Source organism: Anastrepha ludens, chromosome X (genome assembly GCF_028408465.1).
Source record: "Anastrepha ludens isolate Willacy chromosome X, idAnaLude1.1, whole genome shotgun sequence".
Taxonomy (NCBI): domain Eukaryota; kingdom Metazoa; phylum Arthropoda; class Insecta; order Diptera; family Tephritidae; genus Anastrepha; species Anastrepha ludens.
Window position 1 is genome coordinate 63,533,293 of NC_071503.1, and position 72,089 is coordinate 63,605,381.

The following is a 72,089-nucleotide window of genomic DNA, read 5'->3' on the forward strand; positions in this document are numbered from 1 at the left end:
TATTTTACATACGTTTTCTATAGTACCCAAACATGTAATATTTGGAAGGTATACTTTTAATATACTTTTTGAAACAAACGCCCGGAATAACCCATTTAAAACCAAAAACTCGAGGTTGAAGGTTGTTGTATTTTGCGTTACTGATCCTTTCTATTCCAGTTATTGTTTTTAAAGAATCACCCTTTATATCCTTTTAGGGCATCCTTTTCACAGAATTCTAAAAATTTTCTCTCAATAGAAAATACAGCACTTTTAGTATTTCGATAAAAATTTCGTGGGAAGGGGCAAAGTTATTATTGGTGTTTGTGATATAAGTGGTGTCTATTCTATGGGTAACATTCATACCATTTCATAGATGTATACATAGTATCTCTAACAAAAATTTAATCGAGTTATTCATTGCCCAGAGCAAGGAAGCCAGTTATATGAGATATTTATAATTTTCAAAATCTTAGGTTGATCGAGCTTGATAAAATTGTTTAAGAAAGACACTAATTTTATTAAAACTCTTTTCTTTCTTTTATATATATACAAGTGTATTTATATAATTGGGGCGTACATGTTTTGGGTGTTTGGCCGAGCTCCTCCTCCTATTTGCGGTGTGCGTCTTGATGTTGTTCCCCAAATGGAGGGACCTACAGTTTCAAACCGATTCCGAACGGCAGATACTTTTTAGAGCTTTTTCATGGCAGAAATACACTCGGAGGTTTGCCAATGCCTGTCTTTCTTTAAAAGTTTTATTTATTTTGTTGATACCATCCCTTATCATACCATAGGACGCTAGGTAACCGTTAAGGTTTTAATAACTGCGATAACTAATAAGATATCTAAGGGAACGGGTGAGATAACGTGGTTAACAAAACCAGCTAAATAAGTCTATCATCGATAAGCGGGTCACATATCTCCTCATACTTCTCTCAGTTACTTAGCTTCAGATTCCTAGATTACTTGTACCAAGGTAGCTGAACTAACTTCTCTAAACTATCGCGGAAAATCGTTGTTAGCAGCCATATTGCTTCTATTCCTTTCACCATTTCGCCTTGAGTAGAACAGAGCAGTTTACAGCCGCGGCACTATTCACTCATTGCTAAGTCACAAAGAATTATGAAGGAATGATTCGTGAAAAACCTTCCTTCTTTTCACGTCAGCTACCGAGGAACTGAGTAAGTTACCCTAAAATAAAAGCTGAATGCATACAACGGAAGAATTAACAACCACCAACCAAGAAGCGCAAATAAATAAAAACCGCATTCAAGCGTAAGACCTCCTTTCTCTTGGCAAAACTATGGGCTGGTACTGAGATCTATATGAGATCAGTGTGTCTCTGCCAAGTTAACCGAACACAATCTCAGCCGACGTACGAAAAAAGGCTAAATAAAGCAATTTGCAGAAACTAATTAAGGAAGTAACCAAATGATCAGTTACAAAGAACCCCATGTTGTACATACATATTTTATTAACCCTTTCGATCCCAACGTTTCCTGTGAGCAACTTCGGCAGTTTAGCAGCTTACGGAAAGCGTTCGTTTTGCTTTTGTTTGTTCGTAATAAATGATAACGGTACTTTTATATATCTACTCAAAATATCATCCAAAAAAAAACCTTTGCAGATCATTTAGCAAAGTTATGTTGAATAAACAGCAAGTGCAGCGCAGAAAATATTGTTGTGCAATTCAAAAGAGTTTTTAAAGTGAGTGATCAACTTTTATAATAATGAAAAAATTTAAAAAGTTTATAAGTCATGTTTTTTAGCAAAGATTGAACTTTACGAAACTGAATTTAAATGAGATCAGTTAAAAATATTAACCAGGTGAGTAATTTTCAAGTTGCAATGTTGCTTGTGGGCAACCATGAGCCATTGTGGTAATAAATATTTTTGTACTTAGTTATGAGACCCAAAAGAGAAAGGATTGTCAAATGACGATATTGAGAGGATTCTTAACTTTGGTTACGATGCCTCTTCTGACGACGAAAGTGATGACGAGTTGGATGACATTTCTGCAGTGCTAGAGAAGAATTTCGTGCAAAGAGGGGAAACTATAGAGATTGACCTTCTCGAAAATATGATTGCAGAGGAACGTAAGCCGAAATCTTGTGTGGCTGATAATTGCTTTGAAAAAGTTGACCCCAAGACACTAAAGTGGAGAAAAAGGCCATTTGTACCTTCGGAGACCAGTTGGGCAGAAAATACTTTGAAGGTCGACGATGTGATGACGCCAGTAGAATATTTCGGTTTTTTTTTTATAGCCAAGTTTTTGATTTGATCACTCAACAAACATATTTGTACGCGCTGCAAATACACGGCATTGAGCTCAAATGCACTGTTGAAGATATTAAACGCTATATTGGTATTTTGTTGCACAAGGGAGTTTTAAAATTGCCTCAACTCAAAATGGCATGGTCAAAAGATTTAAATCTTACCGCTATAACAGATTCAATACCGCACGGAAAGTTTGAAAAAATAAAACAATGTTTACATTTCAGCGATAACACTACACAGTTCAACAAAGACGATTTGAACTATGACATGCTGTACAAAATACGTCCTTTACTAGACTGTCTCAAAGAAAATTTTGGAAGCTACCCCAGGAAGAATATCAAAGCATTGATGAACAAATTATTGCGTAATATATTCATAAATGTCATAATGAACATCTTAGTATAAATTTTTGTTACAGGTCGATCGTCATTTAAACAATATACCCTGCTAAGCCTCATAAATGGGGTCTGAAAATGTTTACGCGTGCTGGAACCTCTGGATTAGTGTACAACTTTACGTTGTATGTTGGTGAAGGTACCTGTCCTGCTTATGGATTGGGCCTATCCTCGGATATAGTTTTATATTTCGATAATTGGTTTACGCCAGTAAGCCTTCTGATCTCGTTGAAAGAAATGGGCATATTTGCAACAGGAACTGTACGTAAAAACGGCATAAGCAATTGCCAGCTACGCTGAGTTAAAAAGCGAGGAAGGGGATCTTTCGATATAAAATGTGAAATCAACAATAATATTGCATGCGTCAAGTGGTTTGACAATAAGTCAGTTTAACGTATATCCTCGTGTGAAAGCATTGAACCTGTTGGTATAAGCAAATGTTGGAATCCAAAGGAAAAAGCTTATATTGATGTTGCAAGACCAGCGATTGTTGCTTCTTACAATAAGGGTATGGGAGGAGTAGATTTAGCTGGCATGCTCATGGAGCTCTACAAAGTCAACCACCGTTCAAAGAAGTGGTACATAAGAATCTTCTATTGGTGCCTCAGAACATCCGTTACAAACGCATGGCTATTGTATAGAAAGCATTTAAGCCTGATAAATCCGAGGCAAAAGCATATTTCTCTAATAAAATTTCAACTAGAAATTGCTCATGAGTTGCTTTCTGCCACTACTTCCTCGGAAAAAGGAAAGGCCGACCATCGAATGTTGAAAGAGCTAACTTGATAGTATCCCTGGGCTCCCCATCAAGCAGCGTGTCTTCCCAACAGCCGAAAAAGTACAGGTTCCAACCGAATCCTTCAGTCTCACAGCGTTACGATAAAATGGAACATTGAGTAGTCTTTAGTGAAAAGGGACGTTGCAGATTATGCAAGACAGGAACCCTAAATGCCTTAAATACAAAGTCCACCTTTGCTGTAATAACAATAAAAACAGTTTTTTGTCTTATCATACCTAATTTTTCAAAATAAATAAAAATCATTAAAAGTTGTTCGAAAGGAAAAATTTGTTTATTTTGTATACCATCATTGCGCAAAGTTGCTCACAAGCAACTTTCGGCAGCGCTCAAACCGTGGGGCGGGACGACTCAAAATTTTGGGCAATTGCTTCTTAAACAAATACAAAAGAATTAAAATTACAACAAAAATTTTCGTTCCACAGGAAAAAAGTTGGGGAGGAAAGGGTTTAGTAATTCCTTAGGTCTAGGCTATAGCATAAATAAATAATTCAAATAAATCATTGTAAAATCATTTATAAAATTAAACAGTAACAGCTTTATAGTTTTAGTAACAATATTACAATTTATTGCAATTACATGCCCGCCATCGTTGGTACCAAATTCTTCAAGCAAATCTGTTAGTGCATCTCGAAATTCTATCATTCCTTGAGCTGGTATAGCTATTTGTGACCTAGGACCTCCTCTTGTTATGGTCTGCGATACCTGAATCCCAAAAGAAAACGCACACACGTATAGCTAAAATTAAATCACTGCACTGCGAGTTTGACTGGTGTTGTGTAAAATGTATGTTTTCTTATGATATTATAACGAGTATATGTATATATGAAAAACCCCTACCATAAATATAATACATATATATATATAATTTTTCATTTAAAAGGCTATTCAAAATGAGTGTCAACATATTTAACACATTTGAGATATAGCAATCCTTGCTTAAATGATTGACGCAACAAAATAATGGAGCATGGTTAAATTTTCACTTGACTCATTCATCAGGTTGGGTACTTTAAGCCCCAACTTGGACCCCACTTTCATATATGTTAATTTTTAGTGTTCACAAAAAAAATTAAATACATGTAAGTTATTAAAGAACCTGAAGTACATATCTGCATATTGCGTATATAAGTAAGTTTAAAAAAAAAATGTTTGTGAAAAGTCTTTATTTTTCCATCGGAATTTACATTTTCGACTATTTGTTTGGCCAGTAGATATTCGATCTAAGAAAGTGGTAATCAGAAAAGGATAGGGGCTAATAAATATCACAAGCGAGGCATAACTTTTTATCTGACATTATACAAGTGGCTTTATCTGGCTGGACGAACAATTTTTAAGGAAAAAAATTAATACCTGGCATCCTGTCTCCCATCCTATAATTGAATAAAATTCAAAGTTCCCCTTTTTCTGGAGTGGCTTCCTTGTGGTATCCTTTTTGTAACAGTCAAACATCTTTTGAGAAACACTGTTGGAGTTACAGTACAGTTGTCGCTACATATAAATATTATGGCTTTGCCTACCAAATAAGCCATTTCATTGTTTGTCCTAATAAAGCATTATTAAAAGTAGGATAATCCTTCACAGTTCGAGACCTCCAGGATCGAATTGGCGAAGGTTCTCATGCTCATTTGTGGTATATTATTTATGGCGTATTTTAGCGAAACGCTCAGCTGTATAAATTTATGATCACCTTGCGAAATGGGCGTTCGCCGAATTGTACGTCCGTGATAGGAGGTGATAGCAGAGAAAGATAACTGCTCTGTCCGAAAGGGATCAGTAGTGGAATTCACTAACACATTTTAACGATATTCACATTGTTATCTTTCCTTAACTACAATTTTTACGATTTTGCTATTTAGTAACCCATTTTATAAAGAAAATCGATACGACCAAATCAGCCATTTTTGTTAAGAAGTCGCTTATCGTAAGCTAAACGACAACAATTTTTGTGTGGTTAAATTAAACGAGAAAGCAAGAATTAGTAATTTAAATTAAAACTGTTAAATTACATTATCAAAACTTATTAAAAGAACGTGAATATGTCTTTCGAGTATTTGATTTATGGCTTATCACATAGAGAGGATGTAGTGCGCGCTCAACCGGTGCATCAATGTTTCCTCCGCGATGAGGACAAACCTTTCCATTTGTCATTGATTTCCCCAGCCCATAGGCCGCAACAAACGGTGGTTTGAAATGGATGGAGTGGATGTTCTTGAATGGCTTTGGGTTATTCTTCAGCCCAAATACGTCCAAAATATGACTTATCACGGAACCACATAAGATGGCCTGTGCGCGCGATGAAAACTTATCAGAGAGCGTCGATTTTCGTAATACAATTGTAAAATTTGTAAACGTTGTTGAGGCAAAAGTCTGTCCATTATGAGATGTCAATGGATACGTAAAAAATTATGTATTTAGTTAGACATAGTTTTGCTACTTGTTATTGTTATGTTATCAATTACCCGTAGGTAAGCAATGGAGAATATCCATGAGCCAGTCGTCCGTTAGAAAAAGGGGAGGCGTATGTCAACCAACCGTAGTGCAAATGGTAACAATATAATTTGTAAAGTATTCAAGAATCAAGACTGCCTTTTTCTATCTTACAGATATGGGTTCCTACTGTTACAATTTTAAATGAAAATGTCGAATTTTCTGGAGTACAGGCTATGATTCGGTATTTGGAGTTCCTCTGCGGTGCGAAAGGCTATACAACGCAGCTTGGTATGTTTATCCTATTAATGAATACATTCAAACTGAAATAAGTGAATTGAAAATAAAAAAACTGCCTGCCGGTGATCAGCCTTGGCTCATGACTTCTTTAACCAACCAACCAGAAGGCCGTCCGAAATTCCTTTAGAATGAGGCATTGTGTAAAACTCGCAATGCAGTTGAGACACTTTTTAGTAGTCTTAAGGGAACTTAGAGCTCAATAAACGACATTTTTACATTATCCAGGATTTATTGCAAAAATACTTAAACCGTCCTCAGTTTTGCCCAAAACTCTTTTAAGAGAAGGAATATCTTCTTCTTTATTGGCGCAATAAAAACTTACGCGATTTTAGCCAAGTTTGACGAAAAGCAAAATCAAACCTCAAAATCATACTGTCAATAGTGGCATAGGGGCCGAAACCCATTCGCTTTGCTTCTTTATCCAGTTTGGAAAAGGCAGAAATAACAGCAAGGTTGGGATTACGCTAACAATTGTACGCTCTTATAAAATATTGTGTCTAAGCGATTAAGCTCTGCGGCTCGCACGATCCTTTCCAACATCATCTTAAAGAAGTCACACGACAGCGAGTCACCCTATCTGAAACCTCGTTTGGTATCAAACGGCTCGGAGAGGTTCTCCCCAATTCTGACGGCGCTGCTGGTGTTGAGCAACGTCATTTCGCATAACCGTATTAGATTCGCGGGGATACCAAATTCAGACATCGCGGCATATATGTAGGTATCTTCTTTTCGTACTGTCGAATGCTGTTTTGAAGTTGACGAAAAGATGGTGTGTGTCGTTTTCTACTTTCATGGGTCTTCTCCAAGATTTGGCGTATTGTGATTATTTGATCGATTGTGGACTTTCCAGGTCTAAAGCCACACTGATAAGGTCCAATCAGTTGGTTGGTGGTAGGCTTCAGCCTTTCACACAATACGCTTGCTAGAACCTTATAGGCGATATTTAGAAGACTAATCCTGCGATAATTGGTCCAGATTGTAGGATCATCCTTCTTATAGATTAGACAGAGCACACTTAAATTAAAATCGGCAGGCATGCTTTCATCCGACCATATTTTGCATAGAAGCTGATGCATGCACTTACCAGCTCCTCGCCGCCATGTTTGAATAGCTCAGCTGGCAGTCCATCGGCTTTGTTGTTCTTTAGCCGCGTTATCGCTATTCTCACCTCGTCATGGTCGGGTAGCGGAACGACTATTCCGTCGTCAACGACTGGGGTACCGGAATCTTCACATTCTCTGTGACATGCGCAGCTGTCACTCCTTAGCAAGTTCGAGGTGTGGTCCCTTTATAATGTATGTTCTGGATGTCAGTCACCAGATCAGCGTTTTTTTTTCTTACAGGAAAACGCCCCGGTCTTAAAACCCTCTGTAAGACGCCAAACTTTCTGGTAGAATTTCCGGACGTTATTCCTATTGGACCGCATCTCAAGCTCCTCACGCTCACGTATTTCGGCCTCTCATTTCTTCTTTCGGATAATACGTCTTTCTTCCTTTTTTAGCTTCCGGTAACGATCCCACATCGCTCGCTTTGCGCCCGATCGCAGCAGGGTTCTATAGGCAGCATCTTTTCTTGTTACGGCAACATTCCTCGTCGCACCAACTGTATTTTCGGGCTCGCCGTAATCCGATTTCTTCTTCGATGGCGGTACGTAGAGAACGAGAAATGTTGCTCCATTACTCGTGCATGCCGGATTGTTGGGCTATACTCTCTGAGAGCATGAGTGAGAGTCGAGTAGCGAATCTTTTGGCTTTGCGTTGTGATTGGAACTTGTGATTGCAACGATGTCGAGCATTCTTTGCTTAGTTAGTGTACGATTTTTGCTGCACAGAGGCGTAGTGTGCGTAGTTTGGCTGCAACAAGGTAAAGATCCGATTTTAAAGTGGCGGGTCCCAAACCCGGCGCACAACCAATCGTGGGATTCTTCGCCTTCTCACTTTGGCTCACTTTTGTTCGGAAACTACCCAGAGGATACTTTGGCCAATCCCGGATGTTATGAGCTGCTTGAACCATATGTGGGAGAATCGTCCTGGCCACTCTCAAGTGAATGGCCATCAGTAACTTGCGTGGACTTCTACATATGGAACCATCCTCCAAATAAAAAATAAATGAATATTGCGTGCTGAATTGGGAAAGCACAAATGAAAATAGAAACCCCAAGCACAGCAAAAACTGAGCGAATTAGATAGAAAAAAGAACATGAATTCGCCTTGACACCAGATGACGAAACCGAAGTTTTCACGAAAATACGAATTGTCAAATTTAGAAATTAAGATAGTTAGTAAGTAAGATAGTGCATGCACAAAAAGTACTCAGTCGTAAGTTAAGCGTGTGAACGTGTAAACGTAAAGTAAAGCTATTAAATATTAAAATTCAATAAAGCAAACAAGTTGTGTTGCCATTAGTTTGTGACTTCTGTTAACAATCTAGTGATCACACTCAAACGAATGATTGTGAAATGTTTTATTGGAGAAAACGTAACAATTTTATAACGATTGGTGTCAAATGTGGGATTGTTGAATAAACTACTATAAAACAGGATCTAAAAATTATAAATGTCAATGTTGAGTGAACTTAAGGTTCCGTAACTTAATTAGTTAGAACAGCATTGCTTGTCAACTTCTGGAATCAGAACAGAGTAATAATCAGAGCTGCGTGAAGCTATGGTAATAGAGAAAATCGATGTAGACGAATATGTGTTTCAGCTGAAAGCTGAGGAATCATCGACCGCACTGGAAAAGAAGGCAGAGAGTCCCGAGTCATTAAGAGGTGCAGGCATGACGGAGATGATGGCTGCAACATCAGAAATGGCGTTCCAATTAGCATTGCAAATATCATCGAAAATACGAGTAATATGGAAGCATTGGTTGGCTGTAAGATTCAAACAGCTATAGGACAGGTTGCAAGGTTGTTACTGGAGCTTTGCCAATTATTCTCACATTCTTACTGGCTGAAACTATGGATGAAATAATAGTTGGCGTACATTTCATGCTACTTCGAGGTTCTAGTAAAAGGGTACTGTCATGTTAAAACATGGATATATCTCTGAATACCAAAGCACTGTGTGCAGTCCAAAAAGTAGCCCCAACTCACCGTCTATTGATTCCGCCCAACAGGAATAATTGCTAATGTGGAAGAACTCTATGGGACAGATAAGTGTGGTAAGGTATGCTGAATATAAAAGTTGGAAGAAAACTTGTAGAAGCGAAAAAGGTCACGCCGGTTTCAATGAGGATGCTAAATGATTCCAAGTCACCAGTTATTCTAGATAAAGGAGTATTGATTGGAAACTGTCAACAGGAAAGCGAAGAATTCCAGGAAGCAAGCAAACCAATCTCCCAACTTCCTTAAGACTTGATTGCATAGATAGAGAGTGCTAGAGAAGGTGAAATCCAAGAAGTTGCTGAAGTAACTTGGCCACATATTTGGCGGTGGTTGAAAAAAATTTGGTAGAAATGCCATCATGAAACATCGCATAGATTCCGAGTTTTGCCGGTGCAGGGTATATCAAAAGACTGCAAAATTACGACTTGAGATCGCGCAGCTTAAAGGATGGAAATGCTGATGCGCTATCTCGGCGACCTTGTGTTATAGAGTGTACGCATTGCTCCCAAGTCGAGAGATTCGTGGGAATAGTTAAGATCAGATTATTGCAATTGCAACCAGACAATGATTGGAAATTCAGTGCTATAAGAATAAGTCAATTGAATGATGATGACCAGGGTAAGATCAAGATGTTTCGACAGGTTGGGTCAAGTGGGAGAGGGGTGTTAGATGGCTAGGTTTTAAAGGGCATGTGAAAAGGTGATTAGTGTCGGGCGGGGTGCCTTCACATGTCGGACATATGTTTGGTATGTCGGGGTTAATTCTGGATAAGTAGAAGTTTTACCTGCCACAATATCCAGAACGTAATTTTGCCAATGGATAGATGGTTCCATATGTAGAAGTCCATGCAAGTGGGGAAAGTTACTCACCGCCATTCACTTGGGAGGGACCAGGACGGTTCTTCTGCATATGGTTCAGGCAGCTCACAATGTCCGGGATTAGCCCACGTATCCTCTGGGTAGCTTCCGAACACCCGTTCGAGAGTGAGCTAACGTGAGAAGGCGAAACATTCCAGGATAGCTGGTTGTGCGCTGGGTTTGGGACCCGCCACTTAAAAATCCCCCCCAATGAAAATATTAAAAAAGCCTCGGATGAGACCTCCCTATACTGATGACGACCCCTGTAAACGAAATAAGGATTACGATTTTAGGGCATGCACCTGGAATGTCCGGTCCCTTAATGGGAAAGTCGCCTCTGCCCGGCCGCTTGATGCCTTCGTGAGAGTAAAGGCTGACATCACTGCCATTCAACAGATGCGATGGACGGGAAGAGGCAAGAAAACTATAGGACCTTGCGACGTCTACTACAGCTGCTATGTAAAGAAGCGCAAATTCGGTGTTGGATTTGTTGTGGGAGAGGGACTTCGTCGCCAAGTACTGTCGTTCACTCCGTTGGACGAGCGTCTCGCAGTAATCCGAATCAAAGCGCGATTTTTTAACATCTCGCTAATTTGCGCCCACGATCCGATGGAAGAGAAGGACGATGCGACCACAGATTCCTTCTATGAACGCTTGGAATGTTCATATGAGCGCTGCCCCCGCTATGACATAAAAATCGTGCTTGGCGTTTTCAACGCCAGGGTAGGCAAGGAGGGAATTTTTGGTCCCACAGTCGGAAAATTCAGCCTGCACAACGAAACATCCGGTAACGAACAGAGTCTGATCGACTTCGCCGGGACCCGAAACATGGTAGTCTGCAGCATCAGATTCCTGCATAAGAAGATACACCAAGCTACCTGGCTGTCTCTTGATCGAAAAACACGAAACCAGATCGATCATGCATATGTGATAGATGGAAGACACGCTTCTAGTGTTTTAGATGTACGTACGATCCGAGGACCCAACAACGACTCCGATCATTACCTTGTTGCATCCAAACTGCGTGCACGCCGAAAAACGTACATCTACCTACGCAAAGAATGTTCAACATCGAAAAGCTGCAATCACAACAGACAGCCAGAAGATTCGCCACTCGACTTTCACTCTTGCTCTCAGAGAGTACTGCCCAACAAACCATCATGCATGAACAATGGAGCAGCATTTCTCGTTCCCTACGTACCGCCGCCGAAGAAGAAATCGGCGCGAGCCATGTGGGATCGCTACAGAGAGCTAAAAAAAGAAGAGAGACGTATTATCCGAAAGAAGAAACGAGAGACCGAAGTACGTGAGTGCGAGGAGCTTGAGATGCTTTTCAATAGAAACAACGCCCGAAAATTCTACCAGAAAGTTCGGCGGTTTACAGAAGGTTTTAAAACCGGGGCAAGAACAAAGATAGCGAATTGGTAGCTGACATCCAGAGCAATCTTTAATTATGGAGGGAACACTTCTCGAACCTGTTAAACCGTAATAGCTGCGCATGTCACAGAGAATGAGAGGATCCCGATACCCCAATCGTTGACGACGGAATTAACGTTCCGCTACCCGACCATGACGAGGTGAAAATAGCGATAACGCGGCTAAAGAACAACAAAACCGCGGGCGCCGACGGACTGCCGGCTGAGCTATTCAAACATGGCAGCGGGGAACTGGTACGGTGCATGCATCAGCTCCTATTCAAACTATGGTCGGATGGAAGCATGCCTGCCGTTTTGGAATTAAGTGTTCTCTGCCCAATCAATAAAACGGGTGATCTAAATATCGCCTATAAGGTTCTAGCGAGCGTATTGGTGAAAGACTGAAGCCCACCGTCAACCAACTGATTGGACCTTATCAGTGTGGCCTCAGACCTGGAAAATCTACCATCGACCAAATATTCACAATACACCAAATCTTGGAAAAGACGCATGAAAGGAGAATCCACACACCATCCTTTCGCCGACTTCAAGGCTGCATTCGACAGTACGGAAAGGAGTTACTTGTAAGCCGCGATGCCTGAGTTTGGTATCCAAACAAAACTAATGCTCGTATGGCTATGCAAGATGACGTTGCTCAACACCAGCAGGGCCCCCTGAATTGGGATGGACCTCTCCGAGCCGTTTGATACCAAACGAGGTTTCAGACAGGGTGACTCGCTGTCGTGTGACTTCTTTAACCTGATGTTGGAGAGCATCGTACGAGCCGCAGAACTAAATCGCTCAGGCGCAATATTTTATAAAAGCGTACAATTGTGGGCGTATGCCGATGATATTGATACTGATTAACAACCGCGCTGTTAGTTCTGCCTTCTCCAAACTGGGTAAAGAGGCAAAGCGAATGGGTTTGGTGGTGAACGAGGACAAAACGAATTACCTCCTCTCTTCAAACAAACAGTCGGCGCACTCGGGTATCGGCGCCCACGTCACTATAGACAGTTATAATTTCGGGGTTGTAAAATACTTCGTTTATTTAGGAACCAGCATTAATACCGCTAACAATATCAGCCTGGAAATCCAACGTAGAATCTCTCTTGCCAACAAGTGCTACTTTGGACTAAGTAGGTAACTGAGCAGTAAAGTCCTCTCTCGACGAACAAAACTAACACTCTACAAGACTCTCATCATGCCCGTCCTAACGTATGGCGCAGAAGCTTGGACGATGACAACATCCGATGAAGGGACGCTTGGAGTGTTTGAGAAAAAGATTCTGCGCAAATTTTTGGACCTTTGCACGTTGGCAGTGGCGATTATCGCAGGCGATGGAACGATGAGCTGTATGAGCTTTACGACAACCTAGACATAGCGCAGCGATTAAAAATCCAGCGGCTACACTGGCTGGGTCATGTCATCCGAATGGATACAAACGCTCCGGCTTTGAAAGTATTCGATGCGGTACCAGCTGGTGGTAGCAAAGGAAGAGGAAGGCCTCCTCTGCGTTGGAAAGATCAGGTGGAGAAGGACATGGCTTCACTTGGTGTGTCCAACTGGCACCGGTTAGCACGAGAAAGAAACGACTCGCGCTTTGTTAAACTCGGCCAAAATCGCATAAGCGGTTATAGCGCCAATTAATTGGAAGAGAATGTTGCCAACGCTACGCGGATCTCACGGAAGACGGAGCTCTTCATCTGCTGTAGGTGGTGGTTGGACTCCGATGACGACATTCGGGGGACAGGAGCTTGAGGACTCCCGGTGAATGTCGTTTAATGTCTGTGTAAACACTATCTGGTCCAGTAGATGTCTGTTAGTTTTGTCCTGGATCTAGTCAGCGTAGTTTAATAGGTATCTCCTGACGTGCCTGGGCAGCGCCTCTGGCTCAAGCAGGCGTCTGCAAAGGTGAAACCTGCGGTAACACCCTAGCAGAAACTGCTTGCTGAGCAGTTTGTTGTGCTCCATTACAGGGAGCATTTGTGCCTCATTGTGAAGGCAACCCGTCGCTGTCCGAATGGCAGTGTTTGGCATGTATGGAATTTTATCCACTGCGTATCACTAGTTCGAGGCGACCAGGCAGGGGCAACATTTAGAACTAGCCGGCCAATTGCCTTAAATGTCGATAGCAACAACTCTTTGTCTTTGCCCCAAGTGCTGCCGGCAAGCGATTTGAGAACCTTGTTGCGGTTTTGGACTTTAGTTTCGATTGCGGCGTTGCGCGCAGAGAAGGTGAGCAAACTGTCGAATGTTACACCCAAAATTTTGGGATTGTTTACAATCGGAATTGGTGTGTCGTCGACTTTTACCTTTAGAGGCAGTTTGACCTCCTTTGTCCAGGTGGTAAAGAGGATCGCCCTGGACTTAGTGGGGGACAGTTGAAGATTCCTCGAAATGAAAAAGCAAGAAAGGTCGGTAGTTGTTCAATTTGGAGCACAGGATATCGATATCATTGCTCTATGCCATTATCGTGCAGTCGTCAGCGTATGAGACCAGGGAGACTCCCTCTGGTGGTTGGGGGAGTTTCGAGATATTGAAGTTGAGCAGCAAGAGTGAAAGGACACTACCCTGCGGAACACTTTGCTTGACCTTCCTCTGTTTTTATGTTTGGTCTCGAAAAATCACTGACGGGTGACGGCCGCTCAGATAGTTGGCGGACCACCTCTGCAGCACATGCGGGAGTATCGACTGATAAATATAATCTAGTAGCGTGGAATGACATAGAGTATCGAAAGCCTTCTTCAAGTCCAAAGCTACTAGGACAGCCCTCTCCCAGGGGCGGTTTTGGTTAAGCCCGCGGTTTATCTGGGCGTTTATGTCGGTGAGTGCCGTGGTGGTGCTATGCACTCGACGGAAACCATGCTGATGTTGGGCTGGGGCCAGATGTTTCGTAAAGAGTGGAAGTAGGAGGGCTTCAAGTGTCTTCACTAATGGGGAAAGGAGAGTTATCGGGAGTTAAGGTTCCTCTTGGTTGGTGGGTTTCCCAGGATCCCACTTGTCAGGGATGATGAGAGTGGCCAAGGATAGATTGAAGACCCTTGCCAGAAATCCTACTTCCAGAGGTCCCAGGTGCTCAGCATCAGTGTGTTCAATCCGTCAGGGCCAATGGTTTTAGATGATTTTGATTTGTTGATGGCTACCTAAACCTCATCACTGGAGGAAGTAAGTGGCGCGCTATCGTTCGTCAGTTTGTGCAACCGTCTGGTGGCACGACGCTTTATTCTGTTGGCTGGAGGATTCAGTGTGAGAAGTCGGCTAAAATAGCTCGCACATCTCTTCGGGTTCGACGAAGTGCAACCATTAAAGGTGATGGCGACCTTGTCGTTGTGCTTCGTCGGGTTCGACAGGGACCTTACCATGGACCAGAGCTTACTCACACCAGTAGTGAAATTGCAGGTCTTCAGGTGCTCAACTCATTTGGTCTGCTTGTGTTGATCTACCAGTTGCCGGATTTCCAAATTGAGATTCCTTATGCGGGGATCCCCGGGATCGACCAGGCGTAGATGGTCACACTCGTTTGCTAAACCAGTTGCTTCAGCTGGGAAGTTAAGACGTATGTTCTTGAGCCTTCAAGCGGAGATGAAGCAAGGCGCAGCAGCTGTGAGCACCTTGCAGAATGTGCGTTCGCCTGCGCGCACATCAGTGGGGATGGCAAGAGCGGCGAAGGTGTCTTCGGTGAACTCCGCGAAGCCGGCCCAATTAGCTTTGTTACAATTAATATGGGATCGGTGGTTCGCGGGAACAAAGTCGGCAGGTCTCTCAATCGAGACGGTAATGGGTTGCCAGGTTATGCTATTTATCAGACCAGCGCTAGCTATTGTTATGTCAGGCGAGCTGCTGCAATTGCCCACTACTCTGGTAGGGGCGTCGTCGTTCACAGTGCTGAATGTCGAATCGTCTATCTACTGTCTATCAACGTACTCAGTTGCCCACTCACGTGTAGTTCGCAGGCCGGAACATCTCCGGAAGTGGCACCAGCCATTGCAAAAATTGCATTTGACCTGGTTCCGATGTACTCTGGTCTGACACACCGAACATACTGTGAGGGGAACCAAGAGCTGCTGGTTTGTCACCGCACTGGGGTTAGAGCAGGAGATAAGTGTATGGGCTGTGTTGGGGAAGTTGTGTTGCTCCGATAGACTCCTTACAGTCGAGGTATGGTTTGTGGTTGCGGATGGAGGTGCCGGCCTATAAGGGGGTAATAGCCGTTGAGGCATTGAACGCCTGCTGGAGGGAGCAACACGTGGCCACATACCGTGTGGACTACTCCCTATTTGACTTAAGGCCTGAACAGGTCTTAAGGTGTCTCCAGCCGTTCCACTTATTGTAACCCATTGCACTATTGGAGCCTTTTATGGCATACGCCTCAATAGGATACCTCTGGCCCAGGGTTGGATTCAATACCAGCCCTAAGGAGAAGTATTTAGAGCAAGATTGCTGCGAGGAGTTGCTCCTGTGACGTAAGAGGTGATATGCGGTGATATACGGTTCACTAGACAGGGATAGTTTACTGGGGCGGCAGCCCTTGATCGGGAAAAACCCGAGTCATTAAAGTGGAACCGGCTGCCATGGGAATGAGTCTGTTTGATTGCCGGATGCCAATTTGAGGTCTCCAGGACTCGATGAAGCCTCGTTATTCCCGTTCACGTAAAAAGGCAATTTAGAAGCTATTTTTTATCCCGCAGAAATGTTCAGGACCTATTAAGGGAGCGTTTGCACCCTCTTTCGCTAAAGTGTCCACAATTTCATTCCCTTCGTGTTCTGTTTTAAATTTTGTTTCGTTAATTCATAAATTCCTTTGTTTGTTGGGCATCGCTGAGGTTTGAAGACCGTGTGCGATGGTTCATATAGTGATTAAATTCCTATTTACTAATTCAAAATCAATCTACTCAAAATAATTTATTCCAGTTTTATTTGACCTACATATGAATAAATTAAGTAAAAGTAAAGTAGGGGAAAGTGAGAAACCAAAATGAGCTGATTGTAGCAAATTCTCTCTTTAGTAAATTGGTAGGAAATCAAATTGACGAATAGCCGACAGCATTATGCAAGGAATTTCCTAGTGCATTTCTATGTTCCCTTGATAAACGAAACTTTATTCAATTTGTAATTATTTTCAAACTTAAATGCGCCAACATTTAAAATCAACAAATTAATTTTAATACTTGCTGATTTAATTTAAAAAGAAGAGGTTAAACAAAATACATTATAAAACGACCTCACATTTTAGTGTGTGTGGTTTAGTAAATTTAAAACTTTATACAAACTTCATGAACATTTTTAATAATTTTTTGAGTTGAAATTAATTTAGACGAGAATTCATAGAGCATACAAGTATTTTGGTATATTGATATATAGGTATGTATGTATATCAATATATACAAGGTGGCGCAAAAGTAACCTTGCGATGTTTTTTGGCTGTAATTAAAAAAAAAATGTACGAAAACATGTTCAAATCTTGTACCAAAATTCGCTGTGAAGACCGTCGACTGATACCCATTTGCGTGGCACGTCGTCTGGTCGATGTCGACGGCGCTTCCATGACATCCTCGGCTACAGCAGCAATATTCTCTGCAGAACGGCTACTCCGGGGTCTGCCATGCCTGGCAGCATCTCGTGTTGTGCCAGTCTCTTCGAGGCGAGCGGCTAAACGTCGCAGTGTTTCACCAGTAGGCGTTGGACGGCGAGGAAATCTGCGACGAAATTCACGTTGTGCCAAAGTCACCGACCGATTATTGGTCAAATAAATAGTCAGCAATATTCCGCGTTCTGGAGCCGTGTAGCGTAACATTGTTTAATAACGTGTATTTCGCATGTGTTTACTACACAAATGTCAAAACAGAACTGACATTAGGGGCCAATCGCAAAATTTATAGCATTTTCTGATAGGAGGATTACTTTAGCGCCACCTGTTAAGTACATACATTATGTTAGTTATGTGTTACATACATATGTGCATTGTACTCCAGGAATCATGAGATACATAGGTCGCATCTCACGATGCATGCCTAACATATGTATGTATGCTAAAATAGCTCTATTTTGCATATGTATGTACATATTTGTATGTGCGTATGCATACTTCGTGCCCTAGACTATGTACGTACATATCATATTTGTATTCTGAACTTCCAGCAAAACAATGCTTATTAATATATAAATATGCATGTACATACAACCGCACACAGGGCACTCACTTTATTCCTCTAAATGCGTATGGCGTTCAAAGCTAAAATTCTATGCCTAGCAACTACAAGAACAAAATGCATTCGTAGGCGCAGCCGTAGCGGCCATGATTCTAAATACAATAATACATAAAAACAATCTAAAATAGTCGCGGCGTCACTGAACAATTTCAACTATTGTACAGTACAACAAAAACTCATCATCAAAAAACTCATTGATAAATTCGAGCTCATATATATTTCTACGAGCAAAGTACTTTCATTCATAAAACGAGCCGCCCATATGCCAATTTTCTCGAGCATTCGAAAATAGTCAATATGGGAATATATCTTCTTAATGCTCGACAACCGCAGCTGTTGTGCGTCAAGTGCGCGCATGAGCATACAGTTACTTGCAGAAAACAATAAAAGTAGCTTATAAAAAATTTCTGTGTCGGACATTTCTAGGAGAAAATTTAGAAACAATTATTTTATATTAACTGTTAGTAGGCAAATAGTTAATTAGTATATTACTTTACGTATGTAGTTCTTCAATTGATAAAAAGTGCAAAAAAACATATGCATATATCTGCAAGGTTAGAAACTTACTCTGAAATCAGAGTATTTTAAGGTTACTGTACATATTTGAAGGTAACTGTGCATACAATGCTGTGCCTATGAATGTGCGCTGGATTTCTTGAGATGTTTTAGGGAATCGTCATATTTCTTGCTGTAGCAAGTGCACATGCATACACACATCATATATATATGTGCATATAAATACATACAAATTGATATACGTATTTGCATTTGCCATCTTCCGGTGTGCCTGAATCATTTTCTCTATGAGGATTATTAATTTGATATGCTTGACGAATTTAAAATAAAACCAATGTATCATCATCATCCTTACCGAATTTATAATTAGTGACGACAATTTGTTAATATTATATTACCAGTTATTTTAAGATTTTTATTATTAATTTATTATTATATATGATCGAAACGAATTTATGGTAATATTTACCATATACCTAATATACATATGTATGTATACTAATATATGTAAAAAACTAAAAAGAACAAATCTAATATGTAAACATGCATACGAATTATAGGACATACAGGTGCTGCTTTCCATTTCAATTCAACCGGGCTATTCGGGTCATGTTCTTCGATTTCGATGTAACTCAAATATGTTGCTCTCTGGTCAAAATAATGAGACACGTATTTTTTTGTTCGCCCGAAAACATATTTTTTCAAGATTTATCGGCAATTTTGTTTTTCGGCTCAAAATCGATTTTTTTTAATTATATAAGAATTTTTTTTTTTTAAATGCTCATAACTTAGTCAAAAATAAACCGATTTGAATTATTCCGGGTTCAAAATGATCGTCAATCGTTACTTGCACCAGCGACTTTATGTAGAAACAATTGCAAAAAAGTAGTTGAAGATTTTTTATTTTGCAAAAAACAAAAAGTGCGAAACAGGTTTTTTACTCAAAAATTCATTACTCAAAAACAACTCATTTTAGCTACTGGGCATTCAGCTCATTTGAAGTTTGAGGTGTTCTCTTGATTTGGAAAAAGTAAAAAAAAGACACTTTTTGAAATATTGAATTTCGAAAAAATTTCGAATTTTCTTTTTTTTTTGCAAAATAAAAAATGTTCAACTACTTTTTTGCTTTGTTTCTACATGAAATCGCTCGTGCAAGTAATGACGATCATTTTGAACCCAGAATCATTAAAATCGGTTCATTTTTGACTAAGTTATGAGCATTTAAAAAAAGAATTCTTATATAAATAAAAAAAATCGATTTATATTTAAAAAAGGGTGCCATCCCCACGCTTCGTTTAGGTAAGTTTTTACGCAATAATAAGTAGGTATGTGTGTTTTTATATTTCGCTAAAGCGAGCCTACAAGAATATTAAACACATATCTACATATGTATTGCATACATTTGATACAATATTAGGGGGGGTAGGTTTGATGGCTTGCTAACTTGTAACATTAGAGTTTTGAGGGAGGAAAGTGGAGCAAGTTAATAAATTTAAATTAATTTTTGAATGTAAATGATATTTCATATACATATGTATGTGCATATATTGTGCACATTTATTTGATATATGTATGTGAATATATAAATATGTATATGTATAAATAAATATAAATAGGAATAACCAAGTGTAATAAAATTACCGACCGGTCAAAATTACTCGTGGTATCAATTGTTCGAAAGATTTTCTCTCTAAACTTAATTTAATATTTTTTGATAATATTATGGCTTTTTGAAATTTCATGTATTTATATTCATGTATAATATTCCCACTTTCACTTCCATTTTTTTTATATATAAAAGTATGTAAAAGTAAGCCATATAAAAAATTGTGTACTTCTACTGACTACAAAACATAATTCAGAAAATAAATCGCGAAATTATTATTATTATTTTTTTTTTCAATTAGCATAAGTGGAGTATAAAGATTATTTGAACATAATTTTTGAATTGGGAATTATATGGTTATGAATTATGATATGTTTACAAATTATTATATGTTTATAAATTATTATGTTATAAATTTTTTTTTTTAATAGGGCATGACGATGGCCCTACGGACAGCTGTACAATGCCAAAGAAGCAACGACGCTTTTGCGTGGTAGGATACAGATACTGCTAGGCTCTATGTTTGTAAGCGCCTCTTTAGTCCAGAGCAAGTAAGTCGATTTAATGTTTTAGATGGGGCTGTTCCATCTTTAAGAGTAGAGGCAGTTTGTAGAAGTCGCTCACCTAGTACTGGCTCTGATTGGGTTTGCCCGCCCGTTACCAAAGTAGATGTACATCGTACAGTAGGAGTAGAAGACGGTCTTACATTAGAAGAGTTCGGAAAATATTCCCCTTGGAAACACATCTGTGAGGACTTAGAAATCATTAGCAGTCGCGAACTATTTGCTCAGGCTGCTCGTTTTTATCGGAGCAACGAAATTAAATTAAAGAAAAGAATTGAACTAGAAGGAGAAAATGAGAATCTGCAGCAAAAATATAAATATTTGTGTAGTCGTGCAGTACTTGCGGAAGAAATTTCAAGCAGTGATGCTATAACTTTGGCAAGAATGATTGTCAGTGGCCAAAAAAATCGTTATAGCGAGGAGGAAAAGGCATTGGCTCATAACGTTAAATATATGTCCTCCAAAGCATATATGTTTATGCGTGACGATCAAGGTTTTGCTTTGCCCCATAAGTCATCTCTTTCGCGTTGGCCACGGGGTTCGATGCCAATGGATTAAATAATTTAGAAACAATTGTTTCAACTACGAAATCATCATCAAATCAGACTGGAGCTATAATAAAGCTAAAGATGTTATCAATGGGTTCATAAACCATGGGGAAGGTCAACGGGAAAATAAAATTGACAATAAATGTTTATTTCTTATGGTTAAGGGATTGTGCTCTAAATGGAAATACGTGTTTTCGTATTATATCTCCAGGGGTGGTATACATACGGAGACATTATTGACCATTTTGGAGAAAATATCGGACAATTAAAAAAATGGGGTTAAATTTGAAAGGTACAGTTTACGATCAAGGGCCCTCCAACACTAGTATCTTTAACACTTTAGGAATTTCTGAGAAGTTCCCCTTTTTCCTGCACGAAGACACAAAGATTTTTTGCATGTTCGATTATTCCCACTTGATAAAGCCCGTCCGAAATACCTTAATGAAATATGACATTTTAACATCAGATGGAGTTGCAAGCTTCAAAGTGATAAAAAAATTGTTTTATATAGATCAAATGAATCCCCATTTGAAAATTTTTCCGAAACTAACGGATATATCCCAGTTTTTTGGAAAAAATTAGTGTTTCACGCAATTTACGTGTTTTGCCGTTAAGTTGCGTAAAAAAAAACTAATTCTGTTTTTGATTATTAAAATTTATTTATTTAATTCAATTCGACAAACTACTCCGTTGAAAGGGAGGAACAAGACTGACTTTATGCTTTTACTTCAAGTTTAATCAAAGCTTACATATTTGCTTACTCGATATATTCTGTTTTTCTTACTTGCTAAATTACATTGGCTTATGAAAAAATACTTATTAGTATTACATTTTAGTGTGGGAACGGAAATGCTGATACTACAATATTTATTGTAGTGGACAGTAAAGTTAGTTAATTTTGGAACGGTTGCAATTCCTGGAATTGCGACCGAAAAATAATTTTGATTTGTGAATTTAATAATAATTTTTGCAAACAAAACGGAAGTTGGTTTAATATTACATTTTGTCTTTAGTTATACTTGCAATGAATTCATCTATGCTTGGTTTTATATATGTAATGCTTGGTTTTACATATGTAACTCGCACGACTCAGGTCCTGAGCAATTCGGTAGCAACTGGTATCGACATGGCCTTGCCCCAAAATTTATTAGGCAGTGACGATTACCTGATAAAATGCGATAAGCCCACAAAGATGTTGGTAAAAAAAAATTAATGATCTGTTTGACGAATTAGATGCAAAAAATTTGCAGTCAAAAAATTCTTTAAAGTGTCCGTTTAGGCGGGGAGACACAAGCAAAATTGGTAGATGGAATAAACATCTGGATTTTCTTCGGTCATTCCAGTTGCCGGGAACGCGCACGTAAAGGGCATCGAAGGTAGTTAAAGACTTGGAAGATAGTTAAGGACTTGCTTGACTTTGGAAAAATATAAAAATTTATTTTTTGAAATTAATTTTAGGGTAACACTATGTTAATACTGGACTGGCTGCCAACATATTATATTTGACAGTCGTATTTATATTGTACTTATACCTCATCTTACTGATTTAGGTACACGACTTGTATATAAGTTTCTTTGTTTGCTGTTTAGGAAAAACAAGTTTATCTCTTATTATTCTTTTGTTGTTCTTAAAATAATTACATATGTTGAACTTTTGTTTTTCCTAAAATACATAGGTATATTTATCTTTTGTTTTTCTTAAAATATGTTTATCTCTTGTTATTCTTAAAATACATATCGTTATCTTTTGTTTTTCTTAAAACATGTTTTCTTTTGTTATTCTTAAAATACATCTGTTTATCTTTTGGTATTCTTTAAATATGTTTGGATTTGTTCAGCCCTGCATGATTATAGTTAGAATTTACTTAACTATTTTTATTTATTATTTGTGAATGAAATCATTCCTTAACTCTTAAATTAAATCGTCCCGATTTATACCGAATTAATGTTAGTTCCTTGTTCTTGCCTTATTAAATTTTACAGTTATTAACTCTAGTATAAATATTGTTGCAAAGGGCAATTTCCTTATCGGTGAAAATATTTACCTGCTTAGTTCTAAGTGGCGTGAATTTAAATAGTTTACAATGAATATTTATGATAGGATATTTGTATATAGCAATGATAGGATTTTTAATTCTTATTAAATATTTGTGCGTATGATGTGGTAATTTTTTGTCAATTAGTTACATAGAATAAAAATGTGAATTCGTCAAATAAATATGCACCGTCGGTTCTAGTTAGAATATATTTCCTGTTTGTTATGGTTGTTATTTTTGTTTCTCCTTCTGCTTGAATTGCGATTATGATGACCATGGCTAGTAATATCAGGTAATTCCTTGTCGTCTCCTGCAACTGTGTAATTTTTTACGTTGTCTTTGTGAATAACTTTTCCCTCCTTAGTCAAAATCGTGTCCTCGCCAACTTCCTTCACTACGTACTTTTTGTAACGACTTCTGATGTTAGTCCTTAACACCAATATCTGGTCTCCTTGTTTGAAAGTTCGGTATCTAGTTCCCTGGTTTAGACGTTGTAATGTTTTCTGCAATGCGTCTTTTAATTTTTTTACTATGTCTTCCTAGCTGTATGTTATTAGGTTAAAATGTATATCCCTTGGTTTTTTTTCTGTAACGGTATGGGTTGTGTTGTTCAATTCCTTTACAGCTACAAATAGCTCCTCGGTTGCTAATGTTGAATTCTTTATTTTTACTATTCTTGCCAATTCTGGTATGGAATTGTGCGTTCGTTCTATCTGACCGTTTGCCTTTGATCTATATATTGGTGTCTGTATTTTGCTGATATTGTATTTTATACACATTTGTTTTAACATTGGTGTATTCAAACAACTGTCGTTATCTGTCATGAGTCGTTTACAGTTCGGAAAATTGCTAATAAGATTTTCTTCTACTTTTTTTTCATTACTGTTTTTGAGTCTAATTGTCTGATAGTTATGTATTTTGAGAATTTATCTACTGCTACTAAATATGTTTTGTGTTCATTAAAATAAATATTTAAATGTATGTATTCCCCTGGTTGTGTTGGTACGTCTGATTCTTTTAATGGTTCTCTTGTTGGATTCCGTTCGTATTTGCCGTAAAGACAAGCTGTGCACTTTTTGTTGTATACTTGTCATTGTTGTTTTATGTTCCGCCAATAATATTGGTCTAATGCATAGCTCTTTTACATTATTTGTGTGTCTGTTAAACTAATTCTAACTGTCTATCTGGTTGGGTTATGCCTTCGTGTTTATTTGGTGTATTTACGAATTTTATATCTGTGAACGTGTTTTTTATAATTTGTCCGTATCTAAATAAATCCATCAACTGTTGTATGTATTGCTGCAATTTTTTTCGGCTTTCGGATTATGTCGTTGTTTGAACTATCATATTAATGTACAGTACCTATAGAAGATGTGTTAATTATTTGTCGTGACAAGGCGTCAGCTACAACATTCTGTGCTTCTGGTTTATACACGACTTTAGCTCCATAATCTTCGATAATATTTTTCCATCTCTTTAGTTTATGATTCGGATTGTTATCCGATATGGCGAAAGTAAGCGATAGATGGCTGGTATATATGGTTAAGTCGACTATGCCGTATATGTAATTTCATAATTTTTGTACCGACCATATAATAACGAGTAACTCTTTCTCGTTGGTACTAAATATAATTTTGTTCTGTGGTACTGAGTGTGCGTGATAAAAAATAAATTGGATTTTTATTTTGACTCAATACGGCTCAAATGGCTATATTGGAAGCGTCTGTAGTGAGTTCAAAAGCTTTTTCATAATTTGGCTGGTATAAGCAGTTTCTCAGTTTAATTATGGCTTCTTTGACCGTTTGTTCTGAACTAATTTTTGTGTTCTTACTTTTATTTTTTCCGATATGAGAATTATCTCCTTTAAGATGTAAGGACAACAAAGCGTGTTACGCCCACCTTAACTTGTTCAAGTCCCGACTTTTGTCTAAAGCTACAAAGTTCACTATGTACAATACTCTTATTCGACCAATTCTAACATATGGTTGTGAGGTATGGACTCTTAAGGTTGATGATTGTGCTCAGATTACTCGCATGGAAAGAAAAATTTTAAGAAATATCTTTGGCCCAATAAGAATGGATGATGGTAGGTACCTATAGAATCCGATTGAACTCTGAACTGAACGATCTAACTCAGAACGAGACAGCTGTGCATTTTGTTAAAGGCCAGCGCATAAGATGGGTCATGTGATCTGTATGTCTGTTGACTGTACCGTGAAGAAAGCCTGGACAGAAAAGCTAATGGGCGTGAAGGCCAAAGGCAGACCGAGGAACCGTTGGATAGACGCAGTGGAACACGATCTTAAGAAGCTGGGAATACGTAACTACGAAGCAACAGCTCAAGATAGACCGCTTTGGAGGAGCATTTTGAAGAAAGCTTTGACGCACCCCGCGTGGTAACGCCATGAAAGAAGAAGAAGAAGATGTACAGTTAAGGGTTTATCTAGAACTGCATAGTTTTTTACGAATTTTCTTAGTATCCAGTAAGTCCTACGAATCATCTAAGGAATTTGAGGATTTCTGGTATTGGGTAATTCTCAATCGTTTTTATTTTATTCGGATCAGTTGAAATTCTATTGTGCTTTGCAATGTGACCGAAGTATTCCACCTCTTCCATGAAAAATTTTGACTTTTCATTGGACACTTTTAAAGAGGTATTATTTAATCCGTTAAAAATAGTTAAGGTGTGTTTCATATGCTCTTCATAGGATGAGGAGTAAATGATTACATCGTCAATATAAACATATGCGAATTTACCTATGATCACGCAGGATGTCATCCATACATCTTTGGAAAATAGATGGGGCGTTCTTCAATCCGAAAGGCATTCGAATGAATACATATTTACCTCCATTCACACAAAACGCTCTTTTCTCTGTCACTTTCTTTTATCTTAATTTGATGAAAGCTGGCCCCAAATCAAGTGTATCGAAAAATTTGGCTTTCCCTATGTTTTGCAGCGTAATATTTATGTCTGGTATTTCGTATCTGTCTGTGATCGTATGTCCGTTCAATTTCCTAAAATCTATAGCCATACGTCTTTTGGGTTTTCCGCTCTCATCTATACCTTTCTTATGTACGGTTAACATGGGTGAATTGTATGGGCTGTAGCATTTTTGTATTATTTACGAATTCTTCGTAATTTATATTACTTGTATATTGTTTGGTCCATATAGGATCCTTTGCATTTGTCCGTATGCTAGCTTCAATCCTTGTAGTGAAGGGTAACGATCCTGTGACATTATTGTCCTTCATTAACCTATCGATTTCTGCTCTAAAAGGGTCTATCCCTGTAGTGTAATTTGCACAATTTTGTCACTAATTTCCGACTTTCTTAACACCTCCAATGTCATCTTGTTCAAATCTATAACCGCGTTCAATTTCTTTATTCCGTCCCATCCTAGTATCAAATCAAATCTATCCTCAAAAGAATCTAAATATTCATTCATAAACTCAATAGTTTGTTTCGTATTAATTATAGAATTACCATGTATTGATATCACTTGTAATGGTTATGCTTTTTTGGTTATATTAAATTTTAAAGTTTTCTTACCATAGTTATGGGTTGCACCTATGTATATCTACTAAAACATTATAATTTACTTTCCCATCATTCATTACTATACTGGGCAACCCGTTTATTAGTTTTAAATACTTAATTAGTAAATGATTTTGTCTACCTGTCTCTACAATTATGCTAGAGTTGTCTTCTTCGGATGTTAAGTTGTTGTTCCGCATTAGTTTTGGTTGTTTGTATTGATTTGTGAACTGGCCACTGTTACCTAGTGGTATTTTCCAATGTTTATTGTTTCTATTCACGTCGTAGTAGTTGTTTTTATGCTGAGTTGGTTGCCTGAATGTTGTGTTTCCAGACGTTGTGTCCATGGGTTCTGGCTTTGGTAATTATGATGGCGGCTGGTTATAGTTGTATATCTGCTGATACATGGGACGTCTCTGGTGATGTTGTTTCTCATAGTAATGTTTATTGTTGGTTGGATGAATGTTCTGTTGTTCATAGCCTAGACATAACTTGTTCGTCACGATGTTCGTCATCGTGCTCTATGGTACGGGCTACTGCAAATGCATGCTCTAAATCCCTTATAGGATTTCCGTATAGGGTGAATTGAATATATGAGTTATTTATTCCATCCTTAAACAGTCTTACCGCTTCTTGTTTTGCCTCATCAGTCATTACATTGGTTACTTCTTGGCTATGACCAGACATAGATATTTTTGACGTGATTAGCGTCAGGGCTCTATTCACGTTGTTATGGAATTCACTTAAATTGTGTTTACCTTGTGTGAGTATCTTCATCTCGTCCTGCAACAAATATAAAGGTCGTTGATCAGCATAGGTATAGTCCAATTCCTGATTGCATCAAAATTGAATATTGTGATTTGGTTTGGCAAGACGTCAGCTGCTGCACCTTGTATTTTAGTTTTTATAATTGATAGAGCTCCTACGTATCTGTTGGAATTCCTATGATTACTAATTCCATTCATAAAACATCTTCCCTCCATACGCGGTATTTGGAAATGTTGCCGTCAATACAGGTAGTGCTTTAAAAACCTGCAGGTTGATAAAGTTGGATTGGCATAAGTTATGTTTACTGGTTCCAATAGTTCTGCTGCTTGTGGAATCATTGCTGGGTTAACTTGGATCTGATCTATCCGGGTTCTTAATGTTCCATTTTCTGCTTGGATACTCTGAAGCATTACTTGCAATAGGCCATCTGCTAAATCATGTCGATTTGTTCCATAACGTCAATGGTGTCCAAATTTCTTCGTGTATTGAATTTATTACGTTTGTTCAAAGATTTTCTCTTCTCCTCCTTAGGCTTTTTTTTTACATATGTATGTCCTTGCTGCGACAAGGATGACAGGATCGCCAGTTAAGGACTTGGAAGATAGTTAAGGACTTGCTTGACTTTGGAAAAATATAAAAATTTATTTTTATGAATTTAATTTTAGGGTAGTTCTTAACTCTATGCTAATACTGGACTGACTGCCAACAGTCAGTCGTATTTATACTTATACAGTTAGTAATAGAAGTATACACCGCATACGTTTTAAATTTTCCCCTAATCGTTGCCTTTAAACAACCTAAGTTATAACAAAATTGTGTTTTATTTACATGAATGAAATACAAAAATCATATTTAATCCAAATAATGACAAAATTTTATAAAGGAACAAAATTATAGCTTTTTATATTAAACTTTATAAAAATTCATGTCTCAAAAGTAAGTATACAGTTCATCATATTATTAATTTGTGAAATCAAAAACATAATTTAAATCAAATCCTGGTATTTGGTAGGATAACCATTAGACTTTACAATCGCTTTAAGTCGTGATGGCATTGATTTCACCAAGTTTTCAGTTACAGCTGGTGATATTTTATTCCATTCCTCTTGAAGGACGTTTTTCAGTTGTTCCTTATTTCTAATCGGATGTTTACGTATTTGCCGATTTAAATGTTCCTATAAATGTTCGATTGGGTTGGTATCCGGGGACTGTGGCGGTGTTTTCAGCTGTTTTCGCACATTGTATAACAGCCACTCTCGTAAAATGTCAGATGTGTGCTTGGGGTCTTTATCCTGCTGGAAGTTAAACGTTCCCTCAAGGCCCAATTTCGTAGCGCTTTCTTTTAAATTATTTTTCAAAATATTTTAATAATCATATCGGTCTATAATATTTTCGATAAATACCAAGTTTTCAACCCCGTTCGCAGCCATACATCCCCAAACCACCACAGAGCCCCCTCCATGCCTCACAGTGCTGGTCATATAGTTTTGATCCAATTCCGCGCTAACTTTTCTCCAAACTTGTTCACGGCCATCAGATCCACAGATACTGAACTTACACTCATCAGCAAATATGACTAAGTTCCAAAACTTTTGGTCATATTTTTCATGATCTCTGGCGAATGAAATCCATTTACTCCGATTGACATTACTCACGAAGGGCTTTTTCCTAACACTGCGCCCATGATAATCAGCACTATGGAAAACCCGGCGAATAGTTTGGGTGCTAAATTGTTTTCCAGTCTCATTTTCAACTTCAGATTTCAATTTGGGGGCACTTATTTTGGGGCTTGTCCTGATTTTCCGTACGACTAAGCTTTTTTCTCTGGGACTTAAGAGCGGCGGACGCCCACAACGCTCTTTATAAGTGGTGCTTCCCGCACTTTTATATTTATTCACAATCATTTGAGCTGTAGCAAAACTCCTATCTATCAAATAACCGATTTCGCGCAATGATTTATGTTCCTTGTGATATCTATATATATAAAAAGAAGTTACATTTCCATGTGTAATTTTTTACGTTGTCTTTGTGAATAACTTTTCCCTCCTTAGTCAAAATCGTGTCCTCGCCAACTTCCTTCACTACGTACTTTTTGTAACGACTTCTGATGTTAGTCCTTAACACCAATATCTGGTCTCCTTGTTTGAAAGTTCGGTGTCTAGTTCCCTGGTTTAGACGTTGTAATGTTTTCTGCAATGCGTCTTTTAATTTTTTTACTATGTCTTCCTAGCTGTATGTTATTAGGTTAAAATGTATATCCCTTGGTTTTTTTTCTGTAACGGTATGGGTTGTGTTGTTCAATTCATTTACAGCTACAAATAGCTCCTCGGTTGCTAATGTTGAATTCTTTATTTTTACTATTCTTGCCAATTCTGGTATGGAATTGTGCGTTCGTTCTATCTGACCGTTTGCCTTTGATCTATATATTGGTGTCTGTATTTTGCTGATATTGTATTTTATACACATTTGTTTTAACATTGGTGTATTCAAACAACTGTCGTTATCTGTCATGAGTCGTTTACAGTTCGGAAAATTGCTAATAAGATTTTCTTCTACTTTTTTTTCATTACTGTTTTTGAGTCTAATTGTCTGATAGTTATGTATTTTGAGAATTTATCTACTGCTACTAAATATGTTTTGTGTTCATTAAAATAAATATTTAAATGTATGTATTCCCCTGGTTGTGTTGGTACGTCTGATTCTTTTAATGGTTCTCTTGTTGGATTCCGTTCGTATTTGCCGTAAAGACAAGCTGTGCACTTTTTGTTGTATACTTGACATTGTTGTTTTATGTTCCGCCAATAATATTGGTCTAATGCATAGCTCTTTTACATTATTTGTGTGTCTGTTAAACTAATTCTAACTGTCTATCTGGTTGGGTTATGCCTTCGTGTTTATTTGGTGTATTTACGAATTTTATATCTGTGAACGTGTTTTTTATAATTTGTCCGTATCTAAATAAATCCATCAACTGTTGTATGTATTGCTGCAATTTTTTTCGGCTTTCGGATTATGTCGTTGTTTGAACTATCATATTAATGTACAGTACCTATAGAAGATGTGTTAATTATTTGTCGTGACAAGGCGTCAGCTACAACATTCTGTGCTTCTGGTTTATACACGACTTTAGCTCCATAATCTTCGATAATATTTTTCCATCTCTTTAGTTTATGATTCGGATTGTTATCCGATATGGCGAAAGTAAGCGATAGATGGCTGGTATATATGGTTAAGTCGGCTATGCCGTATATGTAATTTCATAATTTTTGTAGCGACCATATAATAACGAGTAACTCTTTCTCGTTGGTACTAAATATAATTTTGTTCTGTGGTACTGAGTGTGCGTGATAAAAAATAAATTGGATTTTTATTTTGACTCAATACGGCTCAAATGGCTATATTGGATGCGTCTCTAGTGAGTTCAAAAGCTTTTTCATAATTTGGCTGGTATAAGCAGTTTCTCAGTTTATTTATGGCTTCTTTGACCGTTTGTTCTGAACTAATTTTTGTGTTCTTACTTTTATTTTTTCCGATATGAGAATTATCTCCTTTAAGCTGTAAGGACAACAAAGCGTGTTACGCCCACCTTAACTTGTTCAAGTCCCGACTTTTGTCTAAAGCTACAAAGTTCACTATGTACAATACTCTTATTCGACCAATTCTAACATATGGTTGTGAGGTATGGACTCTTAAGGTTGATGATTGTGCTCAGATTACTCGCATGGAAAGAAAAATTTTAAGAAATATCTTTGGCCCAATAAGAATGGATGATGGTAGGTACCTATAGAATCCGATTGAACTCTGAACTGAACGATCTAACTCAGAACGAGACAGCTGTGCATTTTGTTAAAGGCCAGCGCATAAGATGGGTCATGTGATCTGTATGTCTGTTGACTGTACCGTGAAGAAAGCCTGGACAGAAAAGCTAATGGGCGTGAAGGCCAAAGGCAGACCGAGGAACCGTTGGATAGACGCAGTGGAACACGATCTTAAGAAGCTGGGAATACGTAACTACGAAGCAACAGCTCAAGATAGACCGCTTTGGAGGAGCATTTTGAAGAAAGCTTTGACGCACCCCGCGTGGTAACGCCATGAAAGAAGAAGAAGAAGATGTACAGTTAAGGGTTTATCTAGAACTGCATAGTTTTTTACGAATTTTCTTAGTATCCAGTAAGTCCTACGAATCATCTAAGGAATTTGAGGATTTCTGGTATTGGGTAATTCTCAATCGTTTTTATTTTATTCGGATCAGTTGAAATTCTATTGTGCTTTGCAATGTGACCGAAGTATTCCACCTCTTCCATGAAAAATTTTGACTTTTCATTGGACACTTTTAAAGAGGTATTATTTAATCCGTTAAAAATAGTTAAGGTGTGTTTCATATGCTCTTCATAGGATGAGGAGTAAATGATTACATCGTCAATATAAACATATGCGAATTTACCTATGATCACGCAGGATGTCATCCATACATCTTTGGAAAATAGATGGGGCGTTCTTCAATCCGAAAGGCATTCGAATGAATACATATTTACCTCCATTCACACAAAACGCTCTTTTCTGTGTCACTTTCTTTTATCTTAATTTGATGAAAGCTGGCCCCAAATCAAGTGTATCGAAAAATTTGGCTTTCCCTACGTTTTGCAGCGTAATATTTATGTCTGGTATTTCGTATCTGTCTGTGATCGTATGTTCGTTCAATTTCCTAAAATCTATAGCCATACGTCTTTTGGGTTTTCCGCTCTCATCTATACCTTTCTTATGTACGGTTAACATGGGTGAATTGTATGGGCTGTAGCATTTTTGTATTATTTACGAATTCTTCGTAATTTATATTACTTGTATATTGTTTGGTCCATATAGGATCCTTTGCATTTGTCCGTATGCTAGCTTCAATCCTTGTAGTGAAGGGTAACGATCCTGTGACATTATTGTCCTTCATTAACCTATCGATTTCTGCTCTAAAAGGGTCTATCCCTGTAGTGTAATTTGCACAATTTTGTCACTAATTTCCGACTTTCTTAACACCTCCAATGTCATCTTGTTCAAATCTATAACCGCGTTCAATTTCTTTATTCCGTCCCATCCTAGTATCAAATCAAATCCATCCTCAAAAGAATCTAAATATTCATTCATAAACTCAATAGTTTGTTTCGTATTAATTATAGAATTACCATGCATTGATATCACTTGTAATGGTTATGCTTTTTTGGTTATATTAAATTTTAAAGTTTTCTTACCATAGTTATGGGTTGCACCTATGTATATCTACTAAAACATTATAATTTACTTTCCCATCATTCATTACTATACTGGGCAACCCGTTTATTAGTTTTAAATACTTAATTAGTAAATGATTTTGTCTACCTGTCTCTACAATTATGCTGGAGTTGTCTTCTTCGGATGTTAAGTTGTTGTTCCGCATTAGTTTTGGTTGTTGGTATTGATTTGTGAACTGGCCACTGTTACCTAGTGGTATTTTCCAATTTTTATTGTTTCTATTCACGTCGTAGTAGTTGTTTTTATGCTGAGTTGGTTGCCTGAATGTTGTGTTTCCAGACGTTGTGTCCATGGGTTCTGGTTTTGGTAATTATGATGGCGGCTGGTTATAGTTGTATATCTGCTGATACATGGGACGTCTCTGGTGATGTTGTTTCTCATAGTAATGTTTATTGTTGGTTGGATGAATGTTCTGTTGTTCATAGCCTAGACATAACTTGTTCGTCACGATGTTCATCATCGTGCTCTATGGTACGGGCTACTGCAAATGCATGCTCTAAATCCCTTATAGGATTTCCGTATAGGGTGAATTGAATATATGAGTTATTTATTCCATCCTTAAACAGTCTTACCGCTTCTTGTTTTGCCTCATCAGTCATTACATTGGTTACTTCTTGGCTATGACCAGACATAGATATTTTTGACGTGATTAGCGTCAGGGCTCTATTCACGTTGTTATGGAATTCACTTAAATTGTGTTTACCTTGTGTGAGTCTCTTCATCTCGTCCTGCAACAAATATAAAGGTCGTTGATCAGCATAGGTATAGTCCAATTCCTGATTGCATCAAAATTGAATATTGTGATTTGGTTTGGCAAGACGTCAGCTGCTGCACCTTGTATTTTAGTTTTTATAATTGATAGAGCTCCTACGTATCTGTTGGAATTCCTATGATTACTAATTCCATTCATAAGACATCTTCCCTCCATACGCGGTATTTGGAAATGTTGCCGTCAATACAGGTGGTGCTTTAAAAACCTGCAGGTTGATAAAGTTGGATTGGCATAAGTTATGTTTACTGGTTCCAATAGTTCAGCTGCTTGTGGAATCATTGCTGGGTTAACTTGGATCTGATCTATCCGGGTTCTTAATGTTCCATTTTCTGCTTGGATACTCTGAAGCATTACTTGCAATAGGCCATCTGCTAAATCATGTCGATTTGTTCCATAACGTCAATGGTGTCCAAATTTCTTCGTGTATTGAATTTATTACGTTTCTCCAAAGATTTTCTCCTCCTTAGGCTTTTTTTTTACATATGTATGTCCTTGCTGCGACAAGGATGACAGGATCGGCAGTTAAGGACTTGGAAGATAGTTATGGACTTGCTTGACTTTGGAAAAATATAAAAATTTTTTTTTATGAATTTAGTTTTAGGGTAGTTCTTAACTCTATGCTAATACTGGACTGACTGCCAACAGTCAGTCGTATTTATACTTATACAGTTAGTAATAGAAGTATACACCGCATACGTTTTAAATTTTCCCTTAATCGATGCCTTTAAACAACCTAAGTTATAACAAAATTGTGTTTGATTTACATTAATGAAATACAAAAATCATATTTAATCCAAATAATGACAAAATTTTATAAAGGAACAAAATTATAGCTTTTTATATTAAACTTTATAAAAATTCATGTCTCAAAAGTAAGTATACAGTTCATCATATTATTAATTTGTGAAATCAAAAACATAATTAAAATCAAATCCTGGTATTTGGTAGGATAACCATTAGACTTTACAATCGCTTTAAGTCGTGATGGCATTGATTTCACCAAGTTTTCAGTTACAGCTGGTGATATTTTATTCCATTCCTCTTGAAGGACGTTTTTCAGTTGTTCCTTATTTCTAATCGGATGTTTACGTATTTGCCGATTTAAATGTTCCTATAAATGTCGCCGTAGCCGAATGGGTTGGTGCGTGATTACCATTCGGAATTCACCGAGAGGTCGTTAGTTCGAATCTCGGTGAAGGCAAAATTAATAAAAACATTTTTCTAATAGCGGTCGCCCCTCGGCAGGCAATGGCAAACCTCCGAGTGTATTTCTGCCATGAAAAAGCTCCTCATAAAAATATCTGCCGTTCGGAGTCGGCTTGAAACTGTAGGTCCCTCCATTTGTGGAACAACATCAAGACGCACACCACAAATAGGAGGAGGAGCTCGGCCAAACACCTAACAGAAGTGTACGCGCCAATTATTTATTTTTTTTTATAAATGTTCGATTGGGTTGGTATCCGGGGACTGTGGCGGTGTTCTCAGCTGTTTTCGCACATTGTATAACAGCCACTCTCGTAAAATGTCAGATGTGTGCTTGGGGTCTTTATCCTGCTGGAAGTTAAGCGTTCCCTCAAGGCCCAATTTCGTAGCGCTTTCTTTTAAATTATTTTTCAAAATATTTCAATAATCATATCGGTCCATAATATTTTCGATAAATACCAAGTTTTCAACCCCGTTCGCAGCCATACATCCCCAAACCATCACAGAGCCCCCTCCATGCCTCACAGTGCTGGTCATATAGTTTTGATCCAATTCCGAGCTAACTTTTCTCCAAACTTGTTCACGGCCATCAGATCCACAGAAACTGAACTTACACTCATCAGAAAATATGACTAGGTTCCAAAACTTTTGGTCATATTTTTCATGATATTTGGCGAATGAAATCCATTTACTCCGATTGACACTACTCACGAAGGGCTTTTTCCTAATACTGCGCCCATGATAATCAGCACTATGGAAAACCCGGCGAATAGTTTGGGTGCTAAATTGTTTTCCAGTCTCATTTTCAACTTCAGATTTCAATTTGGGGGCACTTATTTTGGGGCTTGTTCTGATTTTCCGTACGACTAAGCTTTTTTCTCTGGGACTTAAGAGCGGCGGACGCCCACAACGCTCTTTATAAGTGGTGCTTCCCGCACTTTTATATTTATTCACAATCATTTGAGCTGTAGCAAAACTCCTATCTATCAAATAACCGATTTCGCGCAATGATTTATGTTCCTTGTGATATCACTACATATTATAAAACAAAGTCGCTTTTTCTGTCCCTATGTCCCCTTATAAGGTACGTTTCACAACTATAGGACATAGCTTACCCTCATAGATTTCGGCGTGAAATGATTATGGGTCGTACTTGTAAAAAACAAATAAAAATATAAAAACGTAGCAAACGCTTCTAAGCTTGCATCTATAATACTTTTATTATCCGACCGACCCGTTTGTGAATGTAATATTGCTTTAAATTAAGAGTATAATGTTTTGGCCCTATATTATTCGTTTCATGACTATAGGACATATAACAAAATAACAAAAGAAAAACGGTTTAAAATTATTTGTTTATTAAATTGTGTTTCCATTCGTTTGAATACATTTGAATATTCTTTTTGGCATAGAATTAATTAAATTTTTAAGGAGGTTTCCATCTAAAGCATCCCATTCTCGTAGAATGGCAGCTTTTAAATCGTCAACTTTATTATACTGCTGATTTTCAGCATAAACCTTCCTGGCTAGCAGGCCCCAAATATTCTCTATTGGATTGAGATCCGGAGAGCATGCTGGCCAGCCCAAAAGAGGGATGTTTTTGTCTGAAAACCACCCTTTGGTTTCCCGACTAGTGTGGATTGCAGCATTGTCCTGCTGGAAAATCCATGACTTCTGCCTGTTTGCATTTAAAAAAGGCAGCAGACTGCATTGGAGCACGTTTGTGTAGTCCCGGCTTTTCATTTTGGAGGAAACGAATTGCAGCTCCAACTTCGAATCCATCGAAAAAGCTCCCCAAACCATAGCCGATCCACCACCAAAATTTCTCTTAGAAAAAATTTGGGGCTCCTTTCTTAAATCTCTCCAATAGCCACGGTTGCCATCAGGGCCATCAAGATTCCATTTTTTCTCATCTGAAAAAATTATCTAAAGTGATAGAAATTTTTTTACAATTACCATTTTTTGAGTGTGGTATTACGTACCTGAGACCAGTCCGTGGCCATGTGTTGTTTGGCGAATTCCATTCGAGCAGCTTTGTGACGAGCAGTCAAATGCGGTGCCAACTTAAGTTTTTGGCGGCATATGTTTGGGGCTTGATGGAGCACCCACCAAATCGTTGATTTTGACACCTTTTTTGAAGTTAAATTCACCAGTTGCGAACAACTTGTAGATTTATTACTGGCATTTTTTATTATTACGCGACGGTCCCGATCAGAAAGCTTCGGTTTCGGTCCTCCGCGTCGTTTTGTGTCATATTCTACCGGATTTGATAAAAAATTTGTCACCACGTGACGGCTGCGACTTAATTTTTTCGCGATTTCTGTGACGCAGAAACCCTCCTCATCCAACGCAGTAATTTTACCTCTCTCGAATTCGGAAAGTTTTGAACCACGTGGCATATTGACATTTATTGTCTTTAAAAACTATTTTAATTAAAAGTAGTACTCAGCGAACACGTGTATGCACTTTAAAGCTTCAATTCCTAATGCGTTCTATAGTTATGAAACGGGAAAAGTAGTAACGAATTGCTCTGACTCGTGCTCAAAGTAACGGTACAAACAAACACAAAAACACCACGATGAAAAGTTGTTGTTTATTGATACTAAGAAGAATAACGGTATTATTCCATATATTCATTTATTTTTACAGAGTACCTACATATTTTTGGAGTAAAGATTAAATATTCATGTTATGTGTCCTATAGTTATGAAACGCACCTTACGCTTAAATCTTTAAAACTACGCAACGGATTTTGATGCGGTTTTTTTTTAAAGATAGATTGATTGAAGAGGAAGGTTTATATCTATATAATGTGAAGAAATATATAAAGGGGGCGTGGCAATCGGTCAAAATGTGGCAAAAAAACATAATTTTTTTGTTTTCACGGCCATAAATCAGAAACGAGTCAACGAATTAAAATGAAACTTTCTTGAAGTTTAACTTTGAAATATTTACTTTCGTTCTGCATCAAAAAAAAAAAATTTATTTATTTGTTATTTAACCAAAATTGTTTAAACAAAAGCAGCTCTTTTTCCAAAAAAAGCTGTTTGTGTGTGTGTTCGCTGTCAACGGAATGAAGCAATAGGCGTTAAGCGATAATCTCACCACACCTCATTAATGTTGAATTACATCGTATGGTGACGTATGTATGTATGTATTTACGAATCGCTCGCATTATTTCATTTCGGACATATGTACATATGTATCTATGTATGTACTGAATTCCATGTAATTATATGTACATACAATTTTACAGCGAAATAAAACGCTATTTTCAGGTTCTATATTAGTAAATCGCACATAATTAAAATACAGTTTTTGAATAGTTTTTATTGATTCGGAGCGCGTTTAGTTTGCTATCAATTCCATACAATAACATTTTTTGTCATTTATGTACTTTTTACGACAACTAATAGCTTATTTTCGAAGCGATTTCAACAAATGGGTACAACATTAATCCTTATCCAATTAAATACCTTAAATACATTGTTGTTTTCATATAGATCTATGTATATGGCTCTTTACAGCATATAATTAAAAACAATATTTTTCAAGATATTACAACAGTAATTAGTAATTGAGATCTACCGGAAAAATTGCGTTAGCTGTTGCGTCATCCGGCATTGCCGCTACTCTTTTGGAAAGAGTCTTTTGGAAAGAGGCCGAACCACACACTCTACAATGAAGCACCCGCTGAAAATCGCCACCGATGATGATAACAGCGTCTGTAGTGTTTCTAGACAGAGCAATACGGGAAAATTGATGCGTGACTGCTCATTAATAGTCTGGGACGAAGCTACCATGTCAAACAAGACGTCTGTGGAAGCACTGGATAGGACAATGCGCGATTTGCGCAACAAAAATGCACCTATGGGTGGATGTACAATTCTGTTCTCAGGAGATTTCCGTCAAATCCTACCAGTTGTGACTCGAGGAACACGAGCTGACGAAATAAATGCTTCGCTAAAAAGATCCCACCTTTGGTCGTATGTCAATAAATTAGAGCTTAAAACTAATATGAGGATTTCGTCATCTTCACGTGAGAACAGGCTATTTCCAGAGATGCTGCTAAAAGTTGGCAATGGAGAATTAACACAAAGTGAGGGAAGGATTAACCTAGAAAACCTTTGTGTTTTGATAGACAACATCCAAGAGTTAGTCAACAATGTCTATCCAGACATTGATAACATAAGTTATAAGACAATATCTTGGTTTAAAGAAAGAGCTATTCTGTCACCAACTAACGAACAAGTAGATAAAGTAAATAACTTGAATATTTCAAAGATTGATGCGCCGACGAAAATATACTACTCGGTCGATACTGTTCTCGATTTGGAAGAAGCTGTTCAATTTCCTACAGAATTTCTAAATTCTTTGAAACCGTCTGGACTCCCTCCTCACAAAATGGAGCTGAAAATAGGTTGTCCTGTTATTTTATTAAGAAACCTAAGTCCACCTAAACTTTGCAATTTCACGCGTTTGCTGGTAAAATCACTGAAAACTTTCATAATAGAGTGCACAATACTCACAGGATGTGGTACCGGAGAAGATGTATTGATTCCCCGAATCCCTCTGATACCATCGGATCTACCATTCCAATTTAAACGCTTACAATTTCCGGTAAAGACATCTTTTGCAATGACCATTAATAAATCTCAGGGTCAAACCTTCAACGTTGCAGGCTTAGATTTGAGTGTTGACTGTTTTTCACATGGCCAACTGTATGTCGCTCTTTCAAGAGTAACCTCTAGAGAAAACATGTTTGTATTGTCTAATGACAAGAAGGCTATGAACGTTGTATATTAAGACATTCTGTAATATAGTAATTGTTGTAAAAATAAAATAAATACATATGTAAAAATGCAAAAAGTTAATATGCAAAAATGTAGGGTATGAATTTAGATATCCCAAAGATAGCAGGAAATCTTCATGCTATAAAGAAAGGGGAATTGTTTTACTCCAAATTTAACGCGTGCGGGCCACGGGCAATAATGAAAAAGCCAAAACTACTGGATCGATTTTAATCATTTTTTCAGTGAGTGACATAGGGTATATATTTTATACCCGTGCGAAGCTGGGCGGGTTGCTAGTCTATATATATAAAAAGAAGTTACATTTCCATGTATAATTTTTTACGTTGTCTTTGTGAATAACTTTTCCCTCCTTAGTCAAAATCGTGTCCTCGCCAACTTCCTTCACTACGTACTTTTTGTAACGACTTCTGATGTTAGTCCTTAACACCAATATCTGGTCTCCTTGTTTGAAAGTTCGGTGTCTAGTTCCCTGGTTTAGACGTTGTAATGTTTTCTGCAATGCGTCTTTTAATTTTTTTACTATGTCTTCCTTGCTGTATGTTATTAGGTTAAAATGTATATCCCTTGGTTTTTTTTCTGTAACGGTATGGGTTGTGTTGTTCAATTCCTTTACTGCTACAAATAGCAGCTCCTCGGTTGCTAACGTTGAATTCTTTATTTTTACTATTCTTGCCAATTCTGGTATGGAATTGTGCGTTCGTTCTATCTAACCGTTTGCCTTTGATCTATATATTAAAAAAAAAAAAAAAAAATAATAATTGGCGCGTACACTTCTGTTAGGTGTTTGGCCGAGCTCCTCCTCCTATTTGTGGTATGCGTCTTGATGTTGTTCCTCAAATGGAGGGACCTACAGTTTCAAGCCGACTCCGAACGGCAGATATTTTTATGAGGAGCTTTTTCATGGCAGAAATACACTCGGAGGTTTGCCATTGCCTGCCGAGGGGCGACCGCTGTTAGAAAAATGTTTTTATTAATTTTGCTTTCACCGAGATTCGAACCAACGACCTCTCTGTGAATTCCGAATGGGAATCACGCACCAATCCATTCGGCTACGGCGGCCGCCTTGATCTATATATTGGTGTCTGTATTTTGCTGATATTGCATTTTATACACATTTGTTTTAACATTGGTATATTCAAACAACTTTCGTTATCTGTCATGAGTCGTTTACAGTTCGGAAAATTGCTAATACGATTTTCTTCTACTTTTTTTTCATTACTGTTTTTGAGTCTAATTGTCTAATTGTTATGTATTTTGAGAATTTATCTACTGCTACTAAATATGTTTTGTGTTCATTAAAATAAGTATTTAAATGTATGTATTCCCCTGGTAGGTCTGATTCTTTTAATGGTTCTCTTGTTGGATTCCGTTCGTATTTGCCGTAAAGACAAGCTGTGCACTTTTTGTTGTATACTTGACATTGTTGTTTTATGTTCCGCCAATAATAATGGTCTAATGCATAGCTCTTTTACATTATTTGTGTGTTTGTTAAACTAATTCTAACTGTCTATCTGGTTGGGTTATGCCTTCGTGTTTATTTGGTGTATTTACGAATTTTATATCTGTGAACGTGTTTTTTATAATTTGTCCGTATCTAAATAAATCCATCAGCTGTTGTATGTATTGCTGCAATTTTTTTCGGCTTTCGGATTATGTCGTTGTTTGAACTATCATATTAATGTACAGTACCTATAGAAGATGTGTTAATTATTTGTCGTGACAAGGCGTCAGCTACAACATTCTGTGCTTCTGGTTTATACACGACTTTAGCTCCATAATCTTCGATAATATTTTTCCATCTCTTTAGTTTATGATTCGGATTCTTATCCGATATGGCGAAAGTAAGCGATAGATGGCTGGTATATATGGTTAAGTCGACTATGCCGTATATGTAATTTCATAATTTTTGTACCGACCATATAATAACGAGTAACTCTTTCTCGTTGGTACTAAATATAATTTTGTTCTGTGGTACTGAGTGTGCGTGATGAAAAATAAATTGGATTTTTATTTTGACTCAATACGGCTCAAATGGCTATATTGGAAGCGTCTGTAGTGAGTTCAAAAGCTTTTTCATAATTTGGCTGGTATAAGCAGTTTCTCAGTTTAATTATGGCTTCTTTGACCGTTTGTTCTGAACTAATTTTTGTGTTCTTACTTTTATTTTTTCCGATATGAGAATTATCTCCTTTAAGCTGTAAGGACAACAAAGCGTGTTACGCCCACCTTAACTTGTTCAAGTCCCGACTTTTGTCTAAAGCTACAAAGTTCACTATGTACAATACTCTTATTCGACCAATTCTAACATATGGTTGTGAGGCATGGACTCTTAAGGTTGATGATTGTGCTCAGATTACTCGCATGGAAAGAAAAATTTTAAGAAATATCTTTGGCCCAATAAGAATGGATGATGGTAGGTACCTATAGAATCCGATTGAACTCTGAACTGAGCGATCTAACTCAGAACGAGACAGCTGTGCATTTTGTTAAAGACCAGCGCATAAGATGGCTAGGTCATGTGATCTGTATGCCTACTGACTGTACCGTGAAGAAAGCCTGGACAGAAAAGCTAATGGGCGTGAAGGCCAAAGGCAGACCGAGGAACCGTTGGATAGACGCAGTGGAACACGATCTTAAGAAGCTGGGAATACGTAACTACGAAGCAACAGCTCAAGATAGACCGCTTTGGAGGAGCATTTTGAAGAAAGCTTTGACGCACCCCGCGTGGTAACGCCATGAAAGAAGAAGAAGAAGATGTACAGTTAAGGGTGTATCTAGAACTGCATAGTTTTTTACGAATTTTCTTAGTATCCAGTAAGTCCTACGAATCATCTAAGGTATTTGAGGGTTTCTGGTATTGGGTAATTTTCAATCGTTTTTATTTTATTCGGATCAGTTGAAATTCTATTGTGCTTTGCAATGTGACCGAAGTATTCCACCTCTTCCATGAAAAATTTTGACTTTTCATTGGACACTTTTAAAGAGGTATTATTTAATCCGTTAAAAATAGTTAAGGTGTGTTTCATATGCTCTTCATAGGATGAGGAGTAAATGATTACATCGTCAATATAAACATATGCGAATTTACCTATGATCACGCAGGATGTCATCCATACATCTTTGGAAAATAGATGGGGAGTTCTTCAATCCGAAAGGCATTCGAATGAATACATATTTACCTCCATTCACACAAAACGCTCTTTTCTGTGTCACTTTCTTTTATCTTAATTTGATGAAAGCTGGCCCCAAATCAAGTGTATCGAAAAATTTGGCTTTCCCTACGTTTTGCAGCGTAATATTTATGTCTGGTATTTCGTATCTGTCTGTGATCGTATGTTCGTTCAATTTCCTAAAATCTATAGCCATACGTCTTTTGGGTTTTCCGCTCTCATCTATACCTTTCTTATGTACGGTTAACATGGGTGAATTGTATGGGCTGTAGCATTTTTGTATTATTTACGAATTCTTCGTCATTTATATTACTTGTATATTGTTTGGTCCATATAGGATCCTTTGCATTTGTCCGTATGCTAGCTTCAATCCTTGTAGTGAAGGGTAACGATCCTGTGACATTATTGTCCTTCATTAACCTATCGATTTCTGCTCTAAAAGGGTCTATCCCTGTAGTGTAATTTGCACAATTTTGTCACTAATTTCCGACTTTCTTAACACCTCCAATGTCATCTTGTTCAAATCTATAACCGCGTTCAATTTCTTTATTCCGTCCCATCCTAGTATCAAATCAAATCCATCCTCAAAAGAATCTAAATATTCATTCATAAACTCAATAGTTTGTTTCGTATTAATTATAGAATTACCATGCATTGATATCACTTGTAATGGTTATGCTTTTTTGGTTATATTAAATTTTAAAGTTTTCTTACCATAGTTATGGGTTGCACCTATGTATATCTACTAAAACATTATAATTTACTTTCCCATCATTCATTACTATACTGGGCAACCCGTTTATTAGTTTTAAATACTTAATTAGTAAATGATTTTGTCTACCTGTCTCTACAATTATGCTGGAGTTGTCTTCTTCGGATGTTAAGTTGTTGTTCCGCATTAGTTTTGGTTGTTGGTATTGATTTGTGAACTGGCCACTGTTACCTAGTGGTATTTTCCAATTTTTATTGTTTCTAATCACGTCGTAGTAGTTGTTTTTATGCTGAGTTGGTTGCCTGAATGTTGTGTTTCCAGACGTTGTGTCCATGGGTTCTGGTTTTGGTAATTATGATGGCGGCTGGTTATAGTTGTATATCTGCTGATACATGGGACGTCTCTGGTGATGTTGTTTCTCATAGTAGTGTTTATTGTTGGTTGGATGAATGTTCTGTTGTTCATAGCCTAGACATAACTTGTTCGTCACGATGTTCGTCATCGTGCTCTATGGTACGGGCTACTGCAAATGCATGCTCTAAATCCCTAATAGGATTTCCGTATTGAATATATGAGTTATTTATTCCATCCTTAAACAGTCTTACCGCTTCTTGTTTTGCCTCATCAGTCATTACATTGGTTACTTCTTGGCTATGACCAGACATAGATATTTTTGACGTGATTAGCGTCAGGGCTCTATTCACGTTGTTATGGAATTCACTTAAATTGTGTTTACCTTGTGTGAGTCTCTTCATCTCGTCCTGCAACAAATATAAAGGTCGTTGATCAGCATAGGTATAGTCCAATTCCTGATTGCATCAAAATTGAATATTGTGATTTGGTTTGGCAAGACGTCAGCTGCTGCACCTTGTATTTTAGATTTTATAATTGATAGAGCTCCTACGCATCTGTTGGAATTCCTATGATTACTAATTCCATTCATAAGACATCTTCCCTCCATACGCGGTATTTGGAAATGTTGCCGTCAATACAGGTGGTGCTTTAAAAACCTGCAGGTTGGTAAAGTTGGATTGGCATAAGTTATGTTTACTGGTTCCAATAGTTCAGCTGCTTGTGGAATCATTGCTGGGTTAACTTGGATCTGATCTATCCGGGTTCTTAATGTTCCATTTTCTGCTTGGATACTCTGAAGCATTACTTGCAATAGGCCATCTGCTAAATCATGTCGATTTGTTCCATAACGTCAATGGTGTCCAAATTTCTTTGTGTATTAAATTTATTACGTTTCTCCAAAGATTTTCTCCTCCTTAGGCTTTTTTTTTACATATGTATGTCCTTGCTGCGACAAGGATGACAGGATCGGCAGTTAAGGACTTGGAAGATAGTTAAGGACTTGCTTGACTTTGGAAAAATATAAAAATTTATTTTTTGTGAATTTAATTTTAGGGTAGTTCTTAATTCTATGCTAATACTGGACTGACTGCCAACAGTCAGTCGTATTTATACTTATACAGTTAGTAATAGAAGTATACACCGCATACGTTTTAAATTTTCCCCTAATCGTTGCCTTTAAACAACCTAAGTTATAACAAAATTGTGTTTGATTTACATTAATGAAATACAAAAATCATATTTAATCCAAATAATGACAAAATTTTATAAAGGAACAAAATTATAGCTTTTTATATTAAACTTTATAAAAATTCATGTCTCAAAAGTAAGTATACAGTTCATCATATTATTAATTTGTGAAATCAAAAACATAATTAAAATCAAATCCTGGTATTTGGTAGGATAACCATTAGTCTTTACAATCGCTTTAAGTCGTGATGGCATTGATTTCACCAAGTTTTCAGTTACAGCTGGTGATATTTTATTCCATTCCTCTTGAAGGACGTTTTTCAGTTGTTCCTTATTTCTAATCGGATGTTTACGTATTTGCCGATTTAAATGTTCCTATAAATGTTCGATTGGGTTGGTATCCGGGGACTGTGGCGGTGTTTTCAGCTGTTTTCGCACATTGTATAACAGCCACTCTCGTAAAATGTCAGATGTGTGCTTGGGGTCTTTATCCTGCTGGAAGTTAAACGTTCCCTCAAGGCCCAATTTCGTAGCGCTTTCTTTTAAATTATTTTTCAAAATATTTCAATAATCATATCGGTCCATAATATTTTCGATAAATACCAAGTTTTCAACCCCGTTCGCAGCCATACATCCCCAAACCATCACAGAGCCCCCTCCATGCCTCACAGTGCTGGTCATATAGTTTTGATCCAATTCCGCGCTAACTTTTCTCCAAACTTGTTCACGGCCATCAGATCCACAGAAACTGAACTTACACTCATCAGAAAATATGACTAGGTTCCAAAACTTTTGGTCATATTTTTCATGATATTTGGCGAATGAAATCCATTTACTCCGATTGACACTACTCACGAAGGGCTTTTTCCTAACACTGCGCCCATGATAATCAGCACTATGGAAAACCCGGCGAATAGTTTGGGTGCTAAATTGTTTTCCAGTCTCATTTTCAACTTCAGATTTCAATTTGGGGGCACTTATTTTGGGGCTTGTCCTGATTTTCCGTACGACTAAGCTTTTTTTCTCAGGGACTTAAGAGCGGCGGACGCCCACAACGCTCTTTATAAGTGGTGCTTCCCGCACTTTTATATTTATTCACAATCATTTGAGCTGTTGCAAAACTCCTATCTATCAAACAACCGATTTCGCGCAATGATTTATGTTCCTTGTGATATCACTACATATTATAAAACAAAGTCGCTTTTTCTGTCCCTATGTCCCCTTATAAGGTACGTTTCACAACTATAGGACATAGCTTACCCTCATAGATTTCGGCGTGAAATGATTATGGGTCGTACTTGTAAAAAACAAATAAAAATATGAAAACGTAGCAAACGCTTCTAAGCTTGCATCTATAATACTTTTATTATCTGACCAACCCGTTTGTGAATGTAATATTGCTTTAAATTAAGAGTATAATGCTTTGGCCCTATATTATTCGTTTCATGACTATAGGACATATAACAAAATAACAAAAGAAAAACGGTTTAAAATTATTTGTTTATTAAATTGTGTTTCCATTCGTTTGAATACATTTGAATATTCTTTTTGGCATAGAATTAATTAAATTTTTAAGGAGGTTTCCATCTAAAGCATCCCATTCTCGTAGAATGGCAGCTTTTAAATCGTCAACTTTATTATACTGCTGATTTTCAGCATAAACCTTCCTGGCTAGCAGGCCCCAAATATTCTCTATTGGATTGAGATCCGGAGAGCATGCTGGCCAGCCCAAAAGAGGGATGTTTTTGTCTGAAAACCACCCTTTGGTTTCCCGACTAGTGTGGATTGCAGCATTGTCCTGCTGGAAAATCCATGACTTCTGCCTGTTTGCATTTAAAAAAGGCAGCATACTGCATTGGAGCACGTTTGTGTAGTCCCGGCTTTTCATTTTGGAGGAAACGAATTGCAGCTCCAACTTCGAATCCATCGAAAAAGCTCCCCAAACCATAGCCGATCCACCACCAAAATTTCTCTTAGAAAAAATTTGGGGCTCCTTTCTTAAATCTCTCCAATAGCCACGGTTGCCATCAGGGCCATCAAGATTCCATTTTTTCTCATCTGAAAAAATTATCTAAAGTGATAGAAATTTTTTTACAATTACCATTTTTTGAGTGTGGTATTACGTACCTGAGACCAGTCCGTGGCCATGTGTTGTTTGGCGAATTCCATTCGAGCAGCTTTGTGACGAGCAGTCAAATGCGGTGCCAACTTAAGTTTTTGGCGGCATATGTTTGGGGCTTGATGGAGCACCCACCAAATCGTTGATTTTGACACCTTTTTTGAAGTTAAATTCACCAGTTGCGAACAACTTGTAGATTTATTACTGGCATTTTTTATTATTACGCGACGGTCCCGATCAGAAAGCTTCGGTTTCGGTCCTCCGCGTCGTTTTGTGTCATATTCTACCGGATTTGATAAAAAATTTGTCACCACGTGACGGCTGCGACTTAATTTTTTCGCGATTTCTGTGACGCAGAAACCCTCCTCATCCAACGCAGTAATTTTACCTCTCTCGAATTCGGAAAGTTTTGAACCACGTGGCATATTGACATTTATTGTCTTTAAAAACTATTTTAATTAAAAGTAGTACTCAGCGAACACGTGTATGCACTTTAAAGCTTCAATTCCTAATGCGTTCTATAGTTATGAAACGGGAAAAGTAGTAACGAATTGCTCTGACTCGTGCTCAAAGTAACGGTACAAACAAACACAAAAACACCACGATGAAAAGTTGTTGTTTATTGATACTAAGAAGAATAACGGTATTATTCCATATATTCATTTATTTTTACAGAGTACCTACATATTTTTGGAGTAAAGATTAAATATTCATGTTATGTGTCCTATAGTTATGAAACGCACCTTACGCTTAAATCTTTAAAACTACGCAACGGATTTTGATGCGGTTTTTTTTTAAAGATAGATTGATTGAAGAGGAAGGTTTATATCTATATAATGTGAAGAAATATATAAAGGGGGCGTGGCAATCGGTCAAAATGTGGCAAAAAAACATAATTTTTTTGTTTTCACGGCCATAAATCAGAAACGAGTCAACGAATTAAAATGAAACTTTCTTGAAGTTTAACTTTGAAATATTTACTTTCGTTCTGCATCAAAAAAAAAAAATTTATTTATTTGTTATTTAACCAAAATTGTTTAAACAAAAGCAGCTCTTTTTCCAAAAAAAGCTGTTTGTGTGTGTGTTCGCTGTCAACGGAATGAAGCAATAGGCGTTAAGCGATAATCTCACCACACCTCATTAATGTTGAATTACATCGTATGGTGACGTATGTATGTATGTATTTACGAATCGCTCGCATTATTTCATTTCGGACATATGTACATATGTATCTATGTATGTACTGAATTCCATGTAATTATATGTACATACAATTTTACAGCGAAATAAAACGCTATTTTCAGGTTCTATATTAGTAAATCGCACATAATTAAAATACAGTTTTTGAATAGTTTTTATTGATTCGGAGCGCGTTTAGTTTGCTATCAATTCCATACAATAACATTTTTTGTCATTTATGTACTTTTTACGACAACTAATAGCTTATTTTCGAAGCGATTTCAACAAATGGGTACAACATTAATCCTTATCCAATTAAATACCTTAAATACATTGTTGTTTTCATATAGATATATGTATATGGCTCTTTACAGCATATAATTAAAAACAATATTTTTCAAGATATTACAACAGTAATTAGTAATTGAGATCTACCGGAAAAATTGCGTTAGCTGTTGCGTCATCCGGCATTGCCGCTACTCTTTTGGAAAGAGTCTTTTGGAAAGAGGCCGAACCACACACTCTACAATGAAGCACCCGCTGAAAATCGCCACCGATGATGATAACAGCGTCTGTAGTGTTTCTAGACAGAGCAATACAGGAAAATTGATGCGTGACTGCTCATTATATAGTCTGGGACGAAGCTACCATGTCAAACAAGACGTCTGTGGAAGCACTGGATAGGACAATGCGCGATTTGCGCAACAAAAATGCACCTATGGGTGGATGTACAATTCTGTTCTCAGGAGATTTCCGTCAAATCCTACCAGTTGTGACTCGAGGAACACGTGCTGACGAAATAAATGCTTCGCTAAAAAGATCCCACCTTTAGTCGTATGTCAATAAATTAGAGCTTAAAACTAATATGAGGATTTCGTCATCTTCACGTGAGAACAGGCTATTTCCAGAGATGCTGCTAAAAGTTGGCAATGGAGAATTAACACAAAGTGAGGGAAGGATTAACCTAGAAAACCTTTGTGTTTTGATAGACAACATCCAAGAGTTAGTCAACAATGTCTATCCAGACATTGATAACATAAGTTATAAGACAATATCTTGGTTTAAAGAAAGAGCTATTCTGTCACCAACTAACGAACAAGTAGATAAAGTAAATAACTTGATTATTTCAAAGATTGATGCGCCGACGAAAATATACTACTCGGTCGATACTGTTCTCGATTTGGAAGAAGCTGTTCAATTTCCTACAGAATTTCTAAATTCTTTGAAACCGTCTGGACTCCCTCCTCACAAAATGGAGCTGAAAATAGGTTGTCCTGTTATTTTATTAAGAAACCTAAATCCACCTAAACTTTGCAATTTCACGCGTTTGCTGGTAAAATCACTGAAAACTTTCATAATAGAGTGCACAATACTCACAGGATGTGGTACCGGAGAAGATGTATTGATTCCCCGAATCCCTCTGATACCATCGGATCTACCATTCCAATTTAAACGCTTACAATTTCCGGTAAAGACATCTTTTGCAATGACCATTAATAAATCTCAGGGTCAAACCTTCAACGTTGCAGGCTTAGATTTGAGTGTTGACTGTTTTTCACATGGCCAACTGTATGTCGCTCTTTCAAGAGTAACCTCTAGAGAAAACATGTTTGTATTGTCTAATGACAAGAAGGCTATGAACGTTGTATATTAAGACATTCTGTAATATAGTAATTGTTGTAAAAATAAAATAAATACATATGTAAAAATGCAAAAAGTTAATATGCACAAATGTAGGGTATGAATTTAGATATCCCAAAGATAGCAGGAAATCTTCATGCTATAAAGAAAGGGGAATTGTTTTACTCCAAATTTAACGCGTGCGGGCCACGGGCAATAATGAATAAGCCAAAACTACTGGATCGATTTTAATCATTTTTTCAGTGAGTGACATAGGGTATATATTTTATACCCGTGCGAAGCTGGGCGGGTTGCTAGTCTATATATATAAAAAGAAGTTACATTTCCATCTGTAATTTTTTACGTTGTCTTTGTGAATAACTTTTCCCTCCTTAGTCAAAATCGTGTCCTCGCCAACTTCCTTCACTACGTACTTTTTGTAACGACTTCTGATGTTAGTCCTTAACACCAATATCTGGTCTCCTTGTTTGAAAGTTCGGTGTCTAGTTCCCTGGTTTAGACGTTGTAATGTTTTCTGCAATGCGTCTTTTAATTTTTTTACTATGTCTTCCTTGCTGTATGTTATTAGGTTAAAATGTATATCCCTTGGTTTTTTTTCTGTAACGGTATGGGTTGTGTTGTTCAATTCCTTTACTGCTACAAATAGCTCCTCGGTTGCTAACGTTGAATTCTTTATTTTTACTATTCTTGCCAATTCTGGTATGGAATTGTGAGTTCGTTCTATCTAACCGTTTGCCTTTGATCTATATATTAAAAAAAAAAAAAAAAAAAAATAATTGGCGCGTACACTTCTGTTAGGTGTTTGGCCGAGCTCCTCCTCCTATTTGTGGTATGCGTCTTGATGTTGTTTTTGTGGTGTGCGTCTTGATGTTGTTCCTCAAATGGAGGGACCTACAGTTTCAAGCCGACTCCGAACGGCAGATATTTTTATGAGGAGCTTTTTCATGGCAGAAATACACTCGGAGGTTTGCCATTGCCTGCCGAGGGGCGACCGCTGTTAGAAAAATGTTTTTATTAATTTTGCTTTCACCGAGATTCGAACCAACGACCTCTCTGTGAATTCCGAATGGGAATCACGCACCAATCCATTCGGCTACGGCGGCCGCCTTGATCTATATATTGGTGTCTGTATTTTGCTGATATTGTATTTTATACACATTTGTTTTAACATTGGTATATTCAAACAACTTTCGTTATCTGTCATGAGTCGTTTACAGTTCGGAAAATTGCTAATACGATTTTCTTCTACTTTTTTTTCATTACTGTTTTTGAGTCTAATTGTCTAATTGTTATGTATTTTGAGAATTTATCTACTGCTACTAAATATGTTTTGTGTTCATTAAAATAAGTATTTAAATGTATGTATTCCCCTGGTAGGTCTGATTCTTTTAATGGTTCTCTTGTTGGATTCCGTTCGTATTTGCCGTAAAGACAAGCTGTGCACTTTTTGTTGTATACTTGACATTGTTGTTTTATGTTCCGCCAATAATAATGGTCTAATGCATAGCTCTTTTACATTATTTGTGTGTTTGTTAAACTAATTCTAACTGTCTATCTGGTTGGGTTATGCGTTCGTGTTTATTTGGTGTATTTACGAATTTTATATCTGTGAACGTGTTTTTTATAATTTGTCCGTATCTAAATAAATCCATCAACTGTTGTATGTATTGCTGCAATTTTTTTCGGCTTTCGGATTATGTCGTTGTTTGAACTATCATATTAATGTACAGTACCTATAGAAGATGTGTTAATTATTTGTCGTGACAAGGCGTCAGCTACAACATTCTGTGCTTCTGGTTTATACACGACTTTAGCTCCATAATCTTCGATAATATTTTTCCATCTCTTTAGTTTATGATTCGGATTCTTATCCGATATGGCGAAAGTAAGCGATAGATGGCTGGTATATATGGTTAAGTCGACTATGCCGTATATGTAATTTCATAATTTTTGTACCGACCATATAATAACGAGTAACTCTTTCTCGTTGGTACTAAATATAATTTTGTTCTGTGGTACTGAGTGTGCGTGATGAAAAATAAATTGGATTTTTATTTTGACTCAATACGGCTCAAATGGCTATATTGGAAGCGTCTGTAGTGAGTTCAAAAGCTTTTTCATAATTTGGCTGGTATAAGCAGTTTCTCAGTTTAATTATGGCTTCTTTGACCGTTTGTTCTGAACTAATTTTTGTGTTCTTACTTTTATTTTTTCCGATATGAGAATTATCTCCTTTAAGCTGTAAGGACAACAAAGCGTGTTACGCCCACCTTAACTTGTTCAAGTCCCGACTTTTGTCTAAAGCTACAAAGTTCACTATGTACAATACTCTTATTCGACCAATTCTAACATATGGTTGTGAGGTATGGACTCTTAAGGTTGATGATTGTGCTCAGATTACTCGCATGGAAAGAAAAATTTTAAGAAATATCTTTGGCCCAATAAGAATGGATGATGGTAGGTACCTATAGAATCCGATTGAACTCTGAACTGAGCGATCTAACTCAGAACGAGACAGCTGTGCATTTTGTTAAAGACCAGCGCATAAGATGGCTAGGTCATGTGATCTGTATGCCTGCTGACTGTACCGTGAAGAAAGCCTGGACAGAAAAGCTAATGGGCGTGAAAGCCAAAGGCAGACCGAGGAACCGTTGGATAGACGCAGTGGAACACGATCTTAAGAAGCTGGGAATACGTAACTACGAAGCAACAGCTCAAGATAGACCGCTTTGGAGGAGCATTTTGAAGAAAGCTTTGACGCACCCCGCGTGGTAACGCCATGAAAGAAGAAGAAGAAGATGTACAGTTAAGGGTGTATCTAGAACTGCATAGTTTTTTACGAATTTTCTTAGTATCCAGTAAGTCCTACGAATCATCTAAGGTATTTGAGGGTTTCTGGTATTGGGTAATTTTCAATCGTTTTTATTTTATTCGGATCAGTTGAAATTCTATTGTGCTTTGCAATGTGACCGAAGTATTCCACCTCTTCCATGAAAAATTTTGACTTTTCATTGGACACTTTTAAAGAGGTATTATTTAATCCGTTAAAAATAGTTAAGGTGTGTTTCATATGCTCTTCATAGGATGAGGAGTAAATGATTACATCGTCAATATAAACATATGCGAATTTACCTATGATCACGCAGGATGTCATCCATACATCTTTGGAAAATAGATGGGGCGTTCTTCAATCCGAAAGGCATTCGAATGAATACATATTTACCTCCATTCACACAAAACGCTCTTTTCTCTGTCACTTTCTTTTATCTTAATTTGATGAAAGCCGGCCCCAAATCAAGTGTATCGAAAAATTTGGCTTTCCCTACGTTTTGCAGCGTAATATTTATGTCTGGTATTACGTATCTGTCTGTGATCGTATGTTCGTTCAATTTCCTAAAATCTATAGCCATACGTCTTTTGGGTTTTCCGCTCTCATCTATACCTTTCTTATGTACGGTTAACATGGGTGAATTGTATGGGCTGTAGCATTTTTGTATTATTTACGAATTCTTCGTAATTTATATTACTTGTATATTGTTTGGTCCATATAGGATCCTTTGCATTTGTCCGTATGCTAGCTTCAATCCTTGTAGTGAAGGGTAACGATCCTGTGACATTATTGTCCTTCATTAACCTATCGATTTCTGCTCTAAAAGGGTCTATCCCTGTAGTGTAATTTGCACAATTTTGTCACTAATTTCCGACTTTCTTAACACCTCCAATGTCATCTTGTTCAAATCTATAACCGCGTTCAATTTCTTTATTCCGTCCCATCCTAGTATCAAATCAAATCCATCCTCAAAAGAATCTAAATATTCATTCATAAACTCAATAGTTTGTTTCGTATTAATTATAGAATTACCATGCATTGATATCACTTGTAATGGTTATGCTTTTTTGGTTATATTAAATTTTAAAGTTTTCTTACCATAGTTATGGGTTGCACCTATGTATATCTACTAAAACATTATAATTTACTTTCCCATCACTCATTACTATACTGGGCAACCCGTTTATTAGTTTTAAATACTTAATTAGTAAATGATTTTGTCTACCTGTCTCTACAATTATGCTAGAGTTGTCTTCTTCGGATGTTAAGTTGTTGTTCCGCATTAGTTTTGGTTGTTGGTATTGATTTGTGAACTGGCCACTGTTACCTAGTGGTATTTTCCAATTTTTATTGTTTCTATTCACGTCGTAGTAGTTGTTTTTATGCTGAGTTGGTTGCCTGAATGTTGTGTTTCCAGACGTTGTGTCCATGGGTTCTGGTTTTGGTAATTATGATGGCGGCTGGTTATAGTTGTATATCTGCTGATACATGGGACGTCTCTGGTGATGTTGTTTCTCATAGTAGTGTTTATTGTTGGTTGGATGAATGTTCTGTTGTGCATAGCCTAGACATAACTTGTTCGTCACGATGTTCGTCATCGTGCTCTATGGTACGGGCTACTGCAAGTGCATGCTCTAAATCCCTTATAGGATTTCCGTATAGGGTGAATTGAATATATGAGTTATTTATTCCATCCTTAAACAGTCTTACCGCTTCTTGTTTTGCCTCATCAGTCATTACATTGGTTACTTCTTGGCTATGACCAGACATAGATATTTTTGACGTGATAAGCGTCAGGGCTCTATTCACGATGTTATGGAACTCACTTAAATTGTGTTTACCTTGTGTGAGTCTCTTCATCTCGTCCTGCAACAAATATAAAGGTCGTTGATCAGCATAGGTATAGTCCAATTCCTGATTGCATCAAAATTGAATATTGTGATTTGGTTTGGCAAGACGTCAGCTGCTGCACCTTGTATTTTAGTTTTTATAATTGATAGAGCTCCTACGTATCTGTTGGAATTCCTATGATTACTAGTTTCATTCATAGGAATTGGGTATCCACTCAACCGCGGAACGGCGGAATTGGTGGCCACCCAAGTACTATGTGGAGAGTACCGTACCGACAACCTGGCAGGAGGTATAAAATGCATTTTCCTACAATGTGGAGGCTAAACAAGGATCTCTGTGCACGAGGTAACCCACTTCTGGGAAATCCTCCCGTCGAGCAATCGTTGGCTCGGGCATCGGATGTGCAGGCCCGAACCCCACATTCCCCTATGACCGGAACTGACACCCAGGGTTCCGAAGGAAGCGCACTACTAGTGGTGAAACATGGCACATTGGCTATGCCAATGGAGAGCCGAGTGAGTGTGAGCGATACACCGCCGTCGAAACGATCTGAAGCAACTGAACAAGTTGTGGAGGATATAAAGATGGCGGACAATCTCTCAGTAGACTCAGACGGATCTCTGGTACCGAGTAAGTCTGTGACAACGGTTAAACCTGGTGTGAATCAGGTAAGTACCGGTAAAAATACCGAAGTTATTGGAGATTCGAACGCAGGTGTTGGTCTAACCGCAAGGCAGATCAAACGAAGAAGACAGAAGGCGAGGCAAGCCGAAGCACTAGCTAAGGCAAGGACTCAAGCTCCGTCAACTTCGACACCTGTAACGGAAACGGGAAAGCGTGGCAGAACAGAGGATTCCACTGTAGCGCTGCGCTCTTCCGGAAACGAAACGGGGTCTGTGCCAACGACCGGGAAGAGGAGAAAGGCAAAGAAGAGGAAAGTCGAGAGACGGAATTTGGAAATGCCTGCATCCTCGACCCAATCCAAGGCAGACAAATCTTTGCCTGACAAGGCAGAGGCTAAGGGACCTCAAATGCCGAATGACACTCTTCCGTCAACGTCTGGCGAATCATTCGCGAAAATGGCAGCAAAGGCAATGACGGTGGAGATACATACCGACAAACAAGACGGTCTACTGTCCAAAGGGCAACAAGACTATCTTGACAGCTATCTTTGGAAAGCTATCGGTGAGTCGAAAGACGCGCCGACTTTCGAAGGGAAAAGCCTGGTGGACGGCATCGTAAAGGTGCACTGTTCCAATGCTTTTTCCCGAGAATGGCTAGAAAAAGCTATAGCAAAGATTCCAGCCTGCGAAAACAGCAAGTTCATTCTTGTTGAGAGTAGCAAAGAAAGGCTAGTACGAGCGAGTGTTTGGATTCCGGGTACTTCCTGTAATTCAGCAAAACTCCTCAAACTTATCCGTGTTCAGAATAAGGATCTTGACACGACTCTCTGGAGAGTATACTCGTGCACCAGGCAGAAATCCGCTACCACTTCGGAGGCGGGTTCCCACCTGGTACTGGGTATCGATCTTGGGTCCCTCAAGATGCTTAAGTCGAAGTGCGGGCTCCGTCCTCACCTACATCTGGGGCGGATCCAGTTCCGTGTCCAGGATAAGGTGGAGGACAAAGCGTAAATATACTCAGTCTCATGACTGAAGTAATATTTACACAGATAAATCTGCAGCATAGCAAAGCGTCTACGGCTCTCTTGTGCCGTAGGCATGCAAAACTGCAAACAAACCCACACACAATACTTATACAAGAACCATGGGTATGTCACAAGCGTATCTGTGGTCTAGGTGCTATGTCGTGGGGGCAAATACTTCATTGTGAAGGGAATGTGAGACCGCGAGCATGTATTATCATGCCGAGGTTGATCGAACACACGATGTTAAAAGAGCTATTCTCCGGAGATATCGTTGCTGCAAAAATAAAGTACTTGAAAAGTGGGAACAGTGTCGACGCTATCATAGTTTCGGCCTACCTACCCTACGACTCTTTACAGCCACCTCCTTCGAGGGAGCTAAGAGAAGTGGTCAAGTACGCAGAATCCAATAATCTGGGGCTAATAGTGGGCTGTGACGCAAATTCACAGAACATTGTGTGGGGAAGCAGCAAATGCAACCCCAGAGGTCTCAAGTTACTGGTCAACTTTTGTGACCAGAAGGAGACAAGAGGTGATTGATTTAACACTTAGCAATAGGTCAGTTGGAAATCAAATCAACCGATGGCGAGTTTTGGAAGAGGACTCTCTTTCTGATCATCGTCTTATCGAATTCCGACTGGGAATTGACACAATATCAATACCTTCCGGTAGGAATCCTCGAAATGTGGACTGGGACAGGTATGGTGAAATAGAAATGATGATGAGGAAAAGATGACTATTCCCTAGCAAAAAGTTTGAGACCAATCAGTTTGACATCGTTCATGTTGAAAAGTCTGGAACGAGTGGTGGAGAAACATATTCGAGTGGGGGTATTGACGAGAAGTCCACTTAGTAGAAATCAACACGCTTACCAGAGTGGAAAACCATGTGAATCAGCCTTACACCATCTTGTTAGCAAGATTGAAGCTGGGCTGGAAGCTGACGAATACACAATGGACGTGTTCGTGGACATTGAGGGGGCTTTTGATAATGCCACTTTCGGCTCGATGTGTTCTTCTGCCGAACGACACGGAGTTAATCAAGCCATTATAAAATGGATGTACTCCATGCTCTCTGAGAAGCTGTTAACCGCTGGTGGGAGCGATGACGAGCAAATCACAGTCAGGGCCAAGCAAGGATGTCCCCAAGGGGGTGTTCTTTCTCCGCTGCTGTGGTGCTTCATCGTAGACTCCTTATTAGCGGAGATGCAGGAACTCGGCTTTCACGTCCAAGCATATGCGGACGACGTCTGTGCGCTAACATCGGATAAATCCTTAAGGAGAGACTTGGGAGACACACGTTTCACTGAAGGTGAATTGTACATTGAAGATTTTTCAGCAATGCCGTAGAGCCTTTGGCAAAACCTGGGGTCTGAAACCTGCTGTGGTCCTATGGATATACACAGCACTTATCAGACCAATCATCACTTACGCTTCTGTGGTCTGGTGGCGACGGAGCATGGTTAAGTCCACAATCCGGGAACTATACAGGCTGCAAAGAAGTGTATGTTTATGCATCACGGGTGCCATGAGTACAATCTCTGGTGATGCCCTAAATGCTATGCTTGATTTGCTCCCCCTGGATCTTAAGATACAACAGGAAGCAATAAAAGCAATGTGTAGACTCCATAAATACGGTTTCTGGCACGAAGATGGAACTTCGGGACACAGAGAAATCTTTAAGTTGCTGTCGGAGCAGTATCCACTGTTTTTGGCACCTAAAGATGACCTGATACCCACAGTTTCATTCGGAAGGAAATTTGATGTCAAATTTCAATTGCGTGAGCAATGGAGCAATCCAGAATGCATGCCTCCCTGCACGGATATTTTCTTTACCGATGGGTGCAAGACTGAAATAGGGTCTGGAGCCGGATGGTACTTAAACGATAGTAATAAGTATCACTATGCTATGGGGGGAATGGCAACTGTTTTCCAAACAGAAGTTTGGAAGAAGATTCTCGAGGGGAGATGGAGAAGATAATCGAGGGGAGATGGAGCGGGAAACAGATTGGAGTATTCAGTGACAGTCAGGCTGCATTGAAGGCCCTGGAGAACGCGAAGCAAACCTCAAAGATTGTTCAAGAATGTAAGAAGAAGCTTAATTCTGTCGCAAGACAAAACAGGCTTGTACTTATATGGGTTCCGGGACACTCCGGTGTTCAAGGAAACGAAATTGCCGACGAATTGGCCAACCGTGGATCAGCGGTGCCCCCACAGGGGCCAGAGCCAATAATCGGAATCAGTCCCGCAGGAATCAAGAATTGGATCAACGATTATGTAGGCAATCTACATAAAGAGCGATCGTCCGGTCTAGAACGCTGCAGAACTGCAAAGTGTTTTGTAACAAGTCCGAACAGAAAACTGTTAAACTTTCTACTAAAACTTAGAAGAAAAGACATTCGGTTGATGGTCGGCATCATTACAGGACACAACCCATGGGGTCAGCATATGACCACCATTGGAATCATCGAGAACCCATTATGCCTGTCATGCTTGGAGGAGGCGGATAGCACTGAGCACTTTCTCTGTGAATGTCCTGCCTTTGCTAGAGCGCGACTACGAGTATTGGGTTCCGATGTCATGAGAATGAGTAATATTCGTTCTCTAAAACTGGAGGATATTTACAGATTTGCCAAAGAATCTGGAAAATTCTCACAGGACTAACTATCTCTATCTCTGTCTCTACTCTTTCCTATCTCTTTCTCTGATACTTTTCCCCCTCCCTCCTTGACTATCTACCACCTTTCCAGAGCTTTAAATACAATGGGCTTTTTAGCCTGAGTGTTTTAGGAGCCACCAAATCTCCTGGTGCTCCTTGGCTCGACCTCTTCAAATTCATTCAATTCCATTCATAAGACATCTTCCCTCCATACGCGGTATTTGGAAATGTTGCCGTCAATACAGGTAGTGCTTTAAAAACCTGCAGGTTGATAAAGTTGGATTGGCATAAGTTATGTTTACTGGTTCCAATAGTTCTGCTGCTTGTGGAATCATTGCTGGGTTAACTTGGATCTGATCTATCCGGGTTCTTAATGTTCCATTTTCTGCTTGGATACTCTGAGACATTACTTGCAATAGGCCATCTGCTAAATCATGTCGATTTGTTCCATAACGTCAATGGTGTCCAAATTTCTTTGTGTATTAAATTTATTACGTTTCTCCAAAGATTTTCTCTTCTCCTCCTTAGGCTTTTTGTTTACATATGTATGTCCTTGCTGCGACAAGGATGACAGGATCGCCATTTAAGGACTTGGAAGATAGTTAAGGACTTGCTTGACTTTGGAAAAATATAAAAATTTATTTTTATGAATTTAATTTTAGGGTAGTTCTTAACTCTATGCTAATACTGGACTGACTGCCAGCAGTCAGTCGTATTTATACTTATACAGTTAGTAATAGAAGTATACACCGCATACGTTTTAAATTTTCCCCTAATCGTTGCCTTTAAACAACCTAAGTTATAACAAAATTGTGTTTTATTTACATGAATGAAATACAAAAATCATATCTAATCCAAATAATGACAAAATTTTATAAAGGAACAAAATTATAGATTTTTATATTAAACTTTATAAAAATTCATGTCTCAAAAGTAAGTATACAGTTCATCATATTATTAATTTGTGAAATCAAAAACATAATTAAAATCAAATCCTGGTATTTGGTAGGTACACGCCAAAGCGAAAACGACCACTCTGATTTGGGAAGTTATTACTTATATACTAAAATACAAAACTATAAAGTTTGATCGAAAAATTTTACAAAATGGCGGCATTGGAGACATTTTTGTAATGTGGTTTCTCTTGAAGGAGCTCCGCGGCACGCAGCACAGAGGGTGCAAATTTTAATCTGGAACAAAGAAACATTTTTTTTCTTAATCTAGATAAGAATAGCTAGAGAAACACGTAGGGGATTTAAAAAATATTTATTTTTGTGGAATTAGCAAGCATTTGAAGGAAAAAACTCTATTTTGGACTAAAGAAACGGCACTTAAATAATTATAACAATCGTTTAAATTAATCTACCGAAAATCCCCTACGCTCTTCTCTTAAGAAGGTCATTATACAGACGTAGTGAAAAACCTGATTAAAAATATTTAAAATTGTTTGAGTTATGCTCCGTGCCAATTTCAGAAAACGTGTTTTGAGAAAAACGCAATTAAAGTTTGGAAATTTGGAGAAGTCGTTAGGTAGCAGTCACTAACGCTTGGTTTAAAGCTTAAAATATTTATGAAATAAACTTCGGTAACGTATAAAACTTTTTGTTCTGTATTTTAAAAGGTTCAAAGAATTTTTTAAGCTTATAAAAAAAAATCAATTTTTTGAAATTTCTACGGTGGTGTTACCCCTTAAGTCGTGATGGCATTGATTTCACCAAGTTTTCAGTTACAGCTGGTGATATTTTATTCCATTCCTCTTGAAGGACGTTTTTCAGTTATTCCTTATTTCTAATCGGATGTTTACGTATTTGCCGATTTAAATGTTCCTATAAATGTTCGATTGGGTTGGTATCCGGGGACTGTGGCGGTGTTTTCAGCTGTTTTCGCACATTGTATAACAGCCACTCTCGTAAAATGTCAGATGTGTGCTTGGGGTCTTTATCCTGCTGGAAGTTAAACGTTCCCTCAAGGCCCAATTTCGTAGCGGTTTCTTTTAAATTATTTTTAAAAATATTTTAATAATCATATCGGTCTATAATATTTTCGATAAATACCAAGTTTTCAACCCCGTTCGCAGCCATACATCCCCAAACCACCACAGAGCCCCCTCCATGCCTCACAGTGCTGGTCATATAGTTTTGATCCAATTCCGCGCTAACTTTTCTCCAAACTTGTTCACGGCCATCAGATCCACAGATACTGAACTTACACTCATCAGCAAATATGACTAAGTTCCAAAACTTTTGGTTATATTTTTCATGATCTTTGGCGAATGAAATCCATTTACTCCGATTGACACTACTCACGAAGGGCTTTTTCCTAACACTGCGCCCATGATAATCAGCACTATGGAAAACCCGGCGAATAGTTTGGGTGCTAAATTGTTTTCCAGTCTCATTTTCAACTTCAGATTTCAATTTGGGGGCACTTATTTTGGGGCTTGTCCTGATTTTCCGTACGACTAAGCTTTTTTCTCTGGGACTTAAGAGCGGCGGACGCCCACAACGCTCTTTATAAGTGGTGCTTCCCGCACTTTTATATTTATTCACAATCATTTGAGCTGTAGCAAAACTCCTATCTATCAAACAACCGATTTCTCGCAATGATTTGTGTTCCTTGTGATATCTATATATATAAAAAGAAGTTACATTTCCATGTGTAATTTTTTACGTTGTCTTTGTGAATAACTTTTCCCTCCTTAGTCAAAATCGTGTCCTCGCCAACTTCCTTCACTACGTACTTTTTGTAACGACTTCTGATGTTAGTCCTTAACACCAATATCTGGTCTCCTTGTTTGAAAGTTCGGTGTCTAGTTCCCTGGTTTAGACGTTGTAATGTTTTCTGCAATGCGTCTTTTAATTTTTTTACTATGTCTTCCTTGCTGTATGTTATTAGGTTAAAATGTATATCCCTTGGTTTTTTTTCTGTAACGGTATGGGTTGTGTTGTTCAATTCCTTTACAGCTACAAATAGCTCCTCGGTTGCTAATGTTAAATTCTTTATTTTTACTATTCTTGCCAATTCTGGTATGGAATTGTGCGTTCGTTCTATCTAACCGTTTGCCTTTGATCTATATATTAAAAAAAAAAAAAAAAAAAAAAAAAATAATTGGCGCGTACACTTCTGTTAGGTGTTTGGCCGAGCTCCTCCTCCTATTTGTGGTGTGCGTCTTGATGTTGTTCCTCAAATGGGGGACCTACAGTTTCAAGCCGACTCCGAACGGCAGATATTTTTATGAGGAGCTTTTTCATGGCAGAAATACACTCGGAGGTTTGCCATTGCCTGCCGAGGGGCGACCGCTGTTAGAAAAATGTTTTTATTAATTTTGCTTTCACCGAGATTCGAACCAACGACCTCTCTGTGAATTCCGAATGGGAATCACGCACCAATCCATTCGGCTACGGCGGCCGCCTTGATCTATATATTGGTGTCTGTATTTTGCTGATATTGTATTTTATACACATTTGTTTTAACATTGGTATATTCAAACAACTTTCGTTATCTGTCATGAGTCGTTTACAGTTCGGAAAATTGCTAATACGATTTTCTTCTACTTTTTTTCATTACTGTTTTTGAGTCTAATTGTCTAATTGTTATGTATTTTGAGAATTTATCTACTGCTACTAAATATGTTTTGTGTTCATTAAAATAAGTATTTAAATGTATGTATTCCCCTGGTAGGTCTGATTCTTTTAATGGTTCTCTTGTTGGATTCCGTTCGTATTTGCCGTAAAGACAAGCTGTGCACTTTTTGTTGTATACTTGACATTGTTGTTTTATGTTCCGCCAATAATAATGGTCTAATGCATAGCTCTTTTACATTATTTGTGTGTTTGTTAAACTAATTCTAACTGTCTATCTGGTTGGGTTATGCCTTCGTGTTTATTTGGTGTATTTACGAATTTTATATCTGTGAACGTGTTTTTTATAATTTGTCCGTATCTAAATAAATCCATCAACTGTTGTATGTATTGCTGCAATTTTTTTCGGCTTTCGGATTATGTCGTTGTTTGAACTATCATATTAATGTACAGTACCTATAGAAGATGTGTTAATTATTTGTCGTGACAAGGCGTCAGCCAGAATATTCTGTTCGTCTGGTTTATACACGACTTTAGCTCCATAATCTTCGATAATATTTTTCCATCTCTTTAGTTTATGATTCGGATTGTTATCCGATATGGCGAAAGTAAGCGATAGATGGCTGGTATATATGGTTAAGTCGACTATGCCGTATATGTAATTTCATAATTTTTGTACCGACCATATAATAACGAGTAACTCTTTCTCGTTGGTACTAAATATAATTTTGTTCTGTGGTACTGAGTGTGCGTGATAAAAAATAAATTGGATTTTTATTTTGACTCAATACGGCTCAAATGGCTATATTGGAAGCGTCTGTAGTGAGTTCAAAAGCTTTTTCATAATTTGGCTGGTATAAGCAGTTTCTCAGTTTAATTATGGCTTCTTTGACCGTTTGTTCTGAACTAATTTTTGTGTTCTTACTTTTATTTTTTCCGATATGAGAATTATCTCCTTTGAGATGTAAGGACAACAAGGCGTGTTACGCCCACCTTAACTTGTTCAAGTCCCGACTTTTGTCTAAAGCTACAAAGTTCACTATGTTCAATACTCTTATTCGACCAATTCTAACATATGGTTGTGAGGTATGGACTCTTAAGGTTGATGATTGTGCTCAGATTACTCGCATGGAAAGAAAAATTTTAAGAAATATCTTTGGCCTAATAAGAATGGATGATGGTAGGTACCTTTAGAATCCGATTGAACTCTGAACTGAACGATCTAACTCAGAACGAGACAGCTGTGCATTTTGTTAAAGACCAGCGCATAAGATGGCTAGGTCATGTGATCTGTATGCCTGTTGACTGTACCGTGAAGAAAGCCTGGACAGAAAAGCCAATGGGCGTGAAGGCCAAAGGCAGACCGAGGAACCGTTGGATAGACGCAGTGGAACACGATCTTAAGAAGCTGGGAATACGTAACTACGAAGCAACAGCTCAAGATAGACCGCTTTGGAGGAGCATTTTGAAGAAAGCTTTGACGCACCCCGCGTGGTAACGCCATGAAAGAAGAAGAAGAAGATGTACAGTTAAGGGTGTATCTAGAACTGCATAGTTTTTTACGAATTTTCTTAGTATCCAGTAAGTCCTACGAATCATCTAAGGTATTTGAGGGTTTCTGGTATTGGGTAATTTTCAATCGTTTTTATTTTATTCGGATCAGATGAAATTCTACTGTGCTTTGCAATGTGACCGAAGTATTCCACCTCTTCCATGAAAAATTTTGACTTTTCGTTGGACACTTTTAAAGGGATATTATTTAATCCGTTAAAAATAGTTAAGGTGTGTTTCATATGCTCTTCATAGGATGAGGAGTAAATGATTACATCGTCAATATAAACATATGCGAATTTACCTATGATCACGCAGGATGTCATCCATACATCTTTGGAAAATAGATGGGGCGTTCTTCAATCCGAAAGGCATTCGAATGAATACATATTTACCTCCATTCACACAAAACGCTCTTTTCTCTGTCACTTTCTTTTATCTTAATTTGATGAAAGCTGGCCCCAAATCAAGTGTATCGAAAAATTTGGCTTTCCCTATGTTTTGCAGCGTAATATTTATGTCTGGTATTTCGTATCTGTCTGTGATCGTATGTCCGTTCAATTTCCTAAAATCTATAGCCATACGTCTTTTGGGTTTTCCGCTCTCATCTATACCTTTCTTATGTACGGTTAACATGGGTGAATTGTATGGGCTGTAGCATTTTTGTATTATTTACGAATTCTTCGTCATTTATATTACTTGAATATTGTTTGGTCCATATAGGATCCTTTGCATTTGTCCGTATGCTAGCTGCAATCCTTGTAGTGAAGGGTAACGATCCTGTGACATTATTGTCCTTCATTAACCTATCGATTTCTGCTCTAAAAGGGTCTATCCCTGTAGTGTAATTTGCACAATTTTGTCACTAATTTCCGACTTTCTTAACACCTCCAATGTCATCTGGTTCAAATCTATAACCGCGTTCAATTTCTTTATTCCGTCCCATCCTAGTATCAAATCAAATCTATCCTCAAAAGAATCTAAATATTCATTCATAAACTCAATAGTTTGTTTCGTATTAATTATAGAATTACCATGCATTGATATCACTTGTAATGGTTATGCTTTTTTGGTTATATTAAATTTTAAAGTTTTCTTACCATAGTTATGGGTTGCACCTATGTATATCTACTAAAACATTATAATTTACTTTCCCATCACTCATTACTATACTGGGCAACCCGTTTATTAGTTTTAAATACTTAATTAGTAAATGATTTTGTCTACCTGTCTCTACAATTATGCTAGAGTTGTCTTCTTCGGATGTTAAGTTGTTGTTCCGCATTAGTTTTGGTTGTTGGTATTGATTTGTGAACTGGCCACTGTTACCTAGTGGTATTTTCCAATTTTTATTGTTTCTATTCACGTCGTAGTAGTTGTTTTTATGCTGAGTTGGTTGCCTGAATGTTGTGTTTCCAGACGTTGTGTCCATGGGTTCTGGTTTTGGTAATTATGATGGCGGCTGGTTATAGTTGTATATCTGCTGATACATGGGACGTCTCTGGTGATGTTGTTTCTCATAGTAGTGTTTATTGTTGGTTGGATGAATGTTCTGTTGTGCATAGCCTAGACATAACTTGTTCGTCACGATGTTCGTCATCGTGCTCTATGGTACGGGCTACTGCAAGTGCATGCTCTAAATCCCTTATAGGATTTCCGTATAGGGTGAATTGAATATATGAGTTATTTATTCCATCCTTAAACAGTCTTACCGCCTCTTGTTTTGCCTCATCAGTAATTACATTGGTTACTTCTTGGCTATGACCAGACATAGATATTTTTGACGTGATTAGCGTCAGGGCTCTATTCACGTTGTTATGGAATTCACTTAAATTGTGTTTACCTTGTGTGAGTCTCTTCATCTCGTCCTGCAACAAATATAAAAGTCGTTGATCAGCATAGGTATAGTCCAATTCCTGATTGCATCAAAATTGAATATTGTGATTTGGTTTGGCAAGACGTCAGCTGCTGCACCTTGTATTTTAGTTTTTATAATTGATAGAGCTCCTACGTATCTGTTGGAATTCCTATGATTACTATTTCCATTCATAAGACATCTTCCCTCCATACGCGGTATTTGGAAATGTTGCCGTCAATACAGGTAATGCTTTAAAAACCTGCAGGTTGATAAAGTTGGATTGGCATAAGTTATGTTTACTGGTTCCAATAGTTCTGCTGCTGGTGGAATCATTGCTGGGTTAACTTGGATCTGATCTATCCGGGTTCTTAATGTTCCATTTTCTGCTTGGATACTCTGAAGCATTACTTGCAATAGGCCATCTGCTAAATCATGTCGATTTGTTCCATAACGTCAATGGTGTCCAAATTTCTTTGTGTATTAAATTTATTACGTTTCTCCAAAGATTTTCTCCTCCTTAGGCTTTTTTTTTACATATGTATGTCCTTGCTGCGACAAGGATGACAGGATCGGCAGTTAAGGACTTGGAAGATAGTTAAGGACTTGCCTGACTTTGGAAAAATATAAAAGTTTATTTTTATGAATTTAATTTTAGGGTAGTTCTTAACTCTATACTAATACTGGACTGACTGCCAACAGTCAGTCGTATTTATACTTATACAGTTAGTAATAGAAGTATACACAGCATACGTTTTAAATTTTCCCTTAATCGATGCCTTTAAACAACCTAAGTTATAACAAAATTGTGTTTTATTTACATGAATGAAATACAAAAATCATACTTAATCCAAATAATGACAAAATTTTATAAAGGAACAAAATTATAGCCTTTTATATTAAACTTTATAAAAATTCATGTCTCAAAAGTAAGTATACAGTTCATCATATTATTAATTTGTGAAATCAAAAACATAATTAAAATCAAATCCTGGTATTTGGTAGGATAACCATTAGACTTTACAATCGCTTTAAGTCGTGATGGGATTGATTTCACCAAGTTTTCAGTTACAGCTGGTGATATTTTATTCCATTCCTCTTGAAGGACGTTTCTCAGTTGTTCCTTATTTCTAATCGGATGTTTACGTATTTGCCGATTTAAATGTTCCTATAAATGTTCGATTGGGTTGGTATCCGGGGACTGAGGCGGTGTTTTCAGCTGTTTTCGCACATTGTATAACAGCCACTCTCGTAAAATGTCAGATGTGTGCTTGGGGTCTTTATCCTGCTGGAAGTTAAACGTTCCCTCAAGGCCCAATTTCGTAGCGCTTTCTTTTAAATTTTTTTTCAAAATATTTCCATAATCATATCGGTCCATAATATTTTCGATAAATACCAAGTTTTCAACCCCGTTCGCAGCCATACATCCCCAAACCATCTCAGAGCCCCCTCCATGCCTCACAGTGCTGGTAATATAGTTTTGATCCAATTCCGCGCTAACTTTTCTCCAAACTTGTTCACGGCCATCAGATCCACAGATACTGAACTTACACTCATCAGAAAATATGACTAGGTTCCAAAACTTTTGGTTATATTTTTCATGATCTTTGGCGAATGAAATCCATTTACTCCGATTGACACTACTCACGAAGGGCTTTTTCCTAACACTGCGCCCATGATAATCAGCACTATGGAAAACCCGGCGAATAGTTTGGGTGCTAAATTGTTTTCCAGTCTTATTTTCAACTTCAGATTTCAATTTGGGGGCACTTATTTTGGGGTTTGTCCTGATTTTCCGTACGACTAAACTTTTTTCTCTGGGACTTAAGAGCGGCGGACGCCCACAACGCTCTTTATAAGTGGTGCTTCCCGCACTTTTATATTTATTCCCAATCATTTGAGCTGTAGCAAAACTCCTATCTATCAAACAACCGATTTCTCGCAATGATTTATGTTCCTTGTGATATCTATATATCGATTTATGCCTCTGCACGCGTATGTTTCCAAAGCTAAAATTATAAGCCTAGGGACTATAAGAACAAAATACATTCATAGGCGCAGCCGTAGCGGTCATGAATTTTTTAGTCGCAAAGGCGCTGAAAAGTCTAAAATTTTCTATAATCTTAACAAAAATGAATTCATTGATAGTTTGAGCTCATATTTCTACGAGCAAAGTAGATACTTTCATTTATAAAACGAGCCGCCCATATGCCAATTTTCTCATCAATTCGAAAATAGTCAATATTGGAATATTTCGCCTTGCATTATTTGCCAATATTTGGTATATCTTGAATTTTTGTAAAGTCGTTTGCATGCATCAATATACGTATTTATGTATATGCGTGTTTGCTTTAGCACGTTCATGTGAACGATTTTTCATATGCAGATATTCATTTGATTTAGCTGAACGAATATATTGATTTTGTAACGAAATCCTGTCGAATGATATTATTGGTAAATGTTTATTTAAGTTCCTTTTACCAAATAAATATTATTATCATTAAGAAAATTGAAATTCTAGCACCGGCAATTTGACTTTCCCACCAGCACAGCACATACCAGGCGTTTCGTTTCTGAATTTAATTGCTTTGCAATGTATACATTCTATATTCATTTGGCCAATGTAGGCATGCAAGTTAACGGCAGACCACTTACCCCATTACAATGCTAAATGTAAACACAATTGAGAAAACATATTTTGCATCTTACAAATCCGCCAGCTCAGCATTATGCTGCTGCGTAATAAAAATTAATTGAAAATGAAATTGATATCTTCTTTGACCAGGCTGATGCAATGCCAAACCATCATTGTGAAACACATAGATTTAAGTAAACAAATTGTAAAGATATAAATAAGGGAATTTATAGAATAAAGTTTAGTTCTTACTCCGTCTTCAACTGAAGCACGTCTTTTTTAAAAATGTTATTCCAGTAAGGAAAAACATAATTGGCGCCCAACGTAAAGGGCCTTGTTCTCCACTTCCAGAGCGTTTAAAAGTGATCGCAGTGCAGGCATCGAGCTCCGGTTCAACTAAGCAGCTTCAGCGAAGTTACCAACAGCGACTCAATAGCAAAGAACAATAACAGCAACAGTTTTGCCATTAACACCAGCAGCGGCTTGGCTTGCAGCTTTTGCAGCAACTCCCCGTGATAGAAACGACAAGACATTTTTGCCCGATTTGGCAGCGCTCCTTGTAGCGAGCATTTTCCTGGCGCAGCACGTTCTTCGCAGAAGAGGAGACACAAATGCACCGAAGATAAAAAATGATATATGTAAGTTATACCATATACATATAATAAGTAAATGGGGAATACTCCCAGTGAAATAAAATATTCAAAATTATTATATTGTGAATATTGTAGTGGGGATCATAAAATTGAAAAGTGCCCTATATTATTTAAGAAAAATTTTAAGAAAAGTGAACAAAAGAATAAAAAGTATTCAAAATAATAAAATATAGGAATGGCTGATTTAACAGTTGATTTAATGTAGTGGGGATCATAAAATTGAAAAGTGCCCTATATTATTTAAGAAAAATTTTAAGAAAAGTGAACAAAAGAATAAGATATAAAAATGGCTGACTTAACAGTTGATTTAATTACAAGATTGATTGCGGAGAGCACAATAAATTTAAGGCAGGAAGTTGAACGATTACGATCTCAAGTTGAGATAGATACTCGTAGGGTGACGGATTATGTGACTGAGTCTATTGACGAAAATATACAGTGCCAAGAATCTCTTGATGTTGTTAAATCCCTTCCAGATTTTTTAGGGAAATTAAATTCTTACGTTAGTTGGAGGGAGGCAGCACATAATGCTATGAGCCTGTATATAAGGAAAAGTAGAAGATACTTTGCAGCCCTTACTATTTTGCGAAACAAGATCACACAAGATGCGAATGACACACTCACCAATCATGGTACGGTGTTGAATTTTGATGCAATAATTGCGCGATTAGATTTTGCTTATTCAGACAAACGGCTGATACACATTATAGAACAGGAACTGAGTGTCTAACGCCAGGGATCAATGACAGTTGTCGAGTATTATAATTTGGTCAATAGAAAATTGACCTTACTCATAAATAAAACAATAATGACTCATAGTAGCTCATCCGATATAGCCAAAGAACTTAATAAAAAGAATAGGGATCATGCCTTAAGAATATTTGTAACTGGTCTCAATGCACCTTTAAGAGACATAATATTTTCTCTCAATCCTCAGGATTTGCCTGATGTTTTGGCAAAAGCACAGGAACTAGAATCAAACAACCAAAGGGCATTATTTGCTAAAAATTTTGCAAATGAAAGAAGCAGAGCTAGGACAACAAATTATCCCAATAATAATTTGAGGTTCCCAACAAGGAATAACGTACCAAAACCAGAACCAATGGACGTAGATCCATCTGTCTCCAGGTCATACAATAAGAATTACAACCCTTTTGGTCAACAAGGTGGCAGATATTTTAATCAGAATAACAAACCCCAGACAAGTAGTTCAGGCAATGGGTTAAATACTACTCAACAAAGTTCAGGGTCTCAGAACCAACATATGCAAGGCTTCAAGAGACGAAGAGAAAGTAATAATAGCTTTCGACCGCAAGGAAAAACTCCTAAAATAAACAATTTAAATGAAGAACATTTTTTAGGGAAAAGGGGAACGACCTCCCCTACATCATAGTTTATGATAAAAAACTCAATAAAGGATTGAAAGCACTGGTAGATACCGGAGCAACTTCTTGTTATATTAAGCAGGGAGTATACCAAAATAGAAATGAATTAGCCATTTATAAAAGAGTGAGAACTGTAAATGGTTATTCTATTATAAAATATTACCATATAATAAATTTATTCGGAGTTCGACAAGTATTCCATGAAATAGATAATTTGGATTCGGACATCCTTTTAGGATATAATTTTTTAATATAAAGAAAATAGAAGCACGTATCGATATACGTAGCAACAAAATATGAGAACGAAAAGGTGGATGAAAGTATGAATATTAACATCCATAAAGAAAGAGTAAACTCAGAGAAAAAAGAAAATGTTAACCCCTTGGGACAAAAAGGTCCTAAGGCGCCAGCAGATGATAGTACCTGCAACAAAAAAGAAAAGTATGAAAATAAAAATGAGAAAAAAGAAAATTTTAACCCCTTGGGACAGAAGGATCCTAAGGCGCCCGCCGAAGAAAATACCGGCAATAAGAAAAGAAAAAATAATAAAAAAATTAATTATAAAATAAACACTGTGGATCAGAAAATTTCTACAGCATATACCGAGGGATTTACCGGTAAAAGTATGCCATATAAATGTTTGTCTTTGGCACCTGAAGATCCTAAAGCAATAGCTGATGAATATTCAGGTAATATAAGGGATAACTATTCCATGAAAACTGAAAAAGGTTCAGATCAGGCAGTCAATGAAAGTTTTGATGAAAACAGTGAAGACTCTCACTTAGTAAGAGCTTATAAAACTCCAGAAAGGAGAAATCAGGGTAAAAACCTTGAGGAATTTAGAATTTTAATAAAGCAGAGAATAGTGGAAAAACTCGCAAATATTGATACAAGTTTTCCGTTTAGAACAGATGTAAGAGCGGAAATACGAACAGAAAATGAAAAGCCGATATGGAGTAAACAGTACCCATATCCTCTGTCTGTGAATTCTTTCGTAAATAAAGAAATTGGAAGATTATTGAATGAAAATATTGTAAGGCCTAGTAAAAGTCCTTATAATTCACCCATTTGGGTGGTATCAAAAAAAGGTACTAACGACGACGGTTCACCAAAATTTAGAATGGTGATAGATTACAAAAAATTGAATGCTCATACTATTCCCGATCGCTATCCCATCCCGGATACGAATATAATTTTGTCAAATTTAGGGAAATCAAGATACTTTTCAAGCATTGATTTGGAGTCAGGGTTTCACCAGATTTTAATGTCGGAAAATGACACAGAAAAAACAGCTTTTTCCGTTAATAACGGAAAATATGAATTTTTAAGAATGCCTTTCGGTCTAAAAAATGCTCCCAGAATATTTCAAAGAGCAATGGACAATATATTGCGTGATCAAATAGGAAAAACATGTCATGTATATATGGATGATATAATAATTTTTTCAGGAAGTTTAGAGCAACATATGAAGGATTTGCAAATGATAATTGAAATATTAAGAAGCGCTAATATGAAAATTTCTCTTAAAAAATCTAAATTTTTCAGAACTGAAATAGAATTTTTGGGTTACATTATAGCTCAAAATACAATTAAAACAGATCCAAATAAAATTGAATTAATGCTTAATTACCCGCTACCCAAAAGTTTACGGGAATTAAGGGGGTTTTTA

General features: G+C 37.6%; 1 pseudogene; it reads right to left on the reverse strand.

Moving 5' to 3' along the window:
- Nucleotides 1–9,703: 9,703 nt before the first annotated feature.
- On the reverse strand, nt 9,704–36,998 carry LOC128870143 (uncharacterized; annotated as a pseudogene).
- Nucleotides 36,999–72,089: the final 35,091 nt, after the last annotated feature.